General features: G+C 53.0%; 2 protein-coding genes across 2 annotated transcripts; one reads left to right on the forward strand and one right to left on the reverse strand.

Annotated features, from left to right (window-relative positions):
- Positions 1–13,157: 13,157 nt before the first annotated feature.
- On the reverse strand, positions 13,158–44,054 carry LOC119110475 (uncharacterized). The gene is made up of 8 exons (XM_037234312.1): positions 43,909–44,054; positions 26,212–26,346; positions 23,660–23,756; positions 21,345–21,448; positions 19,762–19,870; positions 18,652–18,799; positions 18,254–18,334; positions 13,158–17,257 (listed from the first exon to the last, which is right to left on the reverse strand). The coding sequence occupies exons 2-8, from the start codon at positions 26,336–26,338 to the stop codon at positions 14,276–14,278; spliced, it is 3,648 nt and encodes a 1,215-aa protein (XP_037090207.1). The 5' UTR covers positions 26,339–26,346; positions 43,909–44,054; the 3' UTR covers positions 13,158–14,275.
- Positions 30,402–54,521, forward strand: LOC119109767 (procathepsin L-like). The gene is made up of 2 exons (XM_037233519.1): positions 30,402–30,556; positions 53,561–54,521. Exons 1-2 carry the CDS (start codon positions 30,402–30,404, stop codon positions 54,519–54,521), a joined length of 1,116 nt encoding a protein of 371 aa, XP_037089414.1.
- The last annotated feature ends 17,174 nt before the right edge of the window (positions 54,522–71,695 follow it).

A 71,695-nucleotide genomic window follows, 5' to 3' on the forward strand; every position in this document is an offset into this window, starting at 1 on the left:
AGTGAATTCCGTGACATGCCCTTGAGAAGACGACTGTAGCCCAAATAGCTTCAAGCTCAGTACACGTGGCTGAAAGCTTCGTAAAACAATTGTCAGTGTCAACGTTACATCATGGCTGCGTTTTTCCATTCGAGCATTAAAAAGCGTCCCAGTTCAAAAGCTTAATGGCTGCGTAATCGCAATAGTGGACCAGCAATCAGAGGATTATTTGTTGTCTTTAGACCAACATGGTGAACTGCAAGGGGGTCGTGGAAACAGTACGCCAAGGTTTAACCGGGGTTTACTCAAGTTAAACGAAGCATTTTATGAGGATAAAATGCTATCACACGCAAGGAAAGCTACTAAAAAAAGATCAGTCTAGAAGTTCGTTGATCACTTTCAGTCTGGTTTGCTATCATAAGCGAGTTTCGAGGCCGTTCAGTTGTCTAATTACATCAACAATCATCCGATTTTCAACGAGAGCGGTGCTGAGACTCAAAATGTTTTCGCACACGCTTTCAAAATGTGCGGATCCGATCCGGCCGTCACGCTTTCGAGAAAGTAATACCTTTCCACTGAACCACTGATCGCAGTGCTGCATTCAGCGCCAAAGTGCGTAATTTTTTTAAATATGTGCTATGTTAGCTGTTTGGTACTGATTTGCAAACCCTATGACCAGGGGTGGTTTTCCTGTGACTTTTCATTTTGAAACAAACCTACCCCACCTGTTCGATTCATGTGGAGATTAATTGCATGCACTGATTGCGAAAAAGATGCGCACGGCCGGTAGCAGCCTGTCCGAGATTCCAAGACCCGATGGTACAACGACACGACACCAACGCACTGTGACTGAGGAGACCACGCACAGCGACCCAGTGGTGCAGCGACACGACACCAACACACTGTGACTGAGGAGACAGCACACAGCGACTCGGTGGTACAGCGACACGACATCGACACACTGTGACTGAGGAGACAACGCACAGCGACCCAGTGGTGCAGCGACACGACACCAACACACTGTGACTGAGGAGACAACGCACAGCGACCCGGTAGTGTAGCGACACGACGCCGACACACTGTGCCTGAGGAGACCACGCACAGCGGCACGACACCGACACACTGTGTCTGAGGAGACAGCGCACAGCGGCACGACACCAACACACTGTGTCTGAGGAGACAGCGCACAGCGACGCGACACCGACACATTGTGACTGAGGAGACAGCGCACAGCGACACGACACCGACACACTGTGCCTGAGGGGACAGCGCACAGCGACACGACACCGACACACTGTGACTGAGAAGACAGCGCACAGCGACGCGACACCGACACACTGTAACTGAGGAGACAGCGCACTGCGACACGACACCGACACGCTGCGACTGAGGAGACAGCGCACAGCGACACGACACTGACATACTGACTGAGCAGACAGCGCGCAGTGACACGACACCCACACACTGTGCCTGAGGAGACAGCGCACAGCGACACGACACCGACACACTGACTGAGGAGACAGCGTACAGCGACACGACACCGATCCACTGTAACTGAGGAGACAGCGAACAGCGGCCCGTGGTACAGTGACACGACACCGACACACTGTGACTGAGGAGACAGCGCACAGCGACACGACACCGACACACTGTGACTGAGGAGACAGCGCCCAGCGGCATTGGCTATGTTGGTCGACGTGAGCAGCCGCTCGCGCCATTTCGGGTGCCCGCCATCGATGCATCCGTTTTACACCGGCACCGGCACCGCATTCAAACACCGGCACCGCATCGTGGCGACTGAAGCAAGGAAGGACGACACGGAGGTCAAAAGAGCTTACGCCTGTCTCCCACAAAATGCGCATGGTCTTATACGTCTCCTTGATCCTCGCTTTTGGCCGTTTTTATCGTGCGGACCGGTGAAGGGGTATGCGACCCCCACATCCTGGCGTTTCTAAGCTTATGAAGATAGAGCTTAGCGGTAAACACCGGTAGGTTAGTCTCAACGAGATGTCGCGATTGGTACCAGGTTTTATGTTATTAGTTGAATAATGAACCCCATTATGGCAGGTCAAAGGATGAATTCTTCAGAAAATCATTGCGGTGTCCACTAGCATGGAGCAACGAACGCCCGACCACATTGTGAGAATAAAGGGATGATAACCATTTGTATTTCTTTCTGTATTGTTTCTTTTCATTTCAAAAGATCATCAAATGCACAGGAGGCAAATTGAGTCGATATGCACACACAAATATTAAAACACACTTAAGCTAAAATATAACAACTTGAAGTGGCGACTGACCGCACGTGCTCGTGCGATAATGAAATCCGTTGCTAAGATTTCAGGATTATAGTATGGGGCTGGTCCAGAAACATCGTCACCGTCCAGAAATCGCAAATTTGTGCGCTGTTAATATCCCTTTTTTCGTCTTGCATACGAGCAACTGCTATGGCCAACTTGCATTTACGAGGGAAGCTGATGACACAGTCCAATCCTCTAAGCATATCTGAGCACTATTTCAGACACACTGAAAGATCACTAAGGGTCTTATAATTCAAATGATTAATTATATGAATGCGATTCAAACTTCCAGTAGCGTCAGGCTAAAATTACCTTGTAAAACTTTCTGAGAGATCATGAACGGTCAGGAAAGGCCACGATATGTCATGTGAGGCCAAGCCAGGCTTTGTTAGTCCAACTACCACCAGTCGCACGCGCGGCTTTCCCCGTTACCTGACCCCAGCCAGGGGAGGGCAGCGTGAGCCTCACCGGCCAGCCCCGCGGCGACCACGCGTCTGGAAAACTAAGCACAGTTTGGTCGGCTTGGAAATACTTGTTAAAACAATTCATTTCCATAAGCTGTTAATAAGCATTATTTCGTAGCATTACAGTTGACCTGTTAAGACCAAAAAGATTCTTTAGCGCATAACGTTTTTGTTAAGTTTTGTTTTTGTCTACGCGGAAACTAGGTTTCAGGGTCAACTTCTGGAGCCTGCGTACGTAGTACACCCCGAGTGCATGTCCCGACCAATCACCAAGCTTATTGCATGTATCAATATATACGCCCCCAAATTCTGACACTAAAAAATTCCAGGTTGACATGATCGTTGACATATAATGTGGTTTTACGACGCGTGCAAAATTGCGGTGTGCCTGCGGCGCGCTACATTAGGTTTTCAGTGAGGGTTTTTTGATTCATAGTTTACTCAATTGTGAAAACATGCGCTTGTCCCTGGTCAACGTGCACACGTACTAGCGGGTCATGACTGAACCCAGGTCACAGATTCGAGAGCGATATGGCAATATGCCAACAAACGTGTCACGTGTCTACGATTGAAAATGTTTGAACAAAAAAAGGCCATTCAAATGAGCTGATATCTCGACCGAGTCGCAAGAGCTGTCCGAAACTGGTCTGATCCCAAGACATGTACCCTTGAATGGGCGACACAAAGAGAAACGGAAAATTGCAAGCTTTCTCGTTTTCTATTACTGCGATCAGTTTCTGCAAAGCCCATTCACCCTAAAAAGTTAAAGGGGTTTTTCTTGTCTGGGCTTTTCTTGTCCTCTTCTTGCCTACTCTGACCCGTTCTAGGTCAGTGACCTTGCGCGAATTTAGACCACAACTTTGAGATAGAACATCAAAAACTCAATGCAGAGATATACCAAATATTTACTGGCTGCACATGCGCTTTTTTATATAATGTCTTATTACCGAGGGTGAGCCCCTGTGTGGCGCGGGTCAACAGCTTTGCCATGAGCGAGGCCGGAGTTGAAACGAGTCTTTAAAGTCATGTAGCTAGCATTTTGTAACTTTATCCTTGTCAGCCACGTCTTTGACTGGCTTGAATCTTTGAAACCACTGGTTGTGCCACCACAAGGCTGCCAGCAACAAGAAGCGTAAGTATTGAAAGATGTGCTCTAATGTTTTGAAGGCACTTACGTTTAAGCCGTTCAATTAAGCGGCATATATGGACAGCATTGCATTAGAAGCATCATGGTCCGAAACGCAAAGCTTTCAAACCGACAAAACCCTGAAGAGTGCAATTCAGAAACAGGTTCAGAGGTCGGAGACAAGGCGTCGCAACTCGGCGCAACGCCTGAGACGCAGCGAACTTGAACTGAACGCGGGGAAAAGCGGAGAACGTTTTCCGTCCCATAGTTACGCTAGCAACGGGCCGCGAAGCAGTCAAAGTTGCCTTCCCCGAAACCGGGCTTAAAGCAGTGTGCTGGGACCTAAACCGAAACATATCGCGCCATGAAAAGAGCATAGGATCCGTCCCCGTCGTCCTTCCAAAAAAGATGAGATAAGTTTGGAGGAGGTTGGAGGAGCGTTGATTCTGCGTTAAATCTGCTGCGACGAGAACGATTTCGGAGCAGCCATCAGCTATTTGCACGCAATTTGACCGAACAAATTTGGTGCACTGAAGGCGAATAACATTGAACGTTGCGGGTGCTGACAAAGCTTTAAGTTGTAAGTATGTATAACAGTAATAATTATATGCATATGAATCTACCTGCACCAGCTTACACCCTAGTCTTCTGTTTCTGTTAGGTGACGATAGTTGGAGCCAAAAAAAGCATATTAATGAACCGCGCCACTAATGTGTACCACAGCCACCTCAAAATGTCCCTGAAAAGCCGCCTTTTGATTTTGGAAAAGGTAGGAAGAGGGCAGAGGCGAGCTTTGAGGAGCTTGGAGGAGGTGGGAGGAGTCACGGTTTGGAGGACCTTTGAGGAGGTTGGAGGAGCTTAGATGAGCGACAGGAACGGGCTTATTGGGGTACGTGCCCAGCCTATTACAACCAGCATCCACTCAAAACAAAAGGGCTTTAATGTATTGCCCCTGTCATAAAAAACTACACTTTTCGTAGTTCGCCCACTTCTTCGATTAAAACCGCTACACCCTGGCAGGCCGAACCGCAGCCAAGCCCATCAATTCAGCAATGACATCTGGAAATGTATGCATGGACGTCATGCATCAGTACCTCCAGTGTCAAACCTCTGCCCGCTAAACTTATGAAGGGGAGCATTCCAATGATCAGATAAGATCAATCCGTGTCTACGAAAACAGCGGGCTCCATTCGGTTATGTTGTGTCGTGATCTACATTGTGATGACAACCGCATCTGTTATCACCACGCTCGCTTCACACCGCAAGAGACATCTGGCTGGTTAGCAAAAATAAATTATCACTTCATTTGGTTTTGCTATTAAACAAACGATAGATGGCTGCGAATGTCTCGGGTGCCGATGGGCTCGGAATGAATAGTTGCGAGTGATGATAACCGTTGTGAGTGATGGATGATTGCGAGTGATGATAACCGTTGCGAGTGATGGATGATTGCGAATGATGATATTCCAGTCGCTCATAAATTAGGCCTATTTCGGATTACCCAAATGAAATACACCCGTTCCCAAACGACACAAGCAGTATCACACTGAAAATGCGGTCGAAATAACGGAGATTGTAACTTACAAATTACCATCAGCAATTGGAAAACTTGATATCGTGACAAACGGAAATTGGCGAGACGCTGCTCGATGCGTGTAGACAGGACAGTCAGCGCGTCAGTGGGAGCGCAGTTCTCTGGCAGAACAGTCAGCGCGTCAGTGGGAGCGCAGTACTCTGGCAGAACAGTCAGCGCGTCAGTGGGAGCGCAGTACTCTGGCAGAACAGTCAGCGCGTCAGTGGGAGCGCAGTACTCTGGCAGGACAGTCAGCGCGTCAGTGGGAGCGCAGTTCTCTGGCAGAACAGTCAGCGCGTCAGTGGGAGCGCAGTACCCCAGGAACGGCTCGCTGCGTAATCGTCTGAGATGCGCCAATGCTGGCAACACCTGACTTTTTTGGATGTAACCCCGTAACAAATTGGAACAGGGTGACACTTTTCACTAGCTTTCAGAAATTTTGGACATGACGTCACTTTAAGACATGCAGAAGCGTGAGCTTAAGCATCGTGGTAAATTACCGCCTGCGATATGTCCCTTAGATTCGTATCTGGGGAGGCGTCGATCAATTACCCGGCATTTTAACGCTGTCCCCGCGGCTCGCGCCATCCGGACCTCTGGCGCTCTTGCCTGGCCGGATGGCACGGAGCAGCCTAGGGAGATTTCCATATCCCTTGTCTGCCGACCCGCTGCTTTAGTTATTAGCCCGCAGGCGGCAGCCCATTTCCCTCGCCTTCTTTTGTTGTCCGCCGACCGTGAAGCCACCACCAGTCTACCGCCGCCAGTACCGTGACAGGCGTCGCGGGCGCGGCCGCACTGCACCACAATTAGCTCGACGCTCCATTTCCGGTTGTTTATGCGACGGTCGGGCGGGGCGTTGATTAATTACCTGGCATTTTAACGGGCGGTACTGATTGCAATGGTGACTGGAGGCGCAGCGCGGCAGGCGGCGGCCGGCGCCCTCCTCGGCGAACTGCCGACCGACGTCCTGCCGCCGTACGGCTGCGTTTGGCGGCTACAGTGGGCAGCCGGTCACCTTTAGCGCCGTTGCGACACGGCTGCCTTTTGAGGCGCATGCCGGCGGCCGGCGGATGCACAAAGACGGGGTGGGGTGGGTCGAGTGAGTGACCGCCGGGAGAACGGGGACCGGGCCGCCATTACTCACGGCGGCCGTGGTGTCACGTGCACACTGCCACTCGTGTTTGGTCAGTGTGGAACGGGAAAGTGGCAGACGACGCCCGCCGGACGTTAAGGGGAAGCATCCCACCTTTTTGTGCTTTTCACGCATAGTTAGATCACAACGGGCAGGATTTGGTCGGTAAAACCCTTTTTTATATGCCTTCGAAAAGCTTCGAAAGGAGGTTTAGAAAACCACTTCGACGGGAGATATCTCATTGGACTCCCAACTGGTATGAGAGCCCGCAGCCCTCTATTAGGGAAATATGCATGCAGATATGAGACCGCTCTCATCAATTCAACGAAACGTTGCACTATGGCTTTTATTTCTTCCATATGGCGTTTAGCATGTTCATTCTGTTCGAAGGGTACTTGAGCTTTGGGAGGCATTGCTTGGTTGGGTGCTTGTCTCGTCCAAGGCTGCGTTTATGCGGCAGGTATACACTTACAACATATCAGCTGGTTAAGTGACGCGCATGTTTCACCAAGGCACAGCTCGCAAGTGCTTATGTCACGCGCTGTGATGATTACAAACGCTCATGTCTACTAACAGCATCCATACCTAATCAACACGCAAATGTAACATACGCCCGCCACTGTAATTATGGTGGATAAAAGCAACACGCAGCTTAGATTAAGACCCTTGGCTGCGATTCAGCTTAAGGTTTGCCTCATAACTCACTCACTGCCCACTCTCACCACCATAACCATTACGTCATAAACTCCCTCTTGTACTCATGGTCAGTCTAAAAATGGCGCACTGACTTGAATAAATAAGCTTATTTTACTATTGCCCACATTGTTTTGTCAGTGCACAATGTCAGCGTGCCACACTCCATAAGTACTCGTGCTGGGCGATTCTCTATAACTGAACCACATGTGGGGCGATTGAGAGTAGTATAAATGTTTGCTAAGATGTTCATAATGTTCCGCTCAACATGTCATGGACGAAATTCAACTACCGCACTAATTTAAGTCCTCACCCTTGTGGCTCAAGTGGATTGATTGTCACCCAGAGCAATGTTCAAACATTAGAACACTGTTGCGTGTACGACATACAACGGTGTTCTATTGTTTGATGCCCACAATTAGAACACTGTGAACGTATTGATTAACATCCCACACTATTTCTAGTCCTCACGTTTGCGGCTCAAGTGCACTCACTGATTATTACTCAGTGCAATGTTTGATACAAGTCATACAACATACTGTACAGGGAGAGCAAAATAAACAATACAGGAAGGTGAGCACATTAACCCAATTCAGCAACACATTTTCGGTGTACGATGATGGGAAGAGCACGGCATTAATATATTTTGAATTTCCACACGCATGTAACAGAATGTCGGCTGTTCTTAATGATTTGAGGAGTCCTCCTCCAGTTTTCACATGCACAGTTCAATAAAAACGCAGGGTAGAAATGTCCCTGAACAATCAATTGGCTGCAGAAACGCATGGAGCAAACTTAGCAAAACATTGTGTTTATTTAATGCTTGGAAGTCATCAGTGATCGCTGATGTTGAATGGCAGCTTGCGACTGCTGCCGTTGTCCATTTGTTTCAAAGTGGAGTCTAATGTTGCGTAATTATCATCAAATATCTTTTGGGAAATCAGCCTTTACGTGTTGAGCAGGACATTGAGCACATGATGGCAAACAAATGCAGGAGTTCTGGTTTCCACCTTTTGCCGAAGTGTATTGATTGTCAGTTTGCACGGTTTTTCGTGCATTTAGCCACATTCCCCTTGGCTCGCAGAAAAGTTAGATGAAATTGCAACGTTCGTTCACGAATTCGATCTAGCATAATATTTCTTTAGTTTGCTGTAACGGCATGAGCATAACATAATCATTTTTGAATTCCTTTGATCATGGTTCAACATATTCGCCATTCGTGCATTCAGCTATACATTACCAGTTTTTTACTTGCAGAAATGTACCAACAACACGGTGCAGAAGTAGGCATTTGATATGTTATCGGTAGCAATGAGACTTAACGGTTACAAAGAACACCTTTCATTCCTTCACTGTTTATAAGCCACCAATGGCGTATATTAAGAGACAATCACAACTTCTGACTGTTGTCTTTGAATAGATGATCCGTCGTGAGCTGCAATGCCGTTTTGCAATGATTATTATGCAATGCTTTCGAAAAAAACCATCGCGTGTTGAATGGGGATGTTTCCGCATTTTGAATGCCTTCATTCACAGTTTAAATACGGTGTGTAAAATCCAGCAATCATACGAAAGGATCATAAACTTTACAATGGTGAACGCCGTCTCGCTGGCGCTGGAATCGTCCAAGGCCTCAGAAAAACAGTGCGGTGCTGGTCTGAACTGTCAACCGTGTAATTTGGGCTCGGAAATACACAAAGTTGATTTGCTCTCAACATCGTGTTGGCGATGCAGTTCTACCCCCCCCCCCCCCCTCCCCCTCCCCCCCCCCCCAGCGCTATTGGTATCAATGGCAGCCCCTGATAGTTCACCAGATCATATTTGTTTGTTTTTGCAATTTGTTCCAAAGGTGGGACATTCCCTTTAATGGCGGAATGACCTTAATGCCGATGCGTCCGTGAACACCAACCATACTTGTTATTCATTTCACGCAGAATGAATGATCAACCAGACGTTCGGCGGTATCCCCACACCCAGCTAAAACAGGCATGGAAGATAAGCATTGGGTGGGCATCGAGCTGCGCAGTTACGAGCAATCTGACTTACTAATCGGATAATATCCTAATTGACCCTGGTGAGCAATAAGCTTGCATGCTCCCTGGAAACATCACGTCAGGGTGAATTTTTCATTTAATGCAGAGGTCTTCAGATGTGAAAAATTGTGTTTTTTAGGAAAACCCGCCAGATAAAGAAGATGTTTTATTGTTGCAGTGAATGTAGACACCACACGCTCGATACGATTCATTCAGACGCGCAATTTGTTCGTGGTCTTGTCTGGTTTCCGTCGTCATTTGCCCGATTCCAGCTTCCGTTCCGACTGCCCTGGCTCGCAAGCACATTTTCGTTATTCGTGTTTATAATAATAAACCCCTTTCAGCCCTACCAGGAAATAGGAGCACGTAACAACCATCATCGTGCGACGTCGCTTACAAACACATAATGTTTAAGGATAACACCATCTGGATCCTCGCGCCACGTTGTTGCCGTCTATTTATGAGAAAGAGATAACCCAAACAATCTGCGTACCTCAGTTTTGGACACTGTCTCTGCGAGTTTTAGAAACGGATGCCTGTACACTTTCTGGGCGATGGCACTTTATCACCTCCAATTATCGCTGCGACTTTAAAAAATGGATATCTTCTACCCGTTCAGGTTAATGGCTGTCTATAACATCCACTTCTCGGCATTGGAGCCATTTTTGTTCTCGCTTATAATTATGTCTCTTGGTCAGGGTCCAGCTGCACGAAAACATATCCAAGTGGTCAATTACGCACTACTAACTCATTCATAACAGAGCAGTAACTTTTCTTCGTCTGAGGCGTCCCTATCTTATCTCCATAACATATTCATTACGTTCCAACGACGAAGGGCATAAATTCGGTGCCGTGGCGGGATGGCAATTTGCTGCTGAGGCCTTTACAGCCGCCTGGATGTGCTCGCTGGGAACTTTTACAGCTGTCATGATGCCGTTAGCGGCCCGACGTGGTGATTCGGCTACAATGACGACGAGGCCGCGGCTCCATCGCAAGCTTCTTGTTAAGAAGATTTCACGGCTTGATAGCAGACCTCTTGCAGCCTGATAGCAGACCCCTCATGATGATAATGTCGCGGCTTGACGGCAGACCCCTCGTGGCTTGACAGCAGTACCCTCATGATGATAATGTCGCGGCTCGACAGCAGACCCTTCGCGGCTTGACGGCAGTCCCCTCATGATAATAATGCTGCCGTTTGACAGCAGACCCCTTGCGGCTTGACGGCAGACCATTAAGGTGATGATGTCATGGCTCGTCAGCAGACCACATATATCTACTGCGCTTCATGAGTGACGGAAGTGTTCTAACTTTGCATGCTTTTTAAAGAAATTAGCATCTTGAAGACCATTCCATGCAGCACACGGCCATTCCCATCTTAAGACCTAAACTCTTCTTATTTCTGAGCTGTACGCCCGCGAAAACTTGTACACTATTTGTGCAGACTATATCAAGGTTATCCGAGCATTTATGACGCCATAAAAACGTTGGTCAAATTCCGTCATTCCGTTATCCATGTGGCGATCAAGAAGCGTCCGCCAACTGGCTGCGGGACGAAGTAGTTTCGAACCGCGCTGCATTACGCTCAGGCGCGGTTGCAAATCATGCTAAAATTGTGAAGCGTATGCTCCAGCAGCGTTCCCAGAGGGAAGGGGGGGGGGGCGGGGGGCACCCAGCGTAACCAGTGCTACTACTATGGGGAGAGTAGGTTGAACGATGAGAGAAAAATGCGGTATCGTAATTGATGGACGGTCCCTCAGCGCCCCCTGAAGTGATCACTAGTTTAAGGGAGAGGACCAGCTCTGCAGGCTGTTGCAACAGCCACCTGTAGCGAGTGCGCGGGCCTAGGTGACAAGGAACGTGACACTGGGAAGCTCACTTGGATCACCCGAAGTGTAAAAGAGGCTAACTAGTGTGATGGCATATCAGTCCTAGAAAATTTGGTGAAAGTGAAGCAATCGTAACAATCGTAATATCAAAAAAATTCTGCTGTTCCTTCTGAGAAAATTATGCGCTTATTGCAAATATGTAAAACTTGAAATACGTACATGCGCGATGTAATTTTTCGTCATGCGTTTTAATGCTGTTGCTTCGTTATTTGCTCTCTAGGACGTGCAAAGTGGCGTGCTGTTATTGCATTGGGAGCACAGCACGGAATAACTGTGATGCTTAAAGGGAGTGTTCCAAATAAGTATGAGGTTTTGAACTGAAAGAGCCATATTGAAGTTCATTCGGTGCAGTTCACAGTCCTGACCTTCTTAAGACCTAAACTCTTTTAGTCTCTGAGCTACACGCCCGGGAAGATGTGCAAACTATTTCGGGCAGTCTATTTTGAGGCTACCCAGGCGTCCATAACGCCATTCGAATCCTGCCATTCCATTGACCATGCGGCGATTAAGGCCAATAAAAGTATAATTGTCGAGTCACTCATATTTGGCGTTTGTGAGCACGATTTCCAGATAAAACGGCTGTCAATTGGCTCTCAATCTATGCTGTGTAAGGTACGATGAAATGATCAAACAATGACGAACTGGAAAGCATATCCACTAAACAGCAAAATTCTTATCCGATGTTTTCTTCTATATCTTCAAATGTGGAACATTCCCTTTAACCAGACTTATCTACAGCGCCTCTTGAAATGGAGCGAGCCGCGGCTCCGAGCCGTACAGTGTCGACGCATAGTCTATGGCAAGTGTTAGCCTCTGGCTACCGCCGGCAGCTATCACGGCCGACCGTGCGAGCGGAGCTCCTCCCGTTGCTGGTGTACCAGCCCAGGAACGGCTACACAGTACGACGCTTTCTGAGGTCAGGTCAGGTGCCCGGAGCGCTCCACATTACCGCGCCCTCTGAGGTCAGGCTAGGTGCCCGGAGCGATCCACATTACCGCGCCCTCTGAGGTCAGGTCAGGCGCCCGGAGCGCTCCACATTACCGCGCCCTCTGAGGTCAGGTCAGGTGCCCGGAGCGCTCCACATTACCGCGCCCTCTGAGGTCAGGTCAGGTGCCCGGAGCGATCCACATTACCGCGCCCTCTGAGGTCAGGTCAGGTGCCCGGAGCGCTCCACATTACCGCGCCCTCTAAGGTCAGGTCAGGCGCCCGGAGCGCACAGGCCGCGTCGCGAGGATGCTACGGTGGATGCCGCCTCGACGTGAGCGTTAGTGACGGAGGTCTCTATCAGAGAGGTGAGACCAGCGTGGCAGCAACTTATTGTAACGGTAAATGTCGGCTGTCACATTTGTGAATGTTTTGACATCGAACCCGGAGAGTGGCAACGTGGTCGCAGAACATTTGATTTGGTTGACAGAATGCTAAAAACGTCACCCTGCCACGGACGTCCGAGAACAGCTTAAATGCAAATTGTGCGGTGTCGTCATCCCTCTTGGTTGCTGTTAACGCTGTCAGCAATTCTCCTTTCTAGTCGTCAAAACGCAATTTGGGCCGATTGTCCGCATGCCCCGCTCCTGCTACCTACTTGGTCTCTTGCATGGCCTTCACGTCATCGCTTCGATAGCTCCTGCAGCCTGCGTGTGTTGGCTTTAAGTGGCGGATTCGGCGAAGCGTCGACCTTATGGCTTTGCGCACTAGGTAACTGTGTTGACGGTCTCGACAACGCCATCAGCGTGAGTAACTGCACTCCGAAATTAAGCTAGCACATAACTTAATACACAATCCCTCAGCGGTGTGCCATCCACACGTCTTCCCGCGGATGAGTTATGCGCCTCACAGCTGACATGGCTGCTCTGGAAGACGATACCGTTCCGCTTGGACCATAATCCCTCCGCGATGTGCCATCCGCACGTCTTCCCACGGATGAGGTACACGCCCCACAGCTGACATAGCTGCTCTGGAAGACGATACCGCTCCGCTTGCATATGTATTTACATATTTGCAGACGCTCATGTACTACGCTGGTGGTTTGGCACCGGCAGGATAGCGGACACTGGTATGGAAAAAGCCTTCAAATCAGCGATACGCAATGAGCAATGACAACTTCAAGCATGTGCATTGCAAGACATCAGTCACAACATTCTAGGAGGCAGGTAACTGGAAAAACAAACACCGCGTTAGATTCTGAACAAAACTGTCATTTTTATCACGGCCAAACACCGAGACAGCACGACGTCGAACGTCAAACGTCGAACATCGAACGCTATAAAACCGCAACTTATCCGAGTCTCGTCTAACTCGTCTCGTTACGAGCCTCGTCAAGATCGGGCATAGAATGTCGCACTCGCTGAGATCTAGCCACGCCTCCCTCTCCCATCTATGTCCACGCATCGTTTTTTGAAGGAATGCAATTACGCATTCGACGGACAGGTGCGCGTTCATTGCCGATGCGTTGCTAGGTACGCATCACTGTTTTACGCTACAAGCTATTTTACAGCATAAGCTCGAGGTAGCACTTGCACACTTCCACAGCTCCTTTCGGCAAATGACATCTTTCAGACAGTAATTATTTTTGGGTTCAATATGCATAGAACATCTTTACAGAACAGCAAGGTATGCGTCAAAATTTGTCTTCAAGGCATGTCGTTGCATGAACCTAGCCATCACTGTAAACGCAGGATGCTGACACTCACGTAATGGGAGCCGCCGGCGCCCAGTCTGCACCGGGGACGTCGCGCCAAGCGTGCGCTGCCTGCTGCCCCGTCGCTGGCCTCAGGTTGTGTCCAGTACCGGCGCGCCATTCTTGGCCCGCCGGGTCGCTGACCCTGGGGTACTCGGGCCCACGCGCCCGACCTCGCCGCGCCGCTCGCCGGTACGCGTGCGCGGGCGGCAGCAGACCGAGGCGGCCGGCCACTCGGGTGACGTCATCGGCGAAGCGTTGCGATAACCGACGACAGGCAAAACCCGGCGAGTGTGACGTCACCGCCTGCAGCCGGGGCGCCCGCGGCTGGTGTCGGGTGTCGATCGACCGACCAAGGGTCTGGCGGCCTGCGGCACTGGCGTCGGCCTGCACCCGGGCCGCCCGGCTGACGTCACTGGCGGGAGGGTACGGCCGTCACAGTGACAGAGTGACGCTGCTTCTCGGGCCGCTTGCCCAGCGTCCGCGTCAGGTCCTCCATGTGCTGGATCGAGGCCGACGTGAGCGCGGTCGGAGTCCGCAGCTGCGGAGCCGTGGTGCCCGCCGTCGGCGACGCCTTCTTGGAGGCGGCCCCCATCCGCGCCTCGGACTGCTGCCGCAGCAGCGACGGGTCTGGGATCGGGTGGAAGTCCTGGCTCTTGGGCCGAGGCGGGAACATGGCCTGCATCGGAAACATGGGCGGACGGACCACACCGCCCTGGGCCATGGCCATGTGGGAGAGTGTCAGCAGATTTCGCATGGCCATGTCGTAGCCCAAGCGGCTGGCCATGCTCGTGTTGACATGCAGCGGAGCCGAGTAAAGGTTGTTCGGAGCCAAAGAGGAGGGCGTCCAGGGGAACGGCACGGGCATCGGTGCGCAGGGTGTTGAACGGTGCTCTTTTGGAGCCGAGGCCTTCGGAGATGGAGTGGCCTGTGTTCCTGCCGAGGCGGAGGGAATGGGCGTTAGTGATATCTGGTGAGACCGAGAAAGACTGTTCACAATTGAGTGTATCGTCTGAGTGCCCTGGGCCTTTGCTGGCTTGCGCTTCCGCGGCTTTGACTTGAGTGCAGGAGACGATGGCTTCCCGAGTGTCGATGTCGAATCAGCGACAGCCGTCTTCTCCACGTGTGTGGAAAGATCAAGAGGAACTCCAGTGGGGGTCTTGTAGTGCTTATCGAAGGATTTGGTCGTGCTTCCTGGAGCTCCGCGTATTTCTCTGAAATACTGCATGAAGTCATTAGATAGCTTTCCGCTAGACATGTTGGGACTGCTAGGGCGGTTTTCGGCCATTTTGAAGTCCATGAGTTTAGTTATGGGATACATTTCAGAGATTTTTGCTGATTCCGACGTCGCTAGGCTGTATTTTCTGGCAGATGCGTATGGAATCTTAAGCACTGTTGTGGGATTCTTCTTTGGAATGACTTTCGGCGCTCGTTCATTTGGTAATGTTTCATCGCACTCTGTCGGCGTCGGCAGTCCGTTCCGTCCCTTGAAATCAGGTTCGTCCAAGGCACTACCACCGAGCGGTTGCGGTACCATAGCAGGTGGTGGTCTTGTCCTGCACGTCGTGTCCCTTTCGCTTCGCGGTCCACGACCAGCCAACGCTGGTGCCAAACTTTTCAGCGAATTCCGTTGTGAAGTAACAGGATGACCAAGCGATGAGTTGTTCCTTGCGTCGGTGTAAAACACAGACCTCTCTTTGGACACCTTCCTCACTCGTGCCGCGGGCACGGTCTGCACGGAGCAGTCCACCTTTGTCGGAGGGGTGAGACGCTGTCCCTGCGGCTCCGCTGCCTGGGTGGAGCACGACACGGAGGGCCTGGAGGGAACTGTCTCAGGGCCCGCAGTGACCCTGGCGAGGTCAGGTTTCTTAGCGAGCCCAGACGGCGCGGAGTGGTCAGGTTCAGGAATGGTGGAGGGACTGGCCTGCTGGGGTGATCCCCTACGGACATCGCAGCCATCCTTAGGTTCCCTTGTTGGGTTCGAGGGCGGGACACTGGATGCAGTGGTGCCGCCAGCCGCTTCGGTGTCGTGCTCGCTGACCTCCGCACCCGCTTCACAATCCTCCCCGGACGCCTCCAGATGGGCGGTCGTTTGCTCGTCGCGTCGCCCATTCTTGCTGCTTCCTTCAGACACCACGAGCAGGCCACCTGTTGCTTCTCCGTTTCGTTTCACGTGATTATCGTCGCCAGTGTTATCAGGCATGGCCACAACGTCACTTCTCGCTGGGTGGATTGTTCTGCTGGACACATTCCCTGTCTCATCACGCCCCTCGTAGTGTTGAACTTTTGCAGTACGTGACATTTTCCCAGCAAAGTCGGACCCCGATTCGTTGTTCACACCCTCACTGACGATGTGACAAGCGGAGTGATCTCTTTCACAGTTCGCGAGAGCTTCTTTGGACGTCACTGAAACACCATTGGATTCGACCATGTGATGGCAATCCTCGGCGAGTGCGTCACTATTCGCCGCGTAGCTCAGACCGACAGCCGCTTCACTGTCCGTCGCGTCTGCGTCACTGGCTGACGAGCACCTGCCGCTGTCTGCCAGGCTCATCTCTTCCTGAGACCGAGTGAGGGCGTCCTCGCTCAGCGCGTGTATGCCCACTTCCGAAGAGCACGTGCTGTCATCACCGGCACCGACACCAGCCTCCCTCACGTCACTAGCCGCTGCGGAGAGATCACCGACATCAGCCTCTCTTGCGTCACTAGCCGACGCGGAGGGATCACCGACACCAGGCTCCCTTGCGTCACTAGCCGACGCGGAGGGATCACCGACACCAGCCTCTCTTGCGTCACTAGCCGCTGCGGAGAGATCACCGACATCAGCCTCCCTTGCGTCACTAGCCGCTGCGGAGAGATCACCGACACCAGGCTCCCTTGCGTTACTAGCCGACGCGGAGGGATCACCGACACCAGCCTCTCTTGCGTCACTAGCCGCTGCGGAGGGATCACCGACGCCAACCTCTCTTGCGTCACTAGCCGCTGCGGAGGGATCACCGACGCCAGCCTCTCTTGCGTCACTAGCCGCTGCGGAGGGACCATCGCAGTCCGTGGAGGGCTCAACACAGCGTCCGGAGGACGAACAGAGGACCTTGTCGTCATGCGCCGCCAAGTAGTCCGTCAGATCGCCAGGAGGTCGAGCTGCTCTGTTCTGGGCAAGGCCGCCGGGCTCCTCCTCCGCGTCCAGGCTGGCGATGATGTCCTCCACCACCTGCGGCGACGACGGCTCCTCGTCGTCGGCGTCGAACATCCGCTCCAGGAGGACCACGGGCCGCTTCAGCTCCGCAGGTCCTATCCTCGGATGCTTCGCGGCAGGCTCCCCCGCCACCTCCGGCGGCCGCGAGGCGGCAGGACGCTTCCTCACGAAGCGGTACGCCAACCGGACCGGAGCGCCCTGTAACCGGGGCAGGGGATCGTGAGCGATGTGCCGGCCAGCCGCCAGTTGGAGTGACGGGTGCGGCTGGCGGCAATGGGGCGTGAAAATCAATCCGTCCGCCAAACGACGTTCGCACCCCACCCTCATTGCATTTTCATGCGGCGCGGCGCCCGGCGTGTTTTCGCTCGCGAGGCGAGCGCGGCGGCGCCGGCGGCCCGTGGTCATTTCACACGCGCCGCGGCACGACAATGGGACGTGCCGGCCGGCCGGCTGCGGCCGCGCGCGGGCGGCGCGGCGTGAGCGCGCCAGCGGAACGGCTCCCGAGCATGATAATGCGGATGCCGCGGTCCGCCGGCCGGTCTGGCGGCAGGCCCTGAAGGGCGGACGGCCCGGAAAACGGCAGCACGACGCTGTCGGGATTCTTGACAATGTTGTTGCACGGACTTGAAAGGGCGCCGAGGGAGATGATGGGCCATGATGGGAACGTTCAAGGATTTTGATTGCGGCGGTGACTTGCACTTGAGAAGCGCTTCGCATGTGTCGAGAGTTTGCGCTCTGGCGCCGGCCCACTGAGCACGACCGACAGCTCAAGAGACGGCTGATGCGGCCTCCTGTTTGAGGCATTTGCAGTCATAGGATTAACAGATGATAGCGGACGATACTAAGCGCAAACAAGTGGTTGCTAGCTGAAAAGTGCACTGCCGTGACCCTGAGAGAACAGCACGGTTATGCACGTATCAAGAAACCATCCCGTGCACCGACCTCCATCTGTACATTTTAAAGTTATGGAGCAAACGCTTTTGGAAATGAAGTGACGCATTCATCCTGCGACGTAAAGCAAAACGTGTGTTCAAATTCACACCCATTCAAATCCCCCGTAAAAAAACAGGAGCGCACTCCGCATTTTCCGCTTCGCCTACACGAGCACGAAACACCTACGGACGTGGTAGGGTTGTGCGTCGAAACCACTTTATTCACACATTCATGCCATGATGACAGCAATGACTCGCTAACCTGCGTCGGGCGGTACATGAAGCCCAGGTCCATCAGGCTGATGTCCTCCGGAAGAACATGCTCCCCATAGATTAGCTGGACCTGCCGGCAACACACTGCGTCGCTACGTGCTCGAGGCCCGGCCTGTCGTCTCTCTTCCTAAACCTGCGGGCACTGGTGGAGAAAACTAAAGCTTTAATGACTCGGTCAGCAACGATTCAACCGTGGTATGGAGTTTCTTCGTACGGCTCCTGACCGTCTTGGTTGATGTACTGGGTTTGGAGCTGAATGTTAAGCGTAGACCTTAAAGCCCAATACTCGGTCGCGTTTGAGCCTTTATATCAGGTGTTAAGTAGCTGGACAGGCGACAGGTGCACCAGGTGACCAATCGGAGGACGCAAACGCCTCATCACACTCACCTGCACAACTGGGGATAGCTGGAACTTGGTCCGGACAAACTTCTGCAGCACGGTGAGCGGTGTACGGGCCGCACAGCGCAGGTAGCGCGCCGGGGGTACGGCTTCAGACGGCTCTTTCCCCGACTCCTCGGAGCTGGCCCCGCAAGCCCTGCACGGTAGCGTCAGCATTGTTTGGTTCGCTGCTGGTTCAGCTGAGTACGAAGCCGAACCTTAACGCTAGTTATGGCGGCCAGCCCGCCCACACACATAACGGGGCGACCCTGTTTGCCTTCCATTGCGTGCAGGAAACGTGATCGGCCAAATCGACGCCGGCTCATGGGCCAAAGGTCAGTGCACGTGCTGCGACCACCACGGGACAGATCTCCCGGTGCTGCGACCACCACGGGACAGATCGCCCGGTGCTGCGACCACCACGGGACAGATCGCCCGGTGCTGCGACCACCACGGGACAGATTGCCCGGTGCTGCGACCACCACGGGACAGATCGCCCGGTGCTGCGACCACCACGGGACAGATCGCCCGGTGCTGCGACCACCACGGGACAGATCGCCCGGTGCTGCGACCACCACGGGACAGATCGCCCGGTGCTGAGGACCGCACCGCACGCCGACTTCCATCCCAACCTGCTACCGTCCCATCATTTAATGACTCAGCATGCAGCCCAGCTCTGCAACCCACTCGATATACAGCTAGCTTCCTGACCGCCTCGACAACCAGCTCCCTGGCTGGCCCCAATCAGCTTCGAGATCAGCATGACAGTGTGCTACCCAAGAGGTTGACGGAAAAGTCAGCTTCTGTCAGACCAGACGCACAGCCAGCCCCAGATGGATTGTCCACACAGCCGGCCTTTAGACTGATTGTCCACACAGTCAGTCCTCAGACCGATTGTCCAACAGCAGGCCTGGTCTCGCGCTTACTGGCATCACCCTGCAGTGACCGCCCTTCATGCCAGGGTGACAGGCAGGCGGCACCATATAGGCTCAGTAGCTGAGTGCGTCGTAAAGCACCACTGTCACACATGACTAGCGTCACGCGACATCGCTCCCGACAGCCCGGCGCGGCGGCGCAGCCGCCGGCCGACGGGCCCGTTAGGTCACGTGATGAACGTACCGGTCGGCGGTGAAGAGCGCCAGCCGGACGTGGACGTCCTCGTCGGCCGTGTAGACGTGCGGCACGAACGAGTCCACGTCCCCCTTGGCCCAGCCAGGCAGCTCCGGGTCTGCAAAGGTGGCAGCGTTAGCTCCAGGGTCTGGAATACACCTATCCGCATACGGAGAAATATGGTAAGATCTGGAACGCCCGATTCTGGAAAAACAGCTTATGCTGTACCAAACTAAAATTTCCCGTCGAATTCTGACAAATTCATTACGCGCCAACAAAACCGCAAGTCTATTGCCCCTTTGATCAGCGGCCGCCTTTCGGCACCACCTCTGCCCTTCCCGCGCCGGACTGCCGATTGCTCGGTCAGTGTCTGCCTCAGATCCGCCATGTTCTGTGCAGGCGTTAAACGGTGACTTGTGCCGGGGTCGGCCGGCTACATTCAGCAACCCGGCGTACCTCCCAGAGCTCCCACACCGCTCCCAGCGTATGGCCAGCGTAACTCAGGGAGTATTGTTTGATCAGTTGATCCACGAAAGAGAGAGAGAGAGTGAAAGAGAGAGAGAGAGAGAGAGAGAGAGAGAGAGAGAGAGAGAGAGAGAGAGAGAGAGAGAGAGAGAGAGAGAGAGAGAGAGAGAGAGAGAGAGAGAGAGAGAGAGAGAGAGAGAGAGAGAGAGAGAGAGAGAGAGAGAGAGAGAGAGAGAGAGAGAGAGAGAGAGAGAGAGAGAGAGAGAGAGAGAGAGAGAGAGAGAGAGAGAGAGAGAGAGAGAGAGAGAGAGAGAGAGAGAGAGAGAGAGAGAGAGAGAGAGAGAGAGAGAGAGAGAGAGAGAGAGAGAGAGAGAGAGAGAGAGAGAGAGAGAGAGAGGAGAGAGGAGAGAGAGAGAGAGAGAGAGAGAGAGAGAGAGAGAGAGAGAGAGAGAGAGAGAGAGAGAGAGAGAGAGAGAGAGAGAGAGAGAGAGAGAGAGAGAGAGAGAGAGAGAGAGAGAGAGAGAGAGAGAGAGAGAGAGAGAGAGAGAGAGAGAGAGAGAGAGAGAGAGAGAGAACAGCGGTAACGGGAGTGGAAATAGATAGCCAAAGAACTAAAGAAGACAAGGAAAGCATGTTTCCGAGCTTCTAAATTATCGAGCAGAAATTTCTAGGCGGTCGGCCAGAGCCGAGGGCCCCACAAACAAAACGTCATCGGCATACATCACGGCGGCGCGTCGTGAGAGCCATTAGCACGTGCCACTTGGAGCCGGGCTCCTCGCCGTCAGCTGGACGCCACTAAATCAGTGTGAGGCCTCGCCGGACTGAGCCGGCGCCGCCCCGGCCGCGGCCGGCACCCGTATGATTGCAGACACTCTGCAGCGGACCACGACTCCGCCGCCGATAAATTGGCTATTGAAGATAGCCATCTGGACAGGCGGGGCAAGGACCGGCGCGACCAAGACACGTGCTGAGGCTAGGCCCAGGGCCAGTGGCCCGCCACAAGGCCGGAGGCGCGGCTTTCGCCCACTGGGCGAGATGTGACCAACCATGTCACACTAAGAAGCGCTGCGACAGAATGTTGACCATGAAAAATAACCAAGAAGGTGGTGAAGTAGGCACAAACTCACCTGCGTAGGGTTTCATCTCGTAGAACTGTCTCCGCTGTTTCATCTCATCTCTGAAGAGGCCCGGGACTAGTTTGTACACCATGGTCTGGAGGATGCGGTCTGCCCTGAAATACAGAAAAGAATTCGGTCGTGATCTGGGTTCATTTGCAACTAAGACTGAAACAGAAGAGCGAGAGGCCACGGCTGGCTGAAATACCTGATATATGATAGAATGGTGGCAGTTTGGAGAACATTGCATCACTTGCCCCAAATTCTTAAGGTAGTCAATGGCACTATTTCACTTTTGTTATAAAGTGATAAGCATTTTTCGGGGATGCCTGCTTCACTGGAAGACAAATATAGAATTATTATGCGCTGAAATCACGGTCCAACTAGAAGGCAAATGCCTCTTCCGCTTATTAACAAGTAATTAAAAACATAAAGAGCAGTAATCATGTTCTTGCAAAGCAGTTTGCTTCTACATTGCCCTCCGCTGAAACTGTAAAGCAAAGCTTCCTGTGCACAAAGAACATAGGAATAAGTGATTTGTGTTATTTTGGTGAGACAATGAAAGTAAAGCTTTGGTTTCTCCGTCCGATTTTGCCGATAACGAATCGGAAGGACGAGGTGATGGCCGCGCCCATCGCTGCACACATGGTCCAGCACCGCACCCGAGGGTTCAGCTGGGGACAACAGTTGGCCGATGGCAGCCTGGGAGATCCAGGGGTGGGACCCGGCCGAAAAACCAAAATTGATCCATCAGCCCGGCCAGTCGCCGGAAAACCGCAGCGAACGAGGGGTGGCCGCGTCACCGCAAACAGCCTGAGCTAACGGGGCGTGCCGGGCAGCTCGGTTCAGTGAGGGTCGCGGTGGGTGCGTACAGCAGAAGCTGCCGGTGGGTGCGTGCGGCAGAGGCCGCCGGTGGGTTCGTACGGCAAAGCTGCCGGTGGGTGCGTACAGCAGAGGCTGCCGGTGGGTGCGTACGGCAGAGGCTGCCGGTGGGTGCGTACAGCAGAGGCTGCCGGTGGGTGCGTGCAGCAGAGGCTGCCGGTGGGTGCGTACAGCAGAGGCTGCCGGTGGGTGCGTACGGCAGAGGCTGCCGGTGGGTGCGTACAGCAGAGGCTGCCGGTGGGTGCGTACAGCAGAGGCTGCCGGTGGGCGCGTACGGCAGAGGCTGCCGGTGGGTGCGCACAACAGCGGCTGCCGCTGGCGAGACTCGCTCTGTATGTCTCGACCAGCGCTGATCACAAACGCCGTCGGTCAGCAACAAAGCCGGCCCCCACGTGGCGGACCGTCAAGCTGCGTCAGATGCCACCAAACAAGGGTTCCGATCAACCCGACGCTAATTGCTGGGCGAGTTATCATTCAGAAAGGTACATCAGCACTCTTCCGAGATAGGGCTACTGGTGCGGAAAAGTTGGCCTAGGCAACAGATACCAGGAGTGTATTGATATTTCTAGCTGCCGGGGGTAAGGGTCCGCACAAAACTTGGTTTTCCCCACCCCGAACCCCAGTGCGAAATTCTTTGTCGCCCCTCACAGACCCCGATGGTATGGCCCATCCTGACCTGTGTGCGCTTCTGACAGGCATATATGGTATCGTCCATCCGGACCTGTGTACGCTCCTGACAGACACAGATGGTATCGTTCATCCAGACCTGTGTATGCCCCTGACAGACACAGATGGTATCGTCCATCCGGACCTGTGTACGCCCCTGACAGACACAGATGGTATCGTCCATCCAGACCTGTGTACGCCCCTGACAGACACCGATGGCATCGTCCATCCTAGCGCGACGAGCCCATGTGGTGACCCCCCTGTCTTGGCAGCAACAGTCCCTGCCCTGGTCAGACCTGTTCACTGGCCTAGCAGCAACAGTCCTCTGTCCTAATCAGACCTGCTCGCTGTCTTGGCAGTAACAGTCCTCTGTCCTAGTCAGACCTGCTCGCTGTCCTGGCAGTAGTAGTCCTCTGCCCTAGTGAGATCTGCCCGCTGTCTTGGCAGCAACAGTCCTCTGTCCTAGCCAGACTTTCCCTGGCTCATCAACGCGCTGAGAAGACGTGGACCTGAGATCTTAGACAATCATTTGCACAAAGTTTTATTCGGATGTTAGCTACACGAGACTTTTTTAAGGGAACGTGGAGCACGTCGTCACGCCCCTTTAATGGAGCGCTAGTGACTGCTTTGGCCATATTAGCCATTAGGGATCATGGCGTAATCGTGAATCGTTATCATGATTATTCGCCTCCCCCCCCCCCCTACCACACACACGAGGGAGTCCGACGCGCCAGCCCCTCGGCCATTACGCCAGCCCCTCGGCCATAACGCCCCCTTACCTGAGACTGGTGGAGCCCTTGGTCCTGTGTATCATGACGTCACACACGGGACAGTAGCTGCTGGCTGCAAGGTGGCGTAGTATGCAGGAACGACAAACTGAAACCGAGAGCTAGTGTGAGGAAGACCTTGCGCTGGCACGGAGAGCTAGTGTGAGGAAGATCTTGCGCTGGCACGGAGAGCTAGTGTGAGGAAGACCTTGCGCTGGCACGGAGAGCTAGTGTGAGGAAGACCTTGCGCTGGCACGGAGAGCTAGTGTGAGGAAGACCTTGCGCTGGCACGGAGGGCTAGTGTGAGGAAGACCTTGCGCTGGCACCGATCGACCATGAGTCCGCGTCCCAGCGGCCCTGCTGGTCACGCCGCGTGCGCAAACGCGTTACCATTAAAGAGCAGCGCGTGCGACCAACGGCGGCCAACAACACCAACTTCGCGGCCTCCTTCTCTGCTCCGCTTCGGTTACCGCCTGCGTGTCAACACCCTCTCCCTCCAGCACACGTGACCGCGGTATATCCCCTCCCCCCCCCCTAGATAGGCAGAGGAGGCGGCCAGATAGCCATCGTTACCAATCGTGAGCGTTTACATTAATGAGGCCGAGCGCGCGTCGCGCAGCCGGCCCCGTGTGTCCGCCCTCGCGGCACGTGCTGCCCATCCCCACACGTGTCCCTGGACAGACACGCGCGCCACGCGCCGAGTCAGCGGTATCCGTGCCAATGCAGGGGGAGGGGAGGGGAGGGGGGCACAGCTCGGCGACCAATGAAAACACGGGATGAGCTTAGGCGGGAGCAAGTGGGTTGTGTGTGGAGGCTATTTAAGTGCAGAGGACGTAGGGCGTTGCAACGCGGATGGCAAACAAAGGGGCCCCAGTGGCCAGATAAAAACGCGCGCTGTGCATGGGTGAAACGGTTGGCAGCCTACTGCTAAAAGTTCGCCGCTGTTAACTACGAAACGATTCACAGCTGTGTCCGACTCATGGCTGAGGGAAAGGTGACTCAGACGCTGGCGCACGCCGAGGTTCACGGCATTGGGCCCCGTCAGACGCTGGCGCACGCCGAGGCTCACGGCATTGGGCCCCGTCAGACGCTGGCGCACGCCGAGGTTCACGGCATTGGGCCCCGTCAGACGCTGGCACACGCCGAGGTTCACGGCATTGGGCCCCGTCAGACGCTGGCGCACGCCGAGGTTCACGGCATTGGGCCCCGTCAGACGCTGGCACACGCCGAGGTTCACGGCATTGGGCCCCGTCAGACGCTGGCACACGCCGAGGTTCACGGCATCTGGGCCCCGTCAGACGCTGGCACACGCCGAGGTTCACGGCATTGGGCCCCGTCAGACGCTGGCACACGCCGAGGTTCACGGCATTGGGCCCCGTCAATGGACAAAGTTCGCAGCTGCACGCCTCTACTGCACTTCACCAACGGCGATCATTTGCTAGTTTCGAGTTGCAGTTGGCTGACCCAAGTAGCGGCAAGCAACTCCGAGAAAATTATCATCTGTCCAAGGCGTTGTGTGGAAAGCAGCGAACGTTAATCCCAGCTCTCCTTTTTTCATTTCGAGACAATGGCTACATATGTAGCAATTCTCCCCTACATACGCATACTGGTCGACGACGGTGCCCCGGCCCAGACCGCTGCGGCCTTGAGGTCAACCGAGCTCCGGGCCGCGCCGACTGCCCATTCATTTCAGCCGACCAATCGATACGGCGCGGCAGCCGCGCCAGCCTCGGGCGTCGGCTGAGGACAGGCCGGAGCCGGAGTGGCACAGTGTACTGGGCTGGGAAAGGGGCCGGAACCGGTGTGGCACAGTGTAGTGGGCTGGGAAAGGGGCCGGAGCCGGAGTGGCACAGTGTAGTGGGCTGGGAACGGGGCCGGAGCCGGGGTGGCACACTGTTGTGGGCTGGGAACGGGGCCGGAGCCGGTTTGGCACAGTGTAGTGGGCTGGGAAAGGGGCCGGAGCCGGGGTGGCACACTGTCGTGGGCTGGAAACAGGGCCGGAGCCGGGGTGGCACACTGTAGTGGGCTGGGAAAGGGACCGGAGGCGGGGTGGCACGCTGTAGTGGGCTGGGAACGGGACCGGAGCCGATGTGGCACAGAGTAGTGGGCTGGGAAAGGGGCCGGAGCCGGTGTGGCACGGTGTAGTGGACTGGGAACAGGACCGGAGCGGGGATGGCACACTGTAGTGGGTTGGGAACAGGGCCGGAGCCGGGTGGCACACTGCAGTGGGCTGGGAAAGGGGCCGGAACCGGTGTGGCACAGTGTAGTGGGCTGGGAAAGGGGCCGGAACCGGTGTGGCACACAGTAGTGGGCTGGAGACAGGGCCGGAGCCGGTGTGGCACAGTGTAGCGGGCTGGAGACAGGGCCGGAGCCGGTGTGACACACTGTAGTGGGCTGGAGGCAGGGCCGGAGCCGGTGTGGCACACTGTAGTGGGCTGGAGACAGGGCCGGAGCCGGGGTAGCACAGTGTAGTGGGCTGGGAACAGAGCGGAGCCAAGGTGGCACAATGTAGCGGGCTGGGGACTGTCAACTCATGACGATTTGCGCTGTCACATGACACTTACATGTGTGCAGGCATTCAACAATGGTGGTGGCATCGATGAAGTAGCCGGCACAGATGACGCAGGTTAGGTGTGGCCTTAGGTCATCCAGGCGAGGTCGGCGTGGCCCCAGGTCACCGGTGGATGCCATATCACTATCTGAAACATACAGACTCAGTATTACTCTCCGCGAATAAACCATACGAAAGGTAAAGTGACAGCGGAGGACAGGATCCCATCTGGGACACACCCGTTTCCTTGGCTGTACGTACAGCGTGCATATCAACCCGATAGCCGAGTGATAGCCGGGCTTCGCTGCGCCGGCGCAGCGGGCCACTGGCACAGAGGGCTCTGTGGCGGGGCCACTCTGGTGCGGGGCCACTCTGGTGCGGGGTCACTCTGGCGCGTGGTCACTCTGGCGCGGCGGGCCCAGTGGCGGCGGGGTCACTCTGGTGCAGGGTCACTCTGGCACGGCGGGCCCAGTGGCGGCGGGGCCACTCTGGTGCGGGGTCATTCTGGTGCGTGGTCACTCTGGCTCGGCGGGCTCTGTGGCAGCGCGGCCCCGACCCGCATGCTAACGCTCCGCCTGGCGCCCAGCGCAGCGGCAAAAAGGCCGTCCTCCACTGACCCGCCCGTCATCGCCGCCGGAGGGTGACGGACCATCTGTCATGGGATGACGTGACTGTGGACGTGGACGTGCCGAGTGAATAGACACCGCTCTGTCGACACGGCTGCACGCCGCACACAGTCCGCCCTTGTGGTACCGAGTCACGAGCCCCAGAGAGGGATGGTTCGGTACAGCCGGCTGGTTAGGTGAGGAGACCGGTTTACATGCCCGATACTAGACATGCATTGAGGTGCGCCGAAGAATGCCGGTAAACGGCTTGCGGGTCCTACTGCATCTGAAATCTGCATTTTTACAATGTCGTGTTCTTCGACTATTGCGGGATCGGCGCTTTCTAGCCGGCGTCTTTCTAGACACGGCCGGCAGTATCGGAGGCTTACCACGAATGGGACGTGGACGTGGACGTAATCGGTGATCATTTGTAACATAATGTTAGAACCGGCCGGGGACGGAGCTACGCGCGAAGCTCTCGACCAGTTGGTGCCACCATCGGCGACCTGCTAACGTCGGGTATGACGGAGTTTCAATGATCATAGCAACTGGTACACTGGCCCTGAAGTGGCAGCCGCCGGCCTCAGACAGCTGTCTCCTAATATGCCCAAACCAGCCTTCTAACCGAAGATACCAATCGACGAAAACATGGCAACTCGCCCTTGGTTTTGCCTTGTCCCGCCCTTACGGCCTCTACTTTACCCTGAATCATCCAAAGAATGTCGTAAATTTGGCTGTAAGAGCGCCTCTGCACGGTAACAAAGGGCAGAAATCATTAATTTCTACGACCCAGCCGCAGAGCCGTCCGTTTCACACCCCTGCGCCACTCTCGTGGTGGGCTTCAGCAGAGGACGCCCCGTCCCCGAGCCGAGCGGAGGCCAGCTCCAATCTCTCGGTAGATGGCGCTCTCACAGGCGCCCATCGTCACATGCCGACGGGGTGGCGCGGTCCGTCGATGTGCCGACAGGCCGCGGTCCCGTGACCCGACTAGGCCGGCGCGACGGGCGGTCTCCGGTCGTTCTCCGGCACGGTGGGCGATCATCAGCCGTTCGCCAGCGCGCTCGCTCCGTCCCGGCCCGGCGTTAATGAAGCCATGAATAAACGAGCGCCGGTGATGGATGGCACTGCACACCCCGGCCGGAACGAAATTAGAGTAGCGCCTTGAGAACTGAGCTCGAAACGCGACGAGGCAGGGAGCGTTGCTAATCAGGGATACAGCGAGGACTGGAGAAGTTATGCAGAGACCTACGGCGATCAGGGACGGCGCAAGAGTCCTGCACATAGTGACCGGCAGCAGCTGAATTGAAACGGCACATTAACTTAATGGAACATCACTGTAGGCTAGGAGGAATTGAACCAGCCTCCGCCGAGAGACTCCACAGATGTCTCGGGTGCTGACACTGGGTCACCGCTGAGATACTTTACAGCGCCTTGATCGCTGACATTGGACCGAGCTCCGCCGAGAGACTCTATGTCTCACAGATGTCTTGGCCGCTGACATCGGTCCGCCGTCGAGAGACTCTACAGCGTCTTAACCGCTGACATTAGACCGCCGCCGAGAGATTCTACAGCGTCTTGACCGCTGGCACTGGATCAGACTCCGCCGGGACTCTACAGATGTGTTGGTCGCTGGCATTGGACCACCGCCGAGAGACTCTACAGCATTTTGACCGCTGACATTGGGCCGAGCTCCGCCGAGAGACCCTACAGTGCCTTGACCGCTGACACCGGACCGAGCCCCGCCCAGAGACTCTACAGCGCCTTGCCCGCCGACACTGGACCGAGCTCCGCCGAGAGACTCTACAGCGTCTTGACCGCTGACTAGCTCAATACGCAGCAAACAGAAAAAACAAGACCCCAGCTGCCCTCTTCCGCTGGGGCGGCCACCAGTCAGCAGCGCGCTATTGGAGCGTGTCTTTAGCGCCAGACGCGGGGCGGTCGTTACCGTCGCGCATGAGCCGGGCGGTGCCTTTCGGCTGATGTCCCCCTCATTAGCGCGGCGACGCTGCAACGAGCGCATAACGAGCGGCGGCGGGCTCAATTAGTACCGAGGGCGCCGAGGGTGCGGGACGGGGTCCGGACCGGCGCCGGTGTGTGGGTTCGCGTTGGACCGGTCGGGGAGAGGGAGAGGGGGAGAGAGAGAGAGGGGGGAGAGAGGGAGAGAGAGGGGGAGAGAGAGAGGAGAAGCAAACAGGAAGCCATAGAGAGAGCATCACAACATGGCGGAGATTGAAGAAGAGAATGGTAAGCAGCCACGTTTCATACACCGCCTCGCCAGCCCAAGCTCAGCTGCACCGGCCTTCCCCGTCCCCCACTGCTTCTCTGTCCGGACCTGTGTGAAGAGCGCCGGACTCTATGTCCTGGAGCAGCCACGATAATTAGCCTGGATCGCCGCGGGGTCGCCGCGCCGGGTCTGCCGCCGCACGGCAAATACGACGCATCGTCGCGCCGATAAATAAAACATGACGGACGCCGCGGGGCGCGGCGGACGATCCTGCCAGGAATGCCTGCCGCCCGCTGTCGCCGGCGGGCGGGGCGGACGGGGCGGATGGGCGGGGCGGGGCGACAGGAGGCAAAAGAAGCGCGTGGCACGAGCGGAGACATCGGAAACCACGTGCGGATCCAAGGGGAAGTGCCAAAGTGGCAAATGCCCCCCCCCCCTCCCTAAAAAAGAAAGAAAAGTTATGGGGGGCAAACTATGCCCCGACCTCCAAATTCCCTACACAAATATTACTGTTAAATTTTTCAAAGTAACTTGCTGCTGTTTTCCCACCATCTTCTCCGATCGCTAGTTACATCCTTAATTATATATATATATATATATATATATATATATATATATATATATATATATATTGCATCTTCTCCAATCGCTAGATCGCTTCCTTAGTAATGGTCGTACACAGTGCTCGATGGATGGTACACAATCATGACATTAAAGTTTGTTTTAGGCAGTTGGAATCTACTGCTGCTATGAACGACACATTTTTCATTTTTGAATATATTGCTGTTTTTACCCAGGCTAGTCTGGTCTGGTCCGGTATAATACACCGGGAGACGGGAGTTTTTCAGTCTCCGAGGTATTGTTGTTTGAAAACCAGCCCAAATGTAATCTCTCCCCGCTCCCCGAAGACACACGCGCACAGCTGAACGGCTGCATAAGCCTCTGTGGGAAATAACATGAAAAATCACATCTTCGGTAAAAGAGCTGAATATCCTCTGGGGTAAGGGACCGACATCTGGCTTAACCGCATACCAAAATAAAATACCAGCGCAAACTGCAACTAAAAACCAACAAAATGTAGTCGCCTGTGCACCTAGCGATCTATGAGCAATGACAGTGGTTCTCGTGACTAAGCTACACTGGCGCGGCATTACGGTTCCGTGCTCCTCCTTGAGTGCGGATCGCTCTATACAAGGAGGGAAAAGAGTGTGGATCCGTACACGGAGCACGAGTGGCCTGGGCCCGGCTCCCGTGCCTGTACAGAACAATTGTATTTGGCTCCCACACTGGGTCACTCAGACTCAATCCACGCCGTGTGAGGCGTTCCTGGGGTCTCATTCCACGCGGGATGACGCGCTCAGGAGGTTTCACACCATGCCGGGTGAGGCGCTCAGGAGGTCTCACACCATGCCGGGTGAGGCGCTCAGGAGGTCTCACACCATGCCGGGTGAGGCGCTCAGGAGGTCTCACACCATGCCGGGTGAGGCGCTCAGGAGGTCTCACACCATGCCGGGTGAGGCGCTCAGGAGGTCTCACACCATGCCGCGTGAGGCGCTCAGGAGATCTCACTCTGCATGTCAGGCTCCATGCTGATCTTCATGTCAGGTGCAGCAGGTCACCGTGCTGCAGCCGTCCACAGGCGTCTGTCAGCGCCTGATGACAAGGCCGCCCGCCGGACATCCCAGGCAGGCCCGCACCTTATGTAATCGGGCGTGTCGGCTGCCTGTCCTCGCCTCCGATGCACTGGGCGCCTCCTCCCCTGCTCCACGACAGAGCTCTGTCGACGCACGTGCCGACAGCAGGCTGTCGAGCCGGCCAGCACGCGATGCGTCAGCACTTGATGCCCGGATCGCAAGTGCCAACCGGCGTCAGCCCTGGCGGCAACGGCGGGGGCCCCGCTCCCGGCTCTGGACCTTGCTCTACCATGTTTAACAGCAATTCAGGACGGCTGGAATGCCTCAAGGTTAATGTTTCCATAAGAAAGTTTCAGGGATGTAAACTCCAAGCCCCGGTCCATCTTGCCAGAATGTCCCAGGCAGAGATGTGGAACGGCGTCAAAGTGCCCAGCGCGCACCATCGGCATGGACCACGCGATTCCTGGCCTGGTCCCTGACCGCTGACACGAACGGCCACCCTGTAACACTGGGCGCGCGACTGTCGACCTCACGACACACAGATGATCAGATCATCTGTGCCAACCACAGATAATCCGATCATCTGGTGCACGCGCCGGCGTGTGAGAAGGACGCCCCACACCCGATCATCTGGTGTACGCGCCGGCGCGTGAGAAGGACGCCCCACGCCGTCACTCAGGCGGCATCCCTGGGCACCGGATGTCCGAGTGCGTGCCACCCGCTCTTAAGCGCTGTTGTCTGGCGTACGTGGTGCGCACGACGCCTAAATGCGGGCTCCTCGGGGCCAAGCGGAAGGACTTCCTGCGCTCACAGCAGCGCCTGATCACATTCCACATTCCTGACCATCATCTCGTTTCGACCGCCGTGTTAGAGTTCAAACGTACAATACAGCAGCAAGCTTAGCTTGCTGCAGCACCGTCTGAGCGCGCGGGCCGTTTGTTTTCTCGCCGACGTCACCGCCCGAGCGGTCCGGCGCGCTTCGACGGTGTTTTCCCGGCGGCTTCTGCCCGGCGCGTCCGGAGGGATCGCTCACGTGATCGATGTTGGCTGGGCTCACTCGGGAGCGTGGCGTGTGATAGCGATTAGTCGCGATACAGCAGCGGCGGGCGCGTTGAAGCTGAGCACGCTCGGTTCGGGTGCCTGCTCACCGTTCACCAGCTGATGTGGCAGCTGGTGGCTAGCGAGAGGAGAGAGCGAGAGAGAGAGAGAGAGAGAGAGAGAGAGAGAGAGAGAGAGAGAGAGAGAGAGAGAGAGAGAGAGAGAGAGAGGGAGAGAGAGAGGGAGAGAGAGATAGAGAGGGAGAGAGAGAGGGAAGAGAGAAAGATAGAGAGAGAGAGAGGGAAAGAGGAGAGAGAGAGAGGGAGAGAGAGAGAGGGAGAGAGAGGGAGAGAGAGAGGGAGAGAGGGAGAGAGAAGAGAGAGAGAGAGAGAGAGAGAGAGAGAGAGAGGGAGAGAGAGGGAGGTTGAGAGGGAGGGAGAGAGAGAGCACATTCGTGTTGGGTTTTGAGCTGACCTCGCCATTTTAAAGATAATTCAAGATAATTCACAGCCAGGACTTTATCAAGACGTCAAGCCCCCTGGTTTCTTAAGCCTGATATACGCAAACTTGTGCGGACTTTTTCTCCAGCCTTATTTGAGGGTCATACAGATATTCATGGCGTCAATGAAACGCACCACGAATTTCACCTCTTTAGTGGCCACGTTGTGCTCAAGGCCAAGAAAATACAATCGTTGAATTAGTTGTGTTTGGCTACGTGAGCACTTAACACCGTACCAATAGTTACAACTGAGGTTTCTCTACCATACCGGGTGCTTACCTCAAAATCTTCAGAAGCGGGGTATTCCCTTTAAGCAAGGGCAGTGGGCGCCAGTTTAGTTCTTTGCAATGCGGAAGCTTGGCACAGCGCGGGTGGTGCGTTATCTGGCTCCATTCATGGAGCCGATGGTTGATTAATTCCAAAGAAATGTTCTCGACTCTCGAACAGTGCTCGGTCACTGAACGCTCGATCACGTCGGAATCAGTCTACTTTCAGTAAGCAAATTTTCCGCAAATTTCATGCTCACGTATGCATGCAGCAAAACAACAATGTGCTCGCATTCAGCTGAGCTGATCTGACGCTGCACAACACCTACCACACCGCAGCATCAGCTGAGCTGATCCGACGCTGCACAACACCTACCACACCGCAGCATCAGCTGAGCTGATCCGACGCTGCACAACACCTACCACACCGCAGCATCAGCTGAGCTGATCCGACGCTGCACAACACCTACCACACCGCAGCATCAGCTGAGCTGATCCGACGCTGCACAACACCTACCACACCACAGCATCAGCTGAGCTGATCCGACGCTGCACAACACCTACCACACCACAGCATCAGCTGAGCTGATCCGACGCTGCACAACCCCTGCCACACCGCAGCATCAGCTGAGCTGATCCGACGCTGCACAACACCTACCACACCACAGCATCAGCTGAGCTGATCCGACGCTGCACAACACCTACCACACCACAGCATCAGCTGAGCTGATCCGACGCTGCACAGCCCCTGCCACACCGCAGCATCAGCTGAGCTGATCCGACGCTGCACAACACCTACCACACCGCGGCATCAGCTGAGCTGATCCGACGCTGCACAACACCTACCACACCGCGGCATCAGCTGAGCTGATCCGACGCTGCACAACACCTGCCACACCGCAGCATCAGCTGAGCTGATCCGACGCTGCACAACATCTACCACACCGCGGCATCAGCTGAGCTGATCCGACGCTGCACAACACCTACCACACCGCGGCATCAGCTGAGCTGATCCGACGCTGCACAACACCTACCACACCGCAGCATCAGCTGAGCTGATCCGACGCTGCACAACACCTACCACACCGCAGCATCAGCTGAGCTGATCCGACGCTGCACAACACCTACCACACCGCAGCATCAGCTGAACTGATCCGACGCTGCACAACACCTACCACACCGCAGCACGTCATTGGCATTGTTGTTTTCCCCTTACAAGCCAGGATGACTTCCCTTGTTCGATTTTCGCCACCCCAGAGCTGCGTTATCTTCGTAAGCGCATTACTCTAGCCCCGGCTGCCGGCAGCACCATCGCCTCGCCACACCGTGCATTGTCACCTTTGGTAGACGCACAGCGGTGTGGCCGTTGTTGCGATGCTGGGGGCGGTGGTGGGGTGCGGGATGACCCTGGGGCTGATAGGAGGACACGACAGAAGGGATCATAATGCCCTGACCACGCGGTGCCGAGGTCGACGCTGGGGCTGCGTCATGGCCATGAGAGGGGACAGAGGGATGGAGAGGGGGGGGGGGGGGGGGCACTGCCATGAGCTCGCGATGCCGAGACCGACGCTGGGGCTGCGTCATGGCCATGGGAGGGGACAGAGGGATGGAGAGGGGGATGGGGGGGGGGGGCACTGCCATGAGCTCGCGGTGCCGCGACCGGCACTGAGGCCGCGCCATGGCGATGGGAAAGGAATGAGCGCTGACGAGGGGGGGTGGGGATGGAGAGGAGGGGGGGGGGGGGGGGCAATGCCATGAGCTCGCGATGCCGGGGCCGGTCCTGAGGCCGCGCCATGGCGTTGGGAAAGGAATGAGCGCTGGCGAGGGTGGGGACGGGAGTGGGTAGGGGTGGGGTGGCAATGGCATGAGCTCGCGGTGCCGGGCCGCGCAGTGGCCCTGAGGCTGCTGGGAAGACAGAATGCGAAAGGTATCGTGATGTCGTGAGCTCGTTGGCAATGACGATTTGACCTGTATGGCCCAGCCAGTTGGCGCCGAGTCACGGGGTCGGTTTGAACGTGGTCAGTCCCAGACTGTTTAGCCTAACTTTAGCTCACACAGCATACAGCATGCGCTACCGATCGGTGAACAATCCACAGGTGATGGGTGAATCGGACACATTATATAGCTGCGAGTACCTTGCCCACATCCCCTCAGATTGCCTGCTTTTAATAAAACACCCATCCGAACAATTCGTTGAGGCATGACTGCAATCCTGCCCCCCTCAACATGCCTGGAGCCTCCTCTCCACTGACCACTGATTTGCTTCATGAGAGCAGGAAAAACGCGCATACTACGGAGGTAAGCCAGGCTCCAGGGAATGGACGGCGGCACCGGCTAAGGAGTGTGGCGGTGCGGCAGAGGGTGAGGGGTAAAAACAGCGGCTCCTTCTGGACCCGACAATCCAGCCAATCAGAGCTCAATGCATCAGACCAGTATGCCAGGTGAAGCTGATAAGAGCAGAGCCAGCAGCTTTGTTCCTTCGGCTTTCAGTGGCCTGGGGAAAAACACGATTCAAACAGCTTCGGAAAAGTTCAAGGTAGAACGTTTGGCAAGAGATGGAATTACGGACGTCCCATAACACTTTGAGTTCCTTTGTCTGCATGACAGAAATCTGCATTAAACATGGAGATGTCGAAGTCCCACGAGCGGCCCAAGAATGGCAGCCGGAGGAGGCGAATTCCTCGGCCAGCGAGATAATTGCTTTGTCTGACTAATGATAACTTGCCGCTGAATTACCGCGGCAAAACCGCATCGCCAGCGGAGCGGAAGCCGCTGGCCCCGGGCGGCGGCCGGCCCGGAACACACCTGTCGACCGAGCGGACATGGGGCATTCCGACCCGGGCACCCGGCGGTCCACCGCGCCAGCCGCCGTCCCGTCAGCGAGATCACAGCCGCCGACACCGGTCCTGAGCGGCACCAACACCGCACGCCACCAGCAGCTGACATGTGCCGCACTGAGGACCGTTTGGCCCAGACGTCCCCATTGATGACTTGATGGCACCGCTGACGTAGTTGAAGACGTGCGCCCTTGAAGAAAAACGCGCCTTTAGCTAGTTACGGTACCGTTGCCGTTGTTTAGGGTTTACGACGCACTCAGCTCCTCAGACTATATGGCGATGTCTGCTCTTCACCCTGGCAGGAAAGGTGGGCACTGCGGGGAACTGAACCCCGTAGCCCTATTTTCCAAGACGGGCAGCTAAACCACTACTCTACCGGTTATCTGCTACATAACCCACACCCACGCCGCTAATTAATCAGCAGAGAATCAGCACCTCCACAAGGCTACACTGGAAAGCTGCGAGCCACGAGCGACGCATCCACTCCGACGGGATGCTATTCAGCAGAGTACCAGCACCTCCACAAGGCTACACTGGAAAGCTGCGAGCCACGAGCGACGCATCCACTCCGACGGGATGCTATTCAGCAGAGTACCAGCACCTCCACAGGGCCCTACTGGAAAACTGCGAGCCACGAGCGGCGCATCCACTCCGACGGGATGTTATTCAGCAGAGTACCAGCACCTCCACAGGGCCCTACTGGAAAACTGCGAGCCACGAGCGACGCATCCACTCCGCTGGGATCCGTGAGCTCCATCCAGCTCGGAATGATAAAACAGAGGTCCAAATTCAAAGTGCATCTAATACCAATCGGTAGTTATACGACAAACCATATTAGACGCCAAAAACCTAAAAAGCAAGGAGTGGTTGGGGCTTCTACGGAGCTGTCGCTACGAATCCTGCATGCCTCGACTTCACGAATGACTCCAAGAGGAGAAGTGGCTTGGGAATGCTCCCGGTGAACGCCGACCACCATCCCATTAGTGTCCTGTATTACTCACAGCACTGCAGACACCAGCGGCTTAATGGCGCGACACGCATCCTGCGCGGGGCATTCCACTTCGTCAGTGCGCTGGTCAGGACTGCACGTGGAATGTCATAAATTGACATTTATGCTGGGGCTGTAGTCCCCTAATGACGATAATTGCACCACAGGCGCAGCGTACCTTATGTACATTTGAAACGAGTGCAAAGTCATGCCATTTAACAATAACATCCCGCGTGAGATCGCTTTACATCTGGTGGTGTCGAGCTGACCTGCCGGCGGGTTAAGTTGCCGCCTGAGCGTGAGATCGTTTTACATCTGGTGATGTCGAACTGACCTGCCGGCGGGTTAAGTTGCCGCCTGAGCGCAGTTTCATTGCCGTAGTGTTTGCAGGCTAACGATCAGAGTATCCCGCGCACCGGTACTCCGCGTAGGGAATGAGCCACTTAGAGTGTTTTCAGTAGAAGCCATCCCCATACACTATCAAAATATGACGGCTTCCTAAACACGAAAAGGGTGGTAGTGAGGCAACGACCATCTTTCTCTGGCCTGTTAAGCCACCAGACTGTGGGCCGTGGAACGCGCTGTTCCCTGTTCGCTAACGTCGGCCTTTCGGCTGGATGAGCTGAGTGCTGCTCTGGCGCTCACTCCTACCTCTCCCACGAGGTCAGTCAACTGGGCGAAGCGTTTCTCTGACCCGTGGGTCATCTGGTGGGGTGTGGCTGTTCTGTAATCCCCAAGTTCAATCAGGAGGGCCGGGCGGCGTTGATATATCATGGGCAGTGTGTTTACATTGAAGCGCGGACGTGCGAAGTTTTGTTTGCTTGTCCGTACGGGTTTTCAGGGCGGCGAGGCCGGGAGGAAGATAAAGCTTTAGAGAGAGAGGGAGAGAGAAAGCGAGAGAGAGGGAGGAAGAAAGGGAGAGAGAGAGGGGGGGAGAGAGAGAGCGGGAGAGAGAGAAAGAGAGGGAGAGAGAGAGAGGAAGAGAGAGAGAGGGAGAGAGAGAGAGAGGGAGGGAGAGGCCATGTCTAGTGACCATGCATCGAGCGCGTACTTGAAGCTCGAGATCAATGAAAGGAGATCGATGGCGAGGCGATGGGCTGGTTCAGGAGGCGGTGACGTGCTGTCACGGCAGACCCATTAACGGTGACGTCGGTGTTAATGTTTAACGATCCAATTCAACCAGCTCACATCGTTGCCCGGCCGCTGGTGAGCTCCAGGGGAGCCCAACATGTCTGAAGTCTGTGCGGGAGTGCCCGGCCCGGCCTCCATCTGACGGATCGACAGAACAGAAGCGGCATACGTGATAGGCAGCCCGCTGGGCCGGCCGGGCCGGCGGCGATTACGGACGGGCCCACAGCCGGTCCGGCGGGTCCGAGGGTCCCCAGCCGGTCTGTATCACCGCGGAGATCTGCCACCCGGTCTGGAGGGACTGTGAGATCGGTCCGCCAACACTGCAGGGCTCCAGAAAGCGGCCTAATGAGACTGTAGGGCGCCAGAAGCCCGTCTGGCGGGGCTACAGGTGCTCGGCAGACTGTCTGACGGCCCTGTATATTCCCATCAGTCGGTCTGATGGGATTGCAGGTCCCGACAGCCGGTCTGATGAACTGAAGGGCTTCGCCAGCCGGTGCGGTGGGATCATCAGAACCTCCTGGTCACTGGTGGGAGTCACTGCTGACACTGGTGGGAATGCAGGTCTTTACGCCAGCGATCGTTTAGTGTCACATTGTTAGCCTTCTGGTCATTGTTCTTGTCAGAATGCCTTTGAGCTGCCTTACACTAGGCCTAGTCAGAGTTTTACGAATCATGTGCGTCATAATTTTGCCTGGTTGTGCAACGTCATAACAAGAAACTCTTGTAAAAAGTTTTCGACAAAACGATCACAAAGTTTGGTCTGGAATTGTATCTTTGTGTATCTGTTCTTGGTAGCTCTCCTTAGTGAGTCACGGCTTCTGTTTTAACACGATTCAAATTTCGGCGAAGGTCGCAAAATTGAGGTCTTCCTGCAGGACGTTCCCACCCATCGTAAAATAAGGTCATGCATCCAATAAGACCAGGCCTGCTCCATCTCACACATTTATATTCCTGGGTAAAATGGTCTCCACTATACCCAGACTCGCAGCGTGATCCGTGATCTCTAACTCCTCCAGCGGTTGGTTGGTCCTTGTCGCGGCGCTGCTTTTTTAATCAGGACCCTTCAACGCCGTGAGAAATCCGGTGCCAAGGCGGATCAATACATTGTCACAAGTGTGCGCTGCCACCGGAGCCGCCAACGCGCCCTGGTCGGCTCGGGGCGGCTGCGTCGGCTACTCGTCTGGCCACACCCCGTCGAGACGTGGCTCGTCTCGCGCCCGTCAGTACGTGGCATGGCTCGTCTCACCGCACTCCATCGGTACGTGGCTTGGCTCGTCACACCCCGTCGGTGCGTGGCTTGGTTTGTCTCTCAATACCCCGTCGGTGCGTGGCTTGGCTCGTCTCGCCACACCTCGTCCGTGTGTGGCTTGGCTCGTCTCGCCACACCCCGTCGGGACGTGGCTCGTCTCACGCCCGTCAGTACGTGGCTTGTCTCACCACATCCCGTCGAGACCTGGCTCGTCTCGCCACACCCCGTCGGTACTTGGCTTGGCTCGCCACACCCCGTCGTTACGTGGCTTGTCTCGCCACATCCCGTCGAGACCTGGCTCGCCTCGCCACACCCCGCCGTCACGTGGCTTGTCTTGCCACATCCCGTCGGGGCGTGGCTTGGCTCGCCACACCCCACCAGCAGGCCTGACTGACTCTGTTCTGGTTCCGCTCCTTGAGGAAAGATGTTGAGGGCTCTAACGACAACCGATCGGAAGGCTTTATTCTGAAAATTTGGAATAGAAGAAAAGTCTACACCCGACCGGCAATGAAGTAACAGCAAAGACATCAGGGCTCTTTTATGGCTCAGGGCTGGGTCAAGGCTAGGTGAAGGGAAGGGTTTCATTGTCTCATTCCACGTATACTTACACCTACAGAATTTCGACAAGGAATTCTTTCGTTTTTCAACTTAGAAACCAGGGAGTGTCGCTCCCCTGCGCGTCCGACGGAACAGTGGTACAGTCAGGGCAGCGGCTGGAGGACTTTTGTGTTCCCCATCCCTGGTTGTGGTGGGACAACGCTGGTCGCGGGTCTCATCACTTTGACAGCTGATGACGCGGGTCGCGGCTGCACGGAAGAAGCGTAGTGCCGTCACAAAGCGTTGACAGCGCAACTTAGACTCAAAACAATTAAAACTGATACCTTTATTACGCCTTAACGGTATTGCACGGTACTACCCAACGTTATTATTACACGCAACTGGTCCTGACATGCCCGTTAAGCATGCCATTGGCCTATGCCTCAAAAGTGTAACGCCCCCTTAATAAAAAGACTCCCTTAATAACGCTCCCTTAATAAAAAGATAACGCAGGGCAAACTATTCCTGTTCAACGGCATTTGCCGTACAAGACGGCTGTGCCTGGGGCGGGCTGTCGAGCTGAACAGCTGTGCCTGGGGCGAGCTGTCGAGCCGGCCGGCTGTGCCTGGGGCGGGCTGTCGAGCCGGCCGGCTGTGCCTGGGGCGGGCTGTCGAGCCGGCCGGCTGTGCCTGGGGCGGGCTGTCGAGCTGGACAGCTGTGCCAGGGGCGAGCTGTCGAGCCGGCCGGCTGCGCCTGGGGCGGGCTGTCGAGCCGGCCGGCTGTACCTGGGGCGGGCTGTCGAGCTGGACAGCTGTGCCTGGGGCGAGCTGTCGAGTCCCACTGCGCCGCGGCGCTCGGTCGGTCGCGCCACCGACCGCGCGAGCTCTGCGTGGCCCCGGCTCCGACGGCCATCAGCTACCCTGTGTCACGGCTCAACCGGCGCGACCGGCGACCACCCTGTGCTGCGTCGGCCGGTCGTGACGTCACAGGGAGGGCGCGTGCCGCCGCAGCGGTGTCGTGTTTTGCGCGGCGCGGCCAGCCGCCCGACCGGCACCGGCACGCCTCGGCAGGGGCAGACCGGCAACGGCGCGTCCCGGCAGGACCTGGGTGGGTCAGGCGGGCTGGGTCCGACCGATGGTCACTCCAGCGTCCCGCAGCCCAATCGAGGTTAAAGTAAAGCGGCGACAGGTGAACGTGATCTCTGCAGGATTACGGATTTTGTTTTGTGGGCGAGCAGTTGGCTCTATGTGTATTTCTCTTCCCTAGTGTTCGCATTCTGGTGGATAAACTTGTACATGGGTCAGCTAAACGAGCCCTGAAAAAGGCACCAGACCAGCCATGACGGAAGGCGTGAGGTCGCACTCAGTGGGCAACACCAAAAACGGCGTTGTGTGAACGCAGCTAAGAGAAAACTGGAACAAAGAAGCCTCTGCTACAATTATCATGAGCAGAGCCGCGGGGTATGATGTTGTATGTCATTTTCAAAATACCAGAAGGGTCCTTTTCACGCTCATTGTTCATTGACTGGTCAGCGTTCAGAACGGTTCGTGACTCGTCGGGCACGGCAGCTCTGACGCGAGCTGGAGCCTGTCTGCCCGGCTGTAGTCTGCGCTGTCAGACTGGTCAGCGTTCGGAACGGTTCGTGACTCGTCGGGCACGGCAGCTCTGACGCGAGCTGGAGCCTGTCTGTCCGGCTGTAGTCTGCGCTGCCGCCGCCATCAGGGCCGTGTGACAGCTTCGGAGGGGTGGACACGAGTCATAACTAGCCCCATGTCACGGTGGTGAAGGTCAATTCTTGCATCGAATTAGCATTAGGCGCTTCGGCCGGCCGGCAGCAACAGTCGCTATAGAACGGCTGTGCTATTCCAGACTCTACAGACACCTGCTAATGGTTTTCCCATAATACGCCGTCTCTTGTGTACGTTAATAACCGATTTGAGAGCTCTGATTGCATTCAGTCACAAGCTCGTTTTACTGATAGCCACGCAATGTAGATCATGACAGTTGAAATCATGATCATCATCATCATCATCATCATGATCGCAATGTACATCATGGCAGTTTATGCCCCACATTGGGCGCACTCCTTTGCAAAAGGTGTGCTGTTGCAGTCAGTTACCTTAAAGGGAGTATCCTACCTTTTTTGTACCTTGCACCTAAAATCGGACGCCTTCGATTTGATCAGTACTACCAGGTTTTTCCAATTGTTCTGAATAATTCACAAACGTTTTTCCAACGTTTGTGCTCTGTAACGTTCACAACACCCTAATGTGTAGTAAATGCTACGAAACCTTGAAATACTCGGTTTAGACAAAAAGATATGCATAGATGAATGCCATCATGCCGCGAATTTAGCAAAACGTTAACCCGTGGCTTTGATTTCTCCCCGATGGCGGTTACCACAGCCGCTCTTTTTGAGGTGCACTTTGGCTTTGGGAATGGGAGTATCACATAATCCGTGTGACACACTGGTTTCAAACTTCAACCAATGCTCTTCTCGGTAACAGGCCCTTGCCCGCTAGGCCAATCACAAACATTGTGTTACTCGGACCAACAGAAACGCGCACGATGGTTGTCATGACGACGGTGGTCGCGACAGCAGAGAAGAAGGCAGTGCCGTTACTAAGTGTTGGCAGTGTCATTTGGACTCAAAAATAATTTAAATTAGTATCCTTATCATGTATTCACGGTACGGGAGGAGCGCTACCTTGTGCTGTTATTAGACGTAACTGGTCCTGAGGTTTTATTAGGATAAGGAAAAGGAGGTCCCCTGTGAGCATCGGAGGCCCTTGCGAGGAACAAGAAACCTTGTTTTAGGTTGGTGAGACCCTTTGTTGGATGATTAAATGGCCCCCATTCTACTATTTGTCGTCAATATTAATGCATTGGTGTATGTTACATGTAACAATTTCATAAGGGTGCACAAGCCCTCGATGCCGCTCCCATTGAATATGACGCTGCACAAGAGGCCCCCTGTGATGAGGCCCCATTTGTCCAGAAAACCCCTAAAAACTCCTGCCCCTAACTCAAAACCCGTGGCGCCACCTCTCGCAACAGACCCATGCCTCATTCAAGACAATGAAAGGTACTTATGTGAAAGCGCATTTTGATATTAAAACTAACATTTTTGCACCTAAAAAGTATGCTTCTGAAAACACAAGCATTGCAAGTTATACGGAACGAAAATCTTCCTTGAGAGAGAGAGAGAGAGGAGAGAGAGAGAGAGAGAGAGAGAGAGAGAGAGAGAGAGAGAGAAGAAGAGAGAGAGAGAGAGAGAGAGAGAGAGAGAGAGAGAGAGAGAGAGAGAGAGAGAGAGAGAGAGAGAGAGAGAGAGAGAGAGAGAGAGAGAGAGAGAGAGAGAGAGAGAGAGAGAGAGAGAGAGAGAGAGAGGAGAGAGAGAAGAGAGAGAGAGAGAGAGAGAGAGAGAGAGAGAGAGAGAGAGAGAGAGAGAGAGAGAGAGAGAGAGAGAGAGAGAGAGAGAGAGAGAGAGAGAGAGAGAGAGAGAGAGAGAGAGAGAGAGAGAGAGAGAGAGAGAGAGAGAGAGAGAGAGAGAGAGAGAGAGAGAGAGAGAGAGAGAGAGAGAGAGAGAGAGAGAGAGAGAGGAGAGAGAGAGAGCAGAGAGAGAGAGAGGAGAGAGAGAGAGAGAGAGAAGAGAGAGAGAGAGAGAGATAGAGAGAGAGAGAGAAGAGGAGGAGAGAAGAGAGAGGAGAGAGAGAGAGAGAGAGAGAGAGAGATAGGAGAGAGAGAGAGAGAGAGCGAGAGAGAGTAGAGAGAGAGAGAGAGGGAGAGAGGAAGAGAGAGGAAGAGAGAGAAGAGGAGAGAGGAGAGAGAGAGAGAGAGAAGAGAGTAGAGAGAGAGAGAAAGAGAGAGGAGAGAGAGAGAAGAGAAAGAGGAGAGAGAAGAGAGAGCTCCTAGATAGAGAGAGAGAGAGAGAGTAGAGAAGATAGAGAGATAGAGAAGAGAGCGAGGTAGAGAGAGAGAGGAGAGAGCGAGAGTAGGGAGAGGAGAGTAGAGAGTGAGGAGAAGAGTACTCGCGAGAGTGAGAGAGAGACGACGCGAGAGAGCGAGAGAGAGAGAGAGAGAGAGATCAGCTCTTGTGAAGAAGAGAGCCAGATAGAGAGATGCGTCGAGAAAGTACCGCTCTCGAGGAGAGAGAGGCCGTCTGCCGTCGAGAGAGGGCGAGAGAAAGATCGGGATAGAGTAGAGGAGTCTGATCCTCTTGTGGTGATAACAGGACACGGCCCGCTATGTTGGTCTGCAGTCTGTTCCGTCGTAAATGTCAGGATATGGCCACGTGTGTCGTACAGTGACGAGCACCCGGACACGATCCCGTCACTGACGTCAGTACTATGGTGAACTTCAGGACACACCAGGACACAGTGATGAAGCTGGTATCTGTCTTGTGACCAGATCAGGAAACAGTCCTCAGCTGTCGTCTGTGTTGCGAAATCTAGGACAATGCTTTGCTACTGTCCCCGGGGTCCATACTGTGGCAAGCATCCGTACATGGTGCCTTCACGGTCATCCATGCCACGGTGAACACCACGATGCGGTCTTACCACCACTGCCGGCCGTACCGCGGAGATCGCCGGGGAGCCCTGCATCCTTGCAGTCCGATGCTGTCTTGTGGCATCGGGAACCCGGCCGCGGCCGCCGATCTTACCGCTGCGCCACGGGGCCGCCGTGCGATGGTCATACTCACCTGTGTTGGAATCGATGGTCCGATCCGCCGGCGATGTTCGATGGTGGCGTCGTCCGGCCGAGGTATCGAGCGCTGCAGTAGCCCGGGGGCGTCACAGATCCAAGGCACGCGGTCTCCAGCCGGCCCCGGACACGCGCACACCGCCGGGCCCAGCGCCCCGACTGGGGTCGCCTCAGCGCACCGTCGCGCTCACGTGTAATTCACAGCACCGGAATAATAGTCACCTCCCCGACGGGAACCACGCGCACTCTCACACGACAGCTGCTCGCTGCAGCACCTCGGAAAACACCGCTCAAGCACACAGACACACCTGGGACCGACCCCCGATATTCTCTCACCAGGCCTGACCGTAATCCTTCACCTCTTGAAAGCGATCGTCGAGGGACGGCTGTGAATGGCTGCCGATCGTCGCGCTCACACCGGCTATTGTTGGAGTAGCCGACAGCTGGCAGCCCGGTCTCGTGCTGTACCGGTGCGGCGGCCTCCACAGGGAGCGGCCGATCACAGCACCCTCCCACCGCCGCCGCCCGGGCTCGACTGAGCCGCTGTGCGGCCGCCCACCCCGCCAGCCCGCCGCCGCTGTCATTTTCACAGCTCCGCTGCGGCACGACGGCCTCCCCTGCGGCGCGCAGTCGACTCGTCCACGGCTCCCGTGCTCCCCGCTCCTGGGCCGTGCATGTCGGCATTGATCCGGCGAGCCAGCGGGCACCGCCGGCCGACCGGCCGGTCCTGGCGCCGCCGCCCGCCGCCCTCTCAGATTGCATGATTCGTCGGCGTTTTATCGGCGGCCGAGCCTTGATTACACGGCGCCGGCCCTTATTTATGCGGCCTATTCAAAACGGCCGGAGAATGCCAGCACCGGCGGGACGCGAACGCCTGACGGCCGGCCCTCCGCTGTGTCCCGGTCCTGGCGCGAGTGCCGGTCCGCAGGTGCTGCCTCCGTCCCCCCGGGTGCGTCCCTCCGCCATTTTCCCAATGACGGGCGGGCTGGCCTAGGTTACTACGCCCTCCGACCTGTGTGGATCGGCGGGCTTATCTGATTGATTCGTCCAGGCATGTGGAATCTTACATAGTTTTACAAACAAGTTCTAACCTAGCATGTTCTTGCGTCAGAATTACGGTAAGTCAGGCAGATACACTGACTAAAATAACCCGACGGAATGGTTTCCTATCCAGTCGTGTCTCGTCTGCCCCGCCATTCCCGTGAGTCCACCTCTGTCCGCAGTCACTTGGCCGTCTCTCCTCAGAGTCCGAGGACCTTGGCACGATCGCTCTGCCCACCCTGGCCACTTGGTATGTGGCTGAGTCGCCCCGAGCGCGGCCGATCTCCGCTCGCCCTGCTCGTGACGGCCGTGCGGTATCGGACCATCTCGGTCAGCAGCGACCGTCGCGGGTAACAGAGGGCGGCGCTGACCCCGGGTCTGCAGTGTCTGGCGAGCGGTCCTCTAGATCCCTGGACCCGGGCCTCTCGCGGGCCACCGGAGCGGAGACGCAGCTCATGGCTCTTCCGGGTGCTCAACGTTGGACATCTATGAGCAACAGCGCATCAGCGGTGTTTTGAGATGTAGGGACCTAACTATGTAGTGCGGATGGAGAAGTGTTTAAGGCTGTTACTAATATTGTCCTTCAAATTTGATGACGTACTCTTCATTGCTCCTGGGGCAGATCTGGAGCCTTGACAGCAACATGGCAGATGGCAGGTCTTCAGTTTCGCGTCTTTCACCTGCAGATGGCAGATATTTTCTTGAACTTGCGACTCAGCACGCTCACTATTCCAAGGTTTCTCACCTGGCAATATGGTTTCATGCTATCTTCCACCGCACCGACCACGAGCCTGTGTCACAACAGGATCCGTTAAGGGCACACAATGCACAGCCATTGAATCACCGAACTGACAGGTGGCCGCCATGTATCTTCACCAACGTCAAGCCCGAAGATGGCGGAGCACCGACATCACGCGTTCACCAGCTGAATAGATCGTCATTTAAAGCGATTACACTTATTCAGAAAATCTCCTAACTTTGCTGAACTGAGGAGAAAGCATAAGTTCCAGAAGGCAGCTTGCCAACCCCCATTAACCCTGAATAACTGAACTATTGCCACTTCCGCGCGCTGCGACTGATCCAAACGCTGAGGATATCAACGTGGCGAATAACCACTACCCAAAGCTTGTCTACTGTTTTGCTCCATGCTACGACCAAACTTTGCAGAGTGATTGCAATTTGGGGCATGCCGCAACTTTCCACGCAGAAGCTTAAAGCTGAATTTTTGGCAGGGCTAAACCTTGTTAGTAACAATGAGCCAGCTTTCCATGATAGACATGGCTTGGTTCGGAAAAAGCATGTCGCACTAATGCGTCGCACATAATCGTGCAGCAAAGCAAAATTGACAGGCACGGTATGTGCCCGTCCATTGTCATTACAGCTTCTAATCCTATGGAAACAAAGAATGCGACAACATTGGTACAGGCTCAGCGAGGCTACTTCACGGGTGTAATTCTAAAATCGCCATGTCACTCTCACAGCTCTTAAACGGGCTCACGCGCTGGTAAACAGGCATCCAATGTGACCGATGTGACGGCATTCCAGCTCACAAATGCATGCCTTCAGCCCTATCCTTAAAATGGTATGGCATGTTACTAAACAGCGGCTACACACAGCAGCACTCGTGGAACTGAGGCATAGATCCTACGCCCCTTTGCGAAGAGACCTTTTAACTAAAGCTGCAGATATGTCACAATGAAAATGTTGTCAGAGACCTCACTTTGTTACATATCTGTAGGTGCCCAGGATGCGCTGGATGAGGAGGCTCTGATTTCTACATTGCCGAAAATCTGCTGTTGGAATAATTTCATGTAGCTTCACTGGTTCGTCTTTCAGCAGCACCCTAGATAATATTTCGGAGGAATGGGCGGCCTGACATATTTCGGAGCAACGAGCAGCCAGACATCTGCAGCAGAGCAGCCCCGCAAACAAGGCACCGAGCGATGCAAAGCCAGCATAAAGAGAAGCATCTGGCACAACATTGTTGAAACAGCTTTATAGCTCCGTAAAGATCTATTGGAGGAACCAAAAGTCCCGATTGTGAGAAACGTTTCAAATAATAGCACGACGGCGTGCCTAGAATACACAAAATCCAGAATACCGCTCTGGCAGGCCCTGCCCCCCCCCCAAAAAAAATGCTTTCATTGTATATTTACCTGACCATTTACCGTGTAAGAGGTCGACACAAGAGAAAAGCGTCGCAGTCGACGGAACCGGAGGTGCAAGTACCCATCCGACGAAAGTGAGCTGTTTCCCATCGTGGCGCGGCGCCTCAGCCCCGGTCGGCTTCTCAGTCGTCGCTCGTCGGCGTCGACGTTGGCCACGCGCCAGCCGGCCGTCGGTGCGGACAAAACACGCGGTCCGGTGGCGAGGGAGCGTGGCAGGCGCGCGCGCCGCCGTCGGGCGCCGCTCGGTCACCGGCTGTGACAGCGGGACGCGACTGGGGCCGTCCCAGGCGGAGGGGCGCGGCGGCGGCGCGGGACAAATCAGCGGCACAGCGGGACGCGACTGGGGCTTTTCCAGGCGGAGCGGCGCGGCGGCGGCGCGAGGCAGGCCAGCGGCACAGCGGGACGCGACTGGGGCTGTCTCAGGCCGGGGGGCGCGGCGGCGGCGCGAGGCAGGCCAGCGGCACAGCGGGACGCGACTGGGGCTGTTCCAGGCGGAGGGGCGCGGCGGCGGCGCGGGGCAGGCCAGCGGCACAGCGGGACGCGACTGGGGCCGTCTCAGGCCGAGGGGCGCGGCGGCGGCGCGGGGCAGGCCAGCGGCACAGCGGGACGCGACTGGGGCCGTCTCAGGCCGAGGGGCGCGGCGGCGGCGCGGGGCGGGTCAGCGACACGGTGGGGTACGACTGGGACCGTCCCAGGCCGAGGGGCGCGGCGGCGGAGCGAGGCAGTCCAGCGGCATTGGTGTACCTCCGCTGGCCGGGCCTACCCATGTCAGCGGCGTGGGTCATCGCTGATTGAATGAGGTGATTACTGAGGTGGTTATGTGATTCAGAGCGTAGGATGCTGCACTACGACTGGGGAAGGTTACTGTGGCCGAAGGAGCGGGATGCTGCACTGTCACTGATAGGCCTGATATGTTGTGCTATAACTGGAAGAGTGGAATGGTGTACTGTGGCTGGGAGGGTGTGTGTGATGTCCCGTGGCTGGAGGGGTGGAATAATGCACTGCAGCTGGAGATGGGAGGGGGAGGGGGGGGGGGGGTATACCATGGCTTAGAGAGTGTGACTGGGGTGGGCTAGTAAAACTGGCTGGGAGAGTGTCATTTGGCTAATGCACGAGTAGAATCCTGTTGTAAGTCACGTGCTCTGGAATAATGCGGCGGACGTCAGGTGTTTGGAGACGGTACCCAGCATGGCATACTGTGCCTGGTGACGTCACCAGGAATTGCATGCCGTGCCTGGTGACGTCACCCGGCAGTGTATGCCGTGCCTGGTGACGTCACCCGACAGCACATACCGTGCATGGTGACGTCACCCAGCATTACATACCGTGCCAGGCGACGTCTCATACCGTGCCTAGTCACGTCACTCGGCATCACATACCACACCTGGTGACGTCATCCAGTATCGCATACCGTGCCCGGCGACGTCACACGGCATCGCATACCGTGCCTGGAGACATCACACCGCATCACATACCTGCTGTGTCAGCGATCAGCTGAGGTATCCCATTGATAACGGACGGAGAATGGTAGCTCATTTTGAGTGAGTGGATTAAAAGTACCGTAACTGTGGGAGTTCGGGAAAAACATAAGATGACCGATTGTCCATCTCTTTACAGAAATAATTGCCAGTGCTGGTTCCGCCTGAAAGGGTCCCGAGTGTGGCAGCTTTGTACTAGCCCTTTTCACGCAAACATCTGTTGACAGGAGCTTTACTTGGAAACAAATCTGAAGTGTTTGAAAATCAGGATAAACAGGAGCGATACACAAGAGTTTTCGTTAATCTTTCGTAATGGCCGAAACGTTCTCTACGCAGACAAGTTTGTTTTATCGTCATGAATCTGTTCGTCGTTTCACGCTCGCTGTACTTCGTGTTTTGGTCTCATGGGTCAAATGCACAATGTAAAATGGCTTATCGGTGATTATTTCGAAACAAAGGGGATCCCACACAAGCGTTTACGGGCTATTTTGATATGGCTGACAGCAAACGATGAGGATTTGCCACCTGCGTATCCTAATTTCTGTGCACTTAGGATTCAGATGTCTGAGGAATGTGGCGAGACCATCTTATGCACCAGTCAAATCAACGCTAGCGTGGAAAGCGCTATGATGAATGGAGATGGATTCCGGTCTTGTGACACTGATGTAACTTATCTATTGGTCTTAGATAAGACAGTATTTTTAGCCGTATTCCTCGTTGAATAACGAAAAGAAAGGAGATATAGATGTGTTACATCTATGCCAGGCGTTGCCGATGATATCGCCGATTATAATCGATGCGTATTATCATTATATGGCTAAAACGTTATACCATCCATTAAAAACAAACAGGCGCAAGATATATCGCAAAATCGCAGAGTACACTAGTACACTCGTTGACTGTGCTGTCGTAAAAGACATCCTGAAAAGTGACACAAACTGGGGCAGTAACTCCCGCTAAGATATTTCAGAAGTCACACCACCAATGTTTTGACAAATAATTTAACATAGCCAGGAAGTTTACAATTATATAAATGCTCCGGTCTAAGATGAACTATTCAGTCAACGGAATGGACGGAAGATTTAGAAAGCAGTCGGTCCCGTTCACCGAACGTCGTCCGTATGGGACGCACGACATGGTGTAATGATACGGTCTGGTGTGGAAATATGTGATAAACCGCTTCCACTTTAACCCCGAACCTGGAACACACGTGATACTCAGTTTGTATTAAAACGGCCTTGAAGAATTTTAGATGTGCCGTTGTAAAACCCGTTACCAGACGCCTTCAACATGTAAATACGTTCGGGTCGAAAAACTTCATAGTGACGCGACATGGAATTGCCAGATCTGACCTCCACAAAGTCCCCCCCCCCGCTCCTCATCCTGACTGCAGGCGATACCTGTGACCCTAGGAATGTCGCTAATGAACATCAAGCCACTGACTCAGTTTACTGCCGTCTCCACCATGTCTCTCACTGCCCAGTATCGCACGTAAAGGCGAAAATTTGCCTTTTTGGTCCACGGAGCGTCACAGACTGACGGTCGCAATAGCCAGGCGCCCAGAACCAATTCCATTTCGGGTGTAAACTGCAAATAATTCCGCTTGTGACGTATGAAACACCACTTGTTCATTAGTCGTCACTCGTCAGTCGTAGATGTTGACCTGTTTCTAAACGAGGTTATTAAGCCAGTTCTGTTTAACTTCGGTCAAGTCACAGTGAAAAACTCTGTGCGTCCGACAAACATCCTATGTGACGTCACGCAGAATCTGTTTTTTATAAAAAAGGAACGTGACGCGAGTCGTCACGCTCCTTGTTATGGAGTCCTAGCGACTCTGTTTGCCATATTAGCGCACGTGGGTCATAACGTAACCGGGTTTCGACCCCCCGGCACGTAGGAGTCCGATGTGCTAACTACTAGGCCATCATGATCTTTTGGGTATGACGTCGTAAATGACGTCGAAGGCTAATATTTCTTGTCTTTCGGGTCACTGCGAATGCACATTTCGGGGGCCAGTTGTGTGGGATCTGAGCAGGTAACATGAGCGTTTGCGAGCGGTCAGGGCTTCGGTGGGATCTGAGCAGGTAACATGAGCGTTTGCGAGCGGTCAGGGCTTCGGTGGGATCTGAGCAGGTAACATGAGCGTTTGCGAGCGGTCAGGGCTTCGGTGGGATCTGAGCAGGTAACATGAGCGTTTGCGAGCGGTCAGGGCTTCGGTGGGATCTGAGCAGGTAACAGGAGCGTTTGCGAGCGGTCAGGGCTTCGGTAAGATCTGAGCAGGTAGCAGGAGCGTTTGCGAGCGGTCAGGACTTCGGTGGGATCCGAGCAGGTAACAGGAGCGTTTGCGAGCGGTCAGGGCTTCGGCTACGTCGTGCGGAGTAAAGAGACCCTTGCTTCAGCAGTCGGTGGTGGTCCCATGAGTAACTGTATCACAAGTGAGACGTGTCAGCTCGTAGCAGGTTTTTATGCGCCGTGCACTTGCCGCCGCGGGACTGCTAGAAAGCAAACAATGTGGTTATGGTTTCCGTTTCAAAATGATGATCAGTTCTGATCATTTTGATCATTTTAAAACGATCAGTTCTGATCATTCTAGGACCGATGTCATGTAAGTATACCGGTGGCACGTCAGTCTCCGCGCGTCGGACTTCAGCCGCGCCCGGCCACCAGCACACATCGCAACGTTGAGAGCTGCCCAGGTGACAGTCAGTCTGAATGCATCTGGCCTCGGCCTCGCACAGATATGTGGTGGGAACGCGGAGGCACCGGGTAGTTCGATGGCTCGAACGTCTGGCAATGGCGTGCAAAAGAGGCACACATGTGCCATGTGTTCTTTCCGGTTGTGATTGAATGTTCTCACCTAGAATGCACGTGAGGTGGAGATCAAGTGAATGTCAGACGATAATATTTTGGCTCCCATAACCATCCATCCTGCGAATGCCCTTGTGCTTAAAAGCCATCTGGACAATTCTCAAGGCATTGTTATCTCGTTTGCCTCGTGAAGGCAGCCGTGCTCCAGCCTACATTGTGTTCCGAAAGCGTGGCAGAAGAACGTGAATTATGGGACCGTAAGTACAATCTGTTAGCCCATTTGACAGCGTTGCAGGGCTGAAGAACAAACCCACGAGTGTGCGAAGGATTTCGCAATGATAGGGAAGGGGCAGTTAAGAAAATTGTCACTGAAAGCCGAGTATGGTGTTCCACAGGCACCTGCAATTTCTTGCGCGCTATAAAAGAACATGCGTCCGTAAAATGCGTGCTGTAAAATAACGTACGGCGCGCTCTGGCCCAGCCGTGGTGCTTTTTAAGAGCAGCGATCTTTGTAACTACTGATCGTAGGCTCATGCAGTCTCCAGCAACATAAGGCGCATTTTTTAAAATGTTATGCTGTATAACCCTCCGGTACCTGGATGTTAAATGTTCGATTGGGCACACGTTTATTGGAACATTGCAGTATAACTACGACTTTTCAACCTCACCGGACGGGTTGGGCGGGGAAGGGGGATTAGGACGCGTGGACTGCAAATGGACATACAACTTAAATATTACCCGACTAACATGGCATACCAAAACTCTGAAGCTGAGAAAAAGATTAAGACACTGGTCAAAACCGGGTCCAGGACTTAACGACAACCCAACGCCACGACGGTATGAGACGATCAGAGAGGAAAAAGAACAGCCCCTCGCGTAGACTAGGGTATGCAAGTGTGTGTGTGTTGCTGTTTGCAAACCGTCACGCGCTACTTTGCGCAAACCACGCACCCGCGCATTTTGGGATCCTTTAAAAGGAAAGTTCCACAGTTGAAGATATTGAAGCTGGCATCAGATGTGATGAAATAAGCTCACTTATAACTATTGATGTACTTTTAAGTGGAAAAGACTGTTCAAGACAACACAATTTTCCCGTTTTTAGGCAAAGATGCTCCTTGACACGTCCTTTTTTATTGCGTCATGGTGCCATGAACAACATTGATTGAGAACCAATTGACGACCTAATATCTGGACATCGTGCTCACGAACGCCAGGTATGAAAGACTCGACAATTATAGTTCTTGGACCTTGATCGTCGCATGGCCAATGGAGTGGCAGGATTTCAATGACGTCATTATAATGTCATGGATGTCTATGTGACCTTGAAATAGTCTCCCCGAAAAAGTTCGCACATCTTCGCGGGCCTTTAGTTCAGAGACTGGAAGGATTTAGGTCTTAAGGAGGTCAGGATTGTGAGCTGCACCGAACGATCTTCAAGATGACTTTTTCACTTCAAAACCCCATACAAATGTGGAACACTCCCTTTAAGGTTGTATGCCAGATCCTAGCAACCACAGCAGATGAATGCGTTAAACTATTTGTGCGATGTAGGTGAATGCACCTGCCACAATTCAGTTACAGACTTCAAACTGTCCGACCAATCATGTTAAAATGTGCGCTGGTGCACCGCCAATAATAAACGAGAGAGAGGTCAAACTCAACATTCCCGAAACCGGGCACGAGTACAAAAACGCCATCTTCAGCCGAGAGCGGTTGGACCAGGAGTGTCATTTTGTAAGCTGAGGTGGGGACTGAGCTGTGAAGCATGACAAAACCGATCTTGAAAATACTTTCAGCCCCCCCCCCCCCCCCCTCCAACTGCGAGGAGAAATGAAGCCACATCCGGAGAGAACCCCCGTTTGTTGGCATGTTTTGGGTGTGTGGTACGTTAATCAGCGCTGTTCAGCCCCCTCCCATACTTATTTTGTGAAACTCCGCCCCTGGCTGAAGCTCTCAATTGAATAGGAAGCTCACCCCTGGCGTGGACACGCAGCGGTTATCGAGAGGCAAAAAGGCTTTTGTGTACAGTCCGAAACCATGTCTGAGAGTATTAAAATCGTAACCTGGACAGTGCCCTCGAATACCTGCAGCCCTCTACGCGTTTAAACGTTATCTGAAAACCTGCGAAACAAACACCGTGCATGCGGTGTTGCAGGAGATTCCTGCTCACGCTGGCGCTTGCTGCGCCATTTCTGCCGCTTCGCTCCGCGTCGCTGGACGCGTGGGAGTCCTTCAAGCGCCAGCATCAGCGGGCTTACACGCCGGAACAGGAGAGCTTTCGGCGCCAGGTGTTCCTCTACAACTTGGACATCATCGAGAGGCACAACGCCGAACATGACGCCGGTCGCAGCACTTACCGGCTGGGAGTAAACCAGTTCGCTGACCTTACCAATTCCGAGTTTCGTCTGCTGTTGTTGACAGAGGCGCGGTCGACACCCGCGGTCTCCGACCACGCCGGACCGCACTATGCCCGAACGAACCGAACCCAACCGGACCACTTCGACTGGCGGGACCAGGGTGTGCCCATCCCCATCAAGGACCAGGGTGCGATGGGAGCGGCCTGGGCGATCCACGTGACGACGGCCGTGGAGAGCGGGCTGATCATCGCCGGGGAAGCGGCGCTGGCGCTGAGCCAACACAACCTGACCGACTGCGTCGCCTTCCATTCGTTCACCCCCACGGCGGTGGCGCTGGACCGCGTGCACCGATACGGCATGGCATCGGAGGCCGACTACCCCGCCAGCCGGCCGTGCCCGGCCGACCTGCCGATGGCGGCCACCGCGGACCACGTGCACACCGTGCCGGCCGGCGACGCAACGGCGCTGCTGGACGGCGTGCTGCAGAACCCTGTGCCCGTCACGCTCGACGCCGGACACATCTCCTTCCAGCTCTACGCCGGCGGCATTTACAGTGAGAGGCACTGCTCGCAGACGCAGTACGACCACGTCATGCTGGCGGCGGGCTATGGTGCTGAGGGCGGCAACCAGTTCTGGCTGCTGGCCAACAGCTGGGGCACCATGTGGGGCGAAGCCGGCTTCATGAAGATGAAGCGCGGAGTCAACATGTGCGGCGTCGCCTCCAACGCCGTCTTCCCCACCGGCGTACACACCCTGTAGCGCTTCCTGAGGAGCGCATCGCTGACTGAGGGTGGCTTCAGTCCGCGTGCCGAGGCGAGCGCCCCATTGGCGCAGATATGGCAACGTGGTGACAAGTGTGCGTCAGCTTCGGGTATATGCATTCTGGTTCTGGACTTCGATTACGACTATGCGCTTTGACAAGACTTTCTTCGGGGCATGTTTGATGCGACAGGAGATAGCGTCAGAAGCCTTGCCAATCACAACATTTCAGTGTTGTGCGGGCTCAACACACATGGTGTCTGTCGGGCTAGTACCTTGCGTGGACACACGACAACACGGTCACAAAATTGGGTTGGAAGCTTTTGCACCAGGTTCTGCGGCAGATGGCATGCGGTAGAGGTTTGCAAAGGAGTGAGTTGTAGGGTCAATGCTTACGTGCGAACATACATATATGTGCCATGACGTCCGACGTCTGCGCCGAATGCCCTGCGGTCACTGTTTCCGAGAGGTTTGATTAACTTCCTTCTACCACGCTTCCAGTAATATCACTCAATGTGCCTCAGACCGTACCATGGCAGCCAGGGCACCTCCTGGTGGACCGATGCCCCTTGGCGACCCGTAAACTCCTGGCGGCCCGACCCCTCCTAGTGACCGGCTTAAGGCCTTCTGGTAGACCGGGCCTCCTGGTGGCTGACCCGGGCCTCCTGGTGACTGGCCTTGGGCCTTTTGGTGACCCAGGGCCTCCTGGTGGCTGGCCCAGGCCTCCTGGTGGGCGTCATCAGGCCCGATGCGGACTTATTCCATCCGGATGACGTTTTTGGAAAGCGTGAAACCGCGTTACATGTGCAGCGCCTCCGGGTTCCTGCGTTTTTGCAGCGGCGCTCGTTTTTTACAAGATCAATACGATTTTTTGGTGTAGTTGGTAGACGCACACATTAATTAAGGAGGCCTAAACCGAATGAGAATTACAATTTAGCTGCTATAGCTAACTCAACAAGACCACAACGACGACCAATGAGGCGGCTTCGGGGCAGTGGCGTAGCCAAACGGGGAGCATTTGCAGCCATTCCCCGCCCCCCCCCCCCCCTCCCCGGAGGTGATGGGTCCCGTGAGATTTTGGACAGTTTAAGATGACCGGCGGACTTCCTAGAAATAAAACAGGCTCATGAATGACGAGCATTAAATTAGGATCCCGAGCCGAAGAATGTCTTTTGAATTGCGAACCGTCGTCTGATCCGAGCCAGCCGCGAAATACTGTCTAAACCACTGGTGAGGGGGGGAGGGGGCAGCTGCCATTCTTAACTCAGCGTGGCCTAACATTAAGAGTATCCCTATAGCTGTGAAAGGAAAGAAACGCGGTAAAACTCAGCTGTCAACTCAACTGTTTGCCCTCCCCCCCCCCCCCCCCGCCCGCATCTCCGCAGGGGTTTCCCTGCTACTGAGCAGGGCCAAGCAACTTACAGAGTATGAGACGTAATGGAGATATACGATAGGCTGTTCAAGAGGTCACAGCTTGTTACGATTTAAAATTTTAAAACCGAAAGCACCCCCACGCTGTCGAAAGAGATGTTCTATCCACGTTCCCTGGCACCTTGTTTTCGCGGACTGCTGTCATGTCTGAATAAGTACGCAAGGATCGCCGTCGTGAGTGATTGCCTTCGGCCATGATTTTGAAGCGAACCCATAATGGGTTAGAACGTAGGAGGGAAGTTCCGGATTCCTTCAACGATTACATCCAGCTATACTTTTCTACCGAGCAACATCGGCGTGTGCTAAATATTGAGAAAGTTGGGAGGAGTTCGTCCGCCCTTCTGGCGAAGACTTCTCTTTCCGTCCGCCCTCTGGCGAAGACTTCTCCCTCCGTCCGCCCTCTGGCGAAGTTCATGAGGCGTGGGTCGTGAAATGCAAAATCTAGCGCCAGTCAGCCAGACCAACCCGAGCGAAATTTTCAGGAGCTGAGACTGTGCTAAATTGATCGGAGTGCTCTCAAAAATCGGTTGGTGTTATTTTCCTCACAACACCATCACGTGACATGTCATTACCTTTCCTCGACTCAACGGATTGAAGGGCATTGAGGCTACAAAGCATGGTTTTTTATTATAGCCATTAAGTCCCTTGAATCAGGAACACATGATCGATCAGCGCCAATCGGCAGGGCTGAATAAGCGCGAAGAAGCTTCCAGAACCGAGACACCATTTTTTTCCTGTCGCCGACAGTCGAGCTTTCCAGCGTGCCTGAGACGAAATGATTACGTCCTCCAGCGGCCCGCGCACATTCGGAGCACCACTCTCCTGAAAATGCCGCTGGGAAGACATTAATTTTGCTGGCAGACCGCCCGACTAGGTCGGCTTAGCCTGTTATCAGCCATCCAGGATGACATATTTACGGGCTCCGCGCGGCCCTCCCTCATTATGAATGGGGAGGTTTCACAGTCACGTCGTCGGCTTTTAAGTTGGTGCCTATCCGATAAATTAATCAGACTTCAGAAACAGGGCATAGACGTTGATGATTGCTTGGTCTACAGAGTTTGCTAGTATTGTGGAAGCCTAGCCTAGCTAACACAAAATCGCTAATCTTAGAACCTGCCAAATCTTGAGCACCGAAGCTGTGCCGGCACGCCAGCTTGAGAATATTGCCTCGGACGGGTCCATCCACAAACGGAGGAGGGGAGGTCACGTTGGCGATCAATACGCGGCGGGCCTCTGCCGGTGCGGGTCCTTTACTTGCGGGCGCCGCGCCGGCTCTGACTCCGGTTCCGGCCCGGGCTCCGGCCCGGGCTCCGGCGCAATCCCGCCTTCGGCTCCGGCTCCGGCTCCGGCTTCGCCTCGGCTCTGGCGAGACGGGGCGTGCGGAGCTCTGGGACCAGGCTTGGCATTCTTCGCAGTCCTGCAATCGGGATAGATCAGAAGAACCAACCGAAAGCGCAATGAGCTGAGCTGTGTTGCGCTTTCAAGATGGAGGGAACTTTGGCACACATTTTACGTCACATGCGTGAAATCTAGTGCTCGCGTGTACATCGTGCATCGGCCGTTTTTGAGGGAAGGGAACATCGTGACTAAACTTAAAGCTGTGTGAGACCCAAAATTCATTACCGAAAACCGTGTTCAATTTTGGCATCGCCTTGTGCTGTCACCTCGGGAAAGGAGAAAAACACGCACCTCAAACTCACCCCATTTTCCTCCACGAGACACGGTAATCAGCTCTTAACATTCTACAGAAAAAAAAACATTCTATTACTCTAAGATGCTACAGTGTTTGTGCAGTGTAATGCATGGTAAGTATTAAAAGGGAATTGAGAAGACCTCCTGACCATAATTATGCATGTAATATTCGAGAAGAAAATCATATTTTTCATAAATTGTTGGTCACGTACCCTGCTCACAGAATCGAACCGTTCAAATATAAAGTGGGCACCAGGTGTTAGCCAGTGTTGACAGCGGTTTTTTCTCAGCATACACGTAATCAAATGACACACATCTCTCACACTTCTAGGGAACAAATCACAATAAATCATAGCGTATACAATAAACTAACTGACCAAGTTAACACGTTATACAATACACAACACCAGGCGTCACACATTTACCTTTGAATCCCGACATGCACGCATTACGAAGTTGCATACCGGATGGATATACAGGTTGTGAGAAAGCCGACCGAACAAGATTGTGTTTCAAAGTTTTTTGATTTGCGATTCTAGATGACCATTAAGATAAAACTTTTTGACAGTTGAATTTATCTTTACACTCAAAGCTTCATCCACATGCGGTAGCGTAAGATGGCCGTCTACGTCTTGGTCTCGTTGGCGTTGACGGTGATCCTGCTGATGATGATGATCTTCTGGTTAATGTTGATGATGAAGTTCCCTCTGCCGTTGTCTTTGTCGTCGTTGTTCGTTCAGTTGATGTCATGTGGCTTATCCATGAAGGTGACATATGAGATGTTCGGAGTAGCCATTTTCTTCGAGCAGTTGCATTTTTTAATATGAGCGGTCATTTGCAGCACCATTTGAAGATATTCTCACGGCACGTCGAAATTCTGAACGGAGGACGGCCTTGTTGTCAACTTAGGTCGGGCTGATGTGTTTTAAATGATGACCCTGCAATGGAGAGGCTTGATGAAAAGTTCTGTCAAAAATCTGAAGCTTGGATCCACCGTGAAGAGTGTATCTAGGAACGCAAGGTGTCCAGACGTAATGGTGCATTCTAAGGTAAACTTGATGCTGTTTTGGATAGAATTAACGTGTCTGTTGGAGACCAATGGCTCATCGTGAGAGTGAGTCCACATCCCTATGGAATCATCGATGTATCTGGTGTAAAAATCAGGTTTAGGCTCGTGTTGTCAATCGCACCCTGTTCAAATTTATACATAAAGATTATTGCAATGAGGGTGTCACCTTGTTGCACATGGCAATACCGAGTTGCTGTTTGTAGTCGTCATTGCTAAATCTGAGGGTGTTATTTTGAAGGCAGTGTGTGAGGAGTCTTGTGATGTTAATGAGTTGTGCCCGCTTTATATTTGAACATTTCGGTTCCATGAGCAAGGTCCGTGACCAAAGACACATCACAAATGCAACTGCATTAGCGAATATCACGTATATAATCATTGTGAGGAGATTATCTTTATTCGCTTCAAAGATGAACTACTCTGCTAAATCAGAGAAACACTGGGGATCAATGCGACAGGTTTCACGCCGAATATTTTCCCAGCCATTAAAGGGGCAGCGCGAATCACGACAATCAATGCATGCAAGACCCGACCGGGGGGGGGGGGGGGTTCACTTGGATCGTATTTTGTCCATAAAATGGGGATTTATGCATCACGCAGCGCAATTGCTCGCGTACATCAAACGAACTCTAGCGGCATGACATTTAGATCCAAGTCATGTGAATGCCGTATACGGTTCCACTTTTGTCCGCAACAAATGTGCAGAGAGGGAGGTCCCTGCGCAACGCCTGCCAGATATGCGAGTGACAGACCTTTGAACTGGCTTTCAGTTCTGAACTTCAAGCTTTAAGGTGCATACAGTAATCAAACGATAATTCAAAACGGTGGTCAGTTTGCATTTTTCATGCGGATTTCTGGATCGTTCATGTACATCTTCTCATGCATGGAGCTTCACATCCTGTTGACATGAGTGAAAGTTTCCACTCCGACTTTTGTCAGGACTTAAATACTACAGGAATAAGACCACACCACATGTGTGCCTATATGTGACGGGGATGTCCAAGTCTAGCGCCAAAAGAGATCAACGGAAGGATAATGAATTACACGAAATGGACTTGGCTCCCAGACGGTAATATTGACATTGGCAATTTTCTTTTTTGGGTGAAAGCATAACATTCTTGCAAGCGATATGTCTGTTCTTGATGAGTCATATTCACAGAATTCCTGTCATGTCCATTGCTCTGAAATCCAAGCACAACTTTGGTATGCGAGCTGTTTCGAAAACAAAAACATCGGCAATGGTGGATTTGGCGCTTTTGGCGCGATGGGTGAACATTTACCATAACTGGAAATTGATGAGACAGTAGCAATAGCTTTATTCCTCAGAGAAAACCAGGAGAATGGAGATATAAATGGGTTGATGTTTCGGCAACATGCCTTCATCGAAATAATAGCAGAAGTAAGTTCAAAATGGCGTCCCGATGATCCTACTCGATTTTAAAACAGCAAGCCACAGTTTTTACAGGATACCAAAGCTCAGGGTATCAAACAGGGAGCAATTGCCAGCCATTACTACGGTACAGTGTATATATAAGAATAAGAATACGCTAAAATACGTGCACATGTGCCTTAATGAATTGATGAACATGATGAATGATGATGAACATGATGAACACAAAAACATGAAGCCACACAATGAATTCAATTAAACAGGCATCACGCATTACGCTTCATTCAAACATGCAAGCGAGTTGAAGTAATTAGGCATTACACGTCACGCATCAGTTATACATGCAAGCGACTTCAATTGATCAGGCATTGCGCATCATGCGTCAGGCATCACTTACACTCGTAAACGATTTTAAGCTAGCACACATCACACACCAGGGCACATATCACGTTCGCATAATCGGCTATGATGAGCCCTGTACGTCAAGATTTGGTCGCCGGCTTTTTATAAGAATGGATTCACTCATTTTTCTGTCTGGGTGGTCCTGTGCTCCGTGGATGACTTTGAGCTCTAAAAAAGGCATAGGGTATATAGCACCCTGGATTTCCGCCTGAGCGTCTTTTCAAAAAAAGTTCACCGCAAGAAATATTCCCTGTCTTGCTCTTAGCGTCTCGCAGGTGTCACTTATATCTGAAACGAATAGGGAGCATGGACTCCCCGACATAGACCGACCATGTCTCTCCCATGTGTTCACACTGTTTACACTTAATTTCGTAAACCACGTTTTTGCGTGGAAACCCATTGAAACCCGGACTGGCATACATGACCTCTATTGACACCCGGGCACAGAGGTTTCGAGGCGGAAGATTTCACCAGACTTTTTAGACTATTGTGGTTTTTCCAAAGTATGCGTGGGCGCAGTTTTGATGTTTTAACAATGTGTTTGATTTGTCAAAGCAAATGCTCACCTATGTAATGTAGCGTTAAGAATCCATCGTCAGATAGGACATGCTCCCGCTTGTTACCACCCATACCCCATGCGCTCTACATTTTTTAAATTCTTCCAGCATTCTTCCTAAAAGTCGCGAAAAATATCCATTGCTCAGCAGCATGCTCCATATTTTGTTTGCGCCCTTTCTTTTTCACTACTTGATGAGTTGTTTAGAGCCCTATGCAACATGTCACGAATTATGTTGCGCTACATGGAAGCTGGATGCGCAGATTTACGGTGCAAAATTATACCAGAGTTGGTGGGTTGATAAAGAGCTCCGTTTCTGAAGTTGTACGGTTGCTTCTCCTTTCCACCGTCACTGGTGTATCCAAATATGGGACCTCTTTCCGCCCCCTGTATGCTCTATCGTAAAACTTTACGTTCATATTTTACACCAATCTGAAACGAAGGCTCTGGTCTCCAGCCAATTAAAACCAGCCTTCTTATCTAGACACATCGATGATTATGCTGGGCTATGGACGCACGGAAACGGAAGAAAGAACGTAAATGAAACATGGACTTTGTTGTTGGCAATGGATATTTTCCGCCACTTTTAAGTAAAATGTTGGAAAAAGTAAACACAATTTAGAGCGCGTGGGGGTATGGGCGGTATTAAGCGGGAACACGTCCTATGCGACGACGGATTCTTAACGCTGCCTTACATAGGTGAGTATTTGCTTTGGAAAATCAAACACATCGTTAAAAAATCAAACTGCGCGCAAGCACAGCTTGGAAAAGCAACAATAAGCCAAAAAAGTATCCGCTGAAATCTTCCATTCCGAGGCCTAAGTGTCCGGGTGCCAATAGATGTCATTCATCTGTTTAAAGTCTGGGTTTCAAGGGGTTTGCACGCCAAAAACGTGGCTTACAAAATTGAGCGTCAGTTGTGTGAAAACATGGGGGGGACATAGTCTATGTCGGGGAGTCCATGCGCCCTATTTGCTTCACATATAATGAACATCTGCGAGACGTTAAGAACAAAACAGGGAATACTCCTTTCGGTGACCTTTTTTTTGGCAAAACACGCTCAGGCTGAAATCGAGGGAGGTATGGACCCTAAGCCTGTTCTAAAGCCCAAAGTCATCTACAGAGCACAGGACCACCTAGACAGGAAAATGAGTGAATCCGTTCTTAAAAAAAGTTGGCGACTACATCTGAGCCTACAGGGCTCGCCATGGCCGACTATGCGAACGTGATATGTGCCTTGATGTGTGATGTGTGCTAGCTTAAATTCGTGTACATGTGCAAGTGATGCCTGACGCGTGATGCGCGATGCCTAGCCAACTGAAATCGCGCACATGTATAATTGATGCCTGATGCGTGACGCCTATTTACTTGAACTCGTTTGCAGGCTTGAATGAAGCGTGATGCGTGATGCATGTTGACTTGAATTCGTTTGCATGTACGCGTATTTTATCGTATTCTAATTCTTAGATACGCACTTATCAGTCAGTGGTGGGCAATTGCTCCTTGTTTAATCCCATGAATGTTGGTGTTGGTAAAAACTGTAGCTTGCTGTTTCAAAAAAAAAACTGGAAAAAATCGAGTATAATCATTGGCAGGCAATTTTGAATTCACTTTTCCTATTGCTTCGATGAAGGCATCTTGCCAAAATATCAACCCATCCATATATCCATTCTCCTGGTTTTTCTCCGAGGAATAAGGCTATCACTACCACCTTATCTATGTGAATAATGTTCCTCGCAAACACACTTAACAAGTTACGTAAGACTGGAAATTCCTCATGCGGCGCAATGACGATGCAAAGATAATTTGCAGGGTACCAAAAGCTTTGTCACCTAGCTGTTGTGTTGCATGTGGCAAGGTAGTTCAACATGCTCTGACAAAGGGCAGATCATTCTTCCTGTAATGGAATTGTTTCCGACACAATTATTGTCAGATGATCTAACGACTGTTTGGCATCGTTTCTGGGCTATTTGATAGATAGGCACGCTAGATACAAGAACAAATCAAGTTTTCCATGATCGGAGCAGGCACGCAGCCAGAAAATTTGTCAGAAAGGACCTAACGTCTTCGACGGCTCCGTTTCACGAGGCTGAGCTCCGTGCGACCACTCCTATTTTTGTTGTTCACCGCCGGCCATGCTCGCATGTATGCCAGAGGGGCCTTCCGATACTTTTTCGTGCTCTTAACTTGAAGGAGAGCAGTGGTGTAGCTAAGGGGAAGTCTGAAGAGCTATGTCCATCCCCCCCCCCCTTCTCTGGAGATCGCGGGCCCCCCTTGGGGCCGAAGACATCGCTAATTTTTGACAGTTTAAGACGACTGTGTGGCCACCAAAACAAAAAGGGCCCCCGGTCCATCAGTACATTATATTGGGCCTAAAATCCCTCGAATAAAACAAACAGGGGCATATTTGCATTACATATTTGTTTCACTGGAGGTAGTTTTAAGACGTCTGGACCTTCGGAGAGGGCTGTTTGGATTTGAAGAATCTCGGAAAAAGACAACTGTCAAAACCCAGAGCGACGAAAAGGGGCCCCTCGGTGGGAACAACCCCTATGAACCGATTTCCCTCCCCCCCCTGGGCCAAATTCTGGCTTCGCCACTGAAGACGCGTGGATGGCTCATGGATCCGAGATGGCCCTCATTGAAAGTCAAGACTCTGCGAGAGATCCTGTTATTTAGGCAAGCAGGTCCTTTTTGGACATGAGGGAAGGCTCCCTTCGAAATTATGAGCTTAGGAAGAGCCATTTTTAAGGCTTAGCCCCTGAGAAAAGCCTGTTTTGGAAACACGATCGGCACGAAGCCCTTTTGCTCCATGGAACATGGTCTTAGACATCTGGAGCTTAGGAAAGGACCCGTTTCAATGTGAAGACTCTCGGAAAAGGACACTTGAGGGAGACACCTGAAGGACTTCAGATATTCGGCCTTTCGCGATAATTTCCTTTATCTGGACTGTCAGCATGGGCTTGCACGGGTTGAGTGAGACCTCTCCTTCAGGTACCACAGGTGGCGGGACATCACGTGACTGCCCAGACGCAGGGCTGGCCATGTACCTGATAGCCAATCCTTTATTTTCGACGCTCTGTTTTCGTTGGGATGGCAAGATGACCGCTGATTTACCTCAAAGCGTAACGCACGGCGACGGTTACTCCGTCAGGGTCCTCTCCTGACAACAGAGCAGAACGAACAATACGTGTGGTGCCACAAAACACATGGAACGAACCGCCGCTCTCACGCTCATGTTCGACTTGGGACACCTCTGGAAATGGAAAGTGCCAATGTCTGACACATTTCGACAATCCAGAGACTTCTGCAATGTACTAACACGTAGCCCATATCCTCGTTTTAACCCTGAAGTGTCATGGGGGTTCGTGCGCCGTTTTAGGTGCACTTAGTTGCGGCAACATTATGCATTCGGATGTCTTTCACTTACGGCGCCAACTGTAGCTTTCTGAAGGCTCTCAACTGTAGCTCTCTCTGTTATTGGACAATGCGCATAGTGTAGTAGAATGGCGCCTTGGCCCAGCTAAATGGCGCCGGACGAGGAAAAAAGAGCGCATTACCATAGCGCCCAGACTGGACGCATTTCTTCGCGCAAATGGAAAATATCAAGTTCTGACATATTCTCACTACCGGGTAAACCAAGCTGCCCTGGACCGATATACTGTAAATCTGCTCTTTCACTCATCGAAGGATTCCTGGTGTCCGTGCGCTCTTTTGCACCGAAATCTTAAACTGAAAATGCCTTGTGAGAGCAAGTGTATGATTTCATGGATCTTCACGCAAAACTCGGAATTTGAAAATGGGAAATGTTTTGCTACACGACTATCAAATCATATTCATGCGTCATAGTAATTCAGAGCATCATGAATAAGGACAGCGTAATTAGAGATACTTTATGACAGCCAATGCCAGATGACTTCCCTACCCGAGGTAAAAAAAAGAAATCCATTTCAACTGCTGTCACGAAGGCATTTTGGGTGCTTACGGCGCCTAAGTCCAAGGTGAGCGCCACATAATATATTTTTTATCTCATGATCCATACGGCAGTGACAAGGACATAAGGCATGTGTTAACGTGATGGTGCTGAGCATGACAATTTGAAGATGGTTGCCGTCAATCAAAACAGGGGTTCGTTGGGACGCCAAAGGATTGAGAGGAACTGAGAAGAGATATTGAAGGATTGAGAAGGGGTGTCAGTATAACGGATGGATATGCCGACTGCCGTCATAGTCTGATGTGTTATTTGTACAGTCTAACATACCAGACGAGGGAAATAATCGGCACAATGATTCCGTCTGGAACGAATTTGCTTACATTGAGCTTGAAGTCTACGCCACGTTCCGCCGTCCGTTAGCCTTGAAGAAGTATCTGAGGCGTGTACTTTTTCCCATTGGCATTTGGCGCTGCGAACGCAGAGAATTCCCGAAGATAATTTTCCTGGCCGAGGGCAGGCCCCAGATAAATTTCAGAGCTTGGCCGGGACGCCAATGTTTTCCGCCATGCCTAGCTATAACATTCACTACGCATGGCGCACCGGTGCTGAAACTGGTTGAGAGTTTCAGGGCGTGCCGAACGTAAATGGAAAATATCCGAAGATGATTATCGGAGGGATAATTATTCGTTGAAAAATTTTGTCGCAGCTGAACGCATACCTCCCTAGATTGCCTCGACTTCAGTCCATTTATGCTTATTTACAAGTTATGTAACATTTTCCAGTAAAACACAAACCACACTCCTAGAAGCTTTTGGTGCATTCGACTCTTCTTGAATGTCGTTTTACCAAGCATGTATGTGAAAGTTGTTTTTACGTTTCCTATATGGTACCCTTGCAGGAATTCTAGCCTCGTTTGCAATATACTTTTAAGGTAGATAGCCATTGCTGATCATTGGAGAGGGATTCAGTGCAGACCTCCGTTTACGTAAGCTGTTAAGTGCATTTGCGAGGAACATTATTCACATAGATAAGACAGTACTAATGCCTTATTCCTCGGAGAACAGCCAGAAAAATAGAGATATAGCTGCACTGATATTTCGGCAACATGCCTTAAACGAAACCCAAGCAGAAGTAAACTCAAAATTGCCTGACTCTGATCTTTCTCGAGCTTTCAGGATTTTTTTTAAAACGGCAAACCACAAGTTTTACAGGATACCCGCATTCAGAGGATGGAACGAGGAATAATTGTCAGCCATTACTACGACACAGTGCACATCTACCTAAGAAATAGAGTACGCGAAAACTCGTGTAGTGCAAACAAATTCAAGTAAATAAGCATCACGCAACACGCTCCATTCCAACATGCAAGCGAGTTGAAGTAAACAGGCATCACACATCACGCATCAATTATACATGCAAGCGATTCCAATGAAATGGGCATCGTGCATCACACGTATCACGTCAAGCATCACTTACACATGTAAACAATTAAAGGCACATATCACGTTCGCAAATTCGGCCATAAGGAGCCTTGTGTGTTAAGGTTTACTCGCCGATTTTTGATAAGAATAGATTCAGTTATTTTCCTGTCTGGGTGGTCCTGTGCTCTGTAGATGACTTTGAGTTCTAAAAGAGGCATAGGCCCATATCTCCCTGGAGTTCAGCCTGAGTGCGTTTTGCCAAAACAGTGGTCACTAAACGGGGTATTCCTGTTTTGTTTTTAGTGTCTCGCAGATGTTCATTATATCTCAAACGAATAGTTTGAGAAATCAAGGCCTTTCTTCTAATTTCAACTTCAAACACGCGTTAAAGCGTTGGTCGCGCTATCTGTTTTAAGGACGTCCCCTGCGGGTGTGTCGCACTCAATGGGAAGATATGCATTCGCTGATGACCTGAGTGTCACTGTTATATGGGTACATCCTGACCTTTGCGTGATACATTTTGCATCGTCTGATGTACGCATGTATCAACCAGCGCCGTTCTGCATCATACCGTCTTTTCGCGCCCCGGAGTACTTTCGATGAACGAAAAACAAAACTTTTTTCGTCGATTACGATCGGCTGATTCGCCAAGATGCTTTTTCGAAATCCTTTGTCTCTGGATCCCACGCTAAGCTTTTCACAAAAGTGCAATCTCACATCATGGGTTTGAAATGGGAAGCCATTCATTTCCTATTATTTTGATTAGGGCAGTAAAACAATGTTAAAGCAACCAAATCATTTTCTTTTTGAATTTGGACATCGGGACGCAATTAAAGTGGTCTAAATCTGGTGATAAATTAGGCTTTAAGGGGAAGTGTTATCAACTTCATCGGCTTCATCGGCTCATCATCGATTTTTGAAAGCGACACCCAGGCGCACAGTGCTTGATACTGGCTGGTGTACGAATGCCGCCAGTTCGTTTAAAAATCAACGCATGTGCACCTGGTTATTGAAAATATTTCGGAAACTTATGACTGATGGCTCACACCTTCATTCTCTTCGTCTGCCGATGAAGATGGTCCTTGTATTGATACACCGGGTCTTGTCCGTTCTATTGTATCCACAAAATCAGACATTACCTTCTGCTTGGCCCGAGGCTTGGCCCGAGGCTCACTACGCACGGCATGTGTGCGTCATCAGCGCACAGCTCCAGTACGCTCCGCCTGCGGCCTGATTCCGGGCTATGGGCACCGCTGCTGCCATCGCCGCCGGCCGTTCCGCCCGCGCTGAGCAGCGGCTCGGGCAGCGCCGCCCGGCCGCGCCTGTTGAACTTGGCAGGCGGCGGTGGCGCCGCTTGTTGACGAGCCGGCGCGTCCCTGGCCGATGCCGGATTCCTCGGGCGCCGCTGCCCCGCGTCCAGGGACGTGACTCACAGAGGCAGCCCGCCGTGCCCCCTGACCCCCTCCCCCCCCACCAGGCGATGAGGAAGTGTTTGAGGGCGGCACTTCCGGCTGCTTGTAGGCGGCGCCGGCAATGCGGGCCCCGCACTGCAGACTCTGTGTGCAGACTCAGTACCATGGACTCCGTGAGGAGATCTGCTACTGCGAACTCCTTGTGAAGATCTAGTTCTGCGGACCCTGAGTGTAGATCCAACGCTGCGGACTTTGTTAGGAGATCTGAGTCTGTGGGCTCCGCGTGGGGTCAAAACATGGGGGCTTCTCTTGACCCTCTCGTGGGCTTAAAATGTGAGGAAACCCCGTGTTCGCGACACAGTTCTCCAGGATCCGCAGCATCCAGCTGCGTCTGGGGCCTGTGCCATGTGACAGCGTGTTTGCATAGCTGACAGTGCGGACTGACACAGCCTGTCTGTCAGTCGGCACCGTCAGCGCGACTCTATGGGCATTGAAGTTGCTCAAGGAACATGGACTTCGCACAGGAGCCATGCTTATCATATTTCTCCCACTCGCAACTGCGACAAGGCCTTCGTTGCACTAAGTAGGTAAAGTTGTTTTGTTCTGCCATCAATTGAGCTCAATTTCAGCCAGAAGTAACTAGGCACCACAACTCTGAGCACACGCACGTGCCAAACTTGTCATGGTATACACAATGTGGTAAATACTGGTGCACTTAATCTAGATCAGCATGATAGCTTTTGTATTAAGATGCGCTTTCGATTTAGGTGTCCGCGTGAAAAGTGTCCTACTTTTGGAGTGCACTTAAAAAATACACTCTAGTGAAACCTCAGGACCAATTACGTCTTATAGTAACACTGGAAAGTGCCACTGCAGCACCGCGAAAACACGGTAACGGCATCAATTTTGATTATTTTCAAATCCCAATTACGCTGCGAACGCTTTGTAACTGCACTACACTTCTTCCCTGCAGTGGTGACCACCATCGTCATGACAGCAGCTTTGCGCACCTCTTCTGGTGTGAATAAAAAAGTTTTTCATTGGCCCAGAGGGTAAGGGCATCCTACCGAGAACTTGGTTGGCTGAAGCTTGAACCAGTGTGTCACATAGATCATGTGATGCTCCCGTTCCCGAAGCCAAAGTGCGCTTCGAAAAGAGACATAATGGTAAACACCACAGGGGATGAATCAAATTCTTAGTATTACGTTTCGTTGAATTCCCGGGAAGGTAGCTTTATGTTCGCATCTTATTTTGTCTAACCCAATGTTCTAAGCTTTCGTAGCTTTTATTACACAAAATTTTGACACCTTAATGTATTGAAAACACTACAGAACAAACACGTTGGAAAAGTAAGGTAAACAAAGTGTATTATTTTCAAAGTGATGAGCAAGGAATCGAATGTCATTTGTCTGGCAGGGTCGGCTGCTTCAAATCGTAATTCTGAGCTATTCAGAAGGAATTCGAGGAGAAAACTAGCATTACTGATCAAATGGTACGCGTCTGATGCAACGAAAGGTGAAACGTACGCAAAAGTTGGATGCTCCGTTTCATACAACAAACTTTTTCTTAGTTGGATACACGCAGTTGGCCTATTGCATGTTGCTGAAACTGCGTGAAAGAATACTTTCCTTGTTTCCTTGTCAGAATGTTAAGTTTACCCTAAAACTGCGTAGAAACATTTAAGAAACTTTAAAAAAATATTTTCAGTGAATTTATCCGTTGTGAAAACGGCCATTGTTGTAAATTTCCAGCTCTTTGATAGGTAGATGATGCATATGCTTATTTCAGTTGCTGGAGCTTCCTCGTCTTACACATTTGACATATTTGCAGTGATCATTGCAGATGTCTGTTTGGAATGTAGAAAAAGATAAGCAGCTTCAGCAAATTATCAGAATTGATGCGTGACTGCATGATGTTACACACAGGTCACACAAAGACAAAGCCAAAAATTGTTCATGGTCACAAATTACAGCGAACTGCGAGGGCGATTCTGCAGATGAGGAAGCTACATTCCTTTGTATTGGTTGACAAAGATGAGCAGCATGCATTCATTTGCAATTATGTGCTTTATTCTACTGGCACTCAAAGAAGCAACATCGGTTTAACGTTTGCTTAAATTAGCCGCCTAATGTCTACCATCAGTGTCATTACAACCATGGTTCTTTTCATTCATTATCGCCGTTCATATCTGTAATTTAAGTGGTCTAGTATGTGATTTCCACACCTGCGATGCCTGAAAACAATGTTTGAGATCACCAGTGATGCCAAAGTCACCAAAACCTAACCCTCTTCCTCCTTCCAATCTCTTGCTTTACCAGTTCTACATCTCATTCCTAATTTTCTTTGTTTTGTTAATTATTGGCATTTGCTAGCAATAAACCTGCACGATATTTACTATCGGTGTCATTGCAATCATTTGTGTTTTTCAGTGTGCGATTCATTCATGCATTTTGTTTGGCAACGGCACTGATGCCTAAGCTGCCAATACTTCTCTCCCTTCCCCCAAATGTTGTGTTTTACCAATTCTACATCTGGCTCCTCAATCTTTGGTTCTGCTAATAAATAGACCTTCTTTGATTTGCATTCCATTTCACTCAACTTCAGGTCAGTCCATGGCTAAATTTGTTGGTTTTCACCCTAGTATAATATTTGAAAATGCAGTGAGGAATAAACATTGTACATTCCACAGCCGGTTTACTTTGTTGTGTCATTGGCATGCTATGCCTTCGCTGACACGGGATGCAGTTTTTACTACCCACATCACTGTTTGACAACAGCGCATGGGTTTATGAGTCGCTGGGAAAGCAGGCGGTGATGAGCGTACGTCCGCTGTTGCCAGACTTGGCTTTGATGCCAGATCGACCTACCGGCTATAGTGGGATTTATTCTTACACATTCCGCCCCGCTTCCGTGCCGCTCGCCCGTCTTGCCATCGATGTGAACCGGCCTTAAGATAATTTTTCCATTTGTTGCCGCCTGATCCACGTTAAACCCCAGTGGAAAATGAGGGCACGACCGCCCACCCATCCAGCAATCCGTCCGTCCTTGTGAACGCCTCTGGGCCCAACTAGAACTCACGCCGATGTAGGCCAATGATAGGACCAGTCGCCAGCTCACAGCTTTATCCAATGGCGCAGAAACTTCCCCTCCTGTTCCTCACTGTTCATGATTGTCGAACGTCCACTTGATGGATGACGCATGGAATGAAACGACTTAAGAAGGGATTTTTCCCTCCCGCTCCATTCACGTCCCGCCCCTCTGTCTTTATCAAGTCAGGAGGGTCGTGGAACACCATACCCGCATAACGCAATCTGCTTGCTCAGAAAACTTTGGGTAATACAAGAAGCGTTTCAGCTCTCAGCTTTGTGCGTTGACAGCTTGTGCCATAGCATTTCTTGTACTTAGAAAGGAAACGGATGTTCCATCCCCCACTCCCTCCCAAGTTTAGGCCACTTTTTATACCCGTATCAGGGCAACGGAAAGCTGAACGGATGTCGTGAATTCAAGTAGGACCATGATACAGGCATCAAAGCGAAAGGGCGTTAACATTCTCCTGACGCTCTCTGTATCAAAGATAGCCTTTTCCACGTCAGGTTCGTCCCTACGCTTCCTTGAAAGTAATGTTTCCTTCCTGAAAAATGTAGCTCGGAGCTCAACACTCAGCTGACAATTGCAATCTTTGCCGGTCCCCACTAACCAAGCGGCGCAATTAGTTTGCTTTTATCTAGACAGAAAAGGCAATTACGGGCTTTCAGTGCCAGGCACGATACACAAGATACATTTCCCGCTACCAAAGGAAGGTGGATATTCAAATGGCATGAACAACGCAGCTTATCTGTGAAAGTTGGTGCTGTGCGCGGTACCTGGTAG

Source organism: Pollicipes pollicipes, unplaced genomic scaffold (genome assembly GCF_011947565.3).
Source record: "Pollicipes pollicipes isolate AB1234 unplaced genomic scaffold, Ppol_2.1 Scaffold_7231;HRSCAF=8579_pilon_pilon_pilon, whole genome shotgun sequence".
NCBI classification, from domain to species: Eukaryota; Metazoa; Arthropoda; class Thecostraca; order Pollicipedomorpha; family Pollicipedidae; genus Pollicipes; species Pollicipes pollicipes.

Bases quoted from the DNA above. Each gene is read 5' to 3' on its own strand.
- LOC119110475 (XM_037234312.1), bottom strand. From the start codon at position 26,338: ATGGCATCCACCGGTGACCTGGGGCCACGCCGACCTCGCCTGGATGAC. The intron at 23,757-26,211 runs GTAAGTGTCATG...TCTCGGTTTCAG, and splicing joins TGTTGAATGCCTGCACACAT to TTTGTCGTTCCTGCATACTA. The intron at 18,335-18,651 runs GTGAGTGTGATG...TGTTGCCGGCAG, and splicing joins AGCTATCCCCAGTTGTGCAG to GTCCAGCTAATCTATGGGGA.
- LOC119109767 (XM_037233519.1), top strand. From the start codon at position 30,402: ATGCCGGGTGAGGCGCTCAGGAGGTCTCACACCATGCCGGGTGAGGCG. The intron at 30,557-53,560 runs GTCTCACACCAT...GCGGTGTTGCAG, and splicing joins CCGGGTGAGGCGCTCAGGAG to GAGATTCCTGCTCACGCTGG.